This window comes from Temnothorax nylanderi, unplaced genomic scaffold (assembly GCF_030848795.1).
Source record: "Temnothorax nylanderi isolate EJ_2023f unplaced genomic scaffold, tnyl_v1.0 TNYL_tig0227_pilon, whole genome shotgun sequence".
NCBI lineage: Eukaryota > Metazoa > Arthropoda > Insecta > Hymenoptera > Formicidae > Temnothorax > Temnothorax nylanderi.
This window is the reverse complement of record NW_027249289.1, coordinates 68878-140104: the sequence shown is the minus strand read 5'-3', so window position 1 is coordinate 140104 and position 71227 is coordinate 68878. Positions and strand designations below refer to the sequence as shown.

The following is a 71227-nucleotide window of genomic DNA, read 5'->3' as shown; positions in this document are numbered from 1 at the left end:
GATATAGCATATATGTCATCCGAATTTCTGTAAATACACCACGTTTATGCTCAATTTTCAAGGTGTTCCCCAAGCACCACGAACTTTTTATTAGCTTTATCGTATTCAGGAGATCAAGATCTACAAAAAACACTATTTCTTTTACTTACACCTTTTTGGGCGAAATTCGTCCCTTTTTTAACATCCTCCTTTCTTGCACTTTATTTAACTTACCAAAATATATTTAAATCAGTTCTGCGACCGCATTTTGATGTTATACTTTTTCTCTTTCTTTGATGTTATACTTTTGCTCTTTCTTTAAATGTTTATTTCAATTTTCACAGATTTTCCGCTATTTTTCTCGATTATCTAAAAATCTAGACGTGATGGAGCAAAACGGTTTACGAATTCGGATTCAGTGACCCAAAATCTATGAGAAACACCTACTCTGATCCCAGTTGCTTTTCAAAAAAAATTTTTTGTGGTCCTGTGTAATCAACACATACGTGTGTAGATTTAACACATGCTTTCTATGTTAATTAAACTTTACAAATTTAAAATGTAAAATTATTAAAATAATTTAAAAAATATGTTAAAGTAACACAATTTAAACGTATTTATTAAATGTGTTAAAATTTACAGAAAAAGAGTGTTGATTTTACTTTATAACAGAAGTAAGAATAAAAATTTACAGAAAAAGAATGTTGATTTTATCTTACAATCTTAACTTTAACATAAAAATTATGTTAATTGTACACATAATTAACCTCAAATTACGATCAGAATAACATTTCCTTTCTGTTAAAATATTTTAACATAGTATCGATGTTACCATTTAACACATCCATATTATGTTAAACTGACACAAAAATTTTAAACATGAAAATTGATGACAATCATTTATCTCTCATGTCATGTAATAAATTATATGCTAAGCATTCTACTAACAAGGGGAACACCAAACATGGCCCCCTCCGATTCCGGCGAGTCTAACATATGTTGTAGTCCTACCCTCCCACTAATTCATGGTAAAGCGATACGACCCAACTCTCAAGCATTTATTATTTTAACAGAGAAATTAATATGTTTTAATTACAACATTTATTATATTTACAAATTATTTAATTAATTTATTTGCTTTGCAATAAAAGTTATGTAATTGTAAATTATTTAATTATAAGTTTTACTATGCAATAAACATTTAATTAAAATTTATGTATTATACAATAAACATATTTAAATTTATTTTTTACTTTTGCCACGATTTTTATTTTTGTATCAGCAACGAATTTTGACTACAGAGAAAGTTTCCTTCTTGGTACGGGTATCTGCTATTGTGTAATCTGATATACGCGCTACCTGAGAACTTGTTTTCTTTGTGTGGCTGGGGTTGTTGAAAGGTTAGGTTAGGTCGTTAGACCGTTGAGTTCATTCAAATCGAGCAAGAGCTAGCGTTCGGAACATACAGCGTGTAGTGCAAAAAGTGAAAAAATATTGTCAGAAAAATGCAAGAGCCAAGTACTAGTGAAAGTGTAGAACAGAATATATCGGATTCAAACTCGGAAGCAGAGAGCCTTGGGAAGGATGATGATATGAAAAATAACTTGACTAACGCTCTTATATATTGTAAGAGTTTGCTGGAAGCAGAAAATCTGCTAACAAATACACCACCAGCACAAATATCGCACGCTTCTATCGCTATGGGCGAAGCAATTTTTAATGAAATTATGTTTATGTTGGACGATCGCAAAATAATAATAGATGAAGATCTAATAGGTGCCGAAGATATTGACATTGACAATGCAGAAGAATATGAGGAGGTATGTTTGAATTTTTGCTAATATTTTTTGTGTTTTTTTATTTCTTGAGTCAGCGTAATAGATAAAAATAATATAGCATGCAATGCAATTCCTTTGCTTATAGTGTATACCTCGTGAAAGTCCAGAATTCCAGCCAGAATTGCCATTTTCTCGCGATTATGAATATATACCATTATCGTATAAAGAAAAAGCAGTTGCTCTTGCCGAGATGCATCCGCAATGGACTTTAAAAACTTTACAGAGGCAAGGTTGCCATAAGTTAAAAAATAAAAAAATGCTGCGTATATGGAAAGAAGATGTTAAACGAGGAGGAACAAAAATTGACAAATGGAAATACATTGAAACGCAAACATTCGAACACTTTACAGAAGCAAGACAGTGTCTTGAGCAGGTATAATTTTGGAAAATATTTATATTATAAAATTTTTATTATAAAATATTTATATTATAAAATATTAATATTATCAAATAACGATTTTAGAAAAGTACATTAACATCAATTTTTAGATAACAACAAGAACTCTACAGCAATGGGCGATGGCGACAGCTTTTCCATTATTAAATGATAATTTCAGTTTTTCTGCCAGCTCTAGTTGGACCGATAGATTCAAACAGAAGTATAAAATTCGGCAAAGGAAAATAACCAGATACATAAGCAACAGAGATCACGCAACCTTGGAAGAAACTTTGGAGGCAGCAGAACGATTTCAAACACAAACGAGGGCAATTATGCCCGAATTTGATTGTAATTTCATTATTAATACGGATCAGACGGGATGTCAGTACCAAATTCCATATAATAGATCGCTCGCACCAAAAGGCTCAAAGACCGTCTTTATCAAAAAGAAAAGCTTGCATAATATTTCTCATTCGTATACTGCACAATACGCCATAACTGCATCGGGCAAAATGTTACCTGTGGTTTTCTTGTGCATGCAGGAATCGACAGGAAAATTTGGTCCGACGGTGCAAAAAAAAGTAGATACATTAATAAGCGAATATAAAAACGTTTTTGTTTCGTGTTCAAAGTCGGGCAAATTAACAAAACATATATATACCGACTATTTAAAATATTGTTTGTCTCCGTATGTTGTAGACAATAAATTTTTGTTATTGATAGACTCGTGGGGAGGTCAAACCGATTTAACGTTGTATGATGATATTTTCGAAGATGAAACAAATAGAGCATCGTGTACTGTTAAGGTGATTCCTCCGAAATGCACCCCTCTTTGTCAGCCGTGCAATGTATATTTTTATCGACAGGTAAAAAATTTTATAAAGCGATTGCAAAATTGTTCATTTTCATTACAACAGCAGCGAGAAATCGGTACTCGCGAGGACGCAATAAAAATACATTCGCTGCTGTTACATCAATTGAGCGCTCCCGTTTTTCAACCGATGCTTTTATATGCTTGGTACGCATCAAAATTAATAGAAGAGAGGCCAATATTTTTAAATATGAATGATATTTGTTTTCCCATAACAGTAGTAAAAAAATTGTGCATCTGCAAAAGTGTAGGTTTTATTCAATGTGCTCATTGTAAAAAGATATTATGTTTTGAATGTTTTTATGATAAATACCATCCTAAAACATGTAATCTGTCTCATTGTGAATCTGATTCCGAAGATGAATAATAAATTTTGATTATTAGAAATAAAATTTTTATGAGTTTTATACATAAAAACAGTCTAATTTTTTTTTGGCTTCCTTTGTATACTTTCCTTTTTGTAGTATTAAATGTTTATTGCATAGTAAAACTTATAATTAAATAATTTACAATTACACAACTTTTATTGCAAAGCAAATAAATTAATTAAATAATTTGTAAATATAATAAATGTTGTAATTAAAACATATTAATTTCTCTGTTAAAATAATAAATGCTTGAGAGTTGGGTCGTATCGCTTTACCATGAATTAGTGGGAGGGTAGGACTACAACATATGTTAGACTCGCCGGAATCGGAGGGGGCCATGTTTGGTGTTCCCCTTGTAAGCAAAAAAGTAGTCTAACATTATATCCTGCAGACGATGACAATATTGCTGATCTTTCTTCATTTAATGATATGCAATAATGTCTATAAAAGCAAATGCAAATAAAAGCAGCGCCGTGTAAAGTATCTTTTAAAGACATCATGTCTATAAAAGACACCATGTCTGTAAATCTTGTAACCACGATGCCAAAAATCACTCCGAAATCTCGGACAGAGAAAGATTTAACAAATCATATTTAAACAATTCGGCCAATTGACCAATGCGATTAGTCAATTCTCTCTCCATCCGAGATCTCGGAGCGATTTCTAGTATCGTGGACACAAAGGTATAGACATAAAAAACGATTATGTACAAAATGTCTGTAAAAGACATCATGTCTATAAGAAACTTCATGTCTGTAAGAGACATATATATGTCTGTAAAAGACATTCATGTCTGTAAGAGCTTAGACATCCCCAGCGAGAAATGCCCCATCGAATCGACGTCTAATCGACGTCGAAAGATGGGTCATTTCTCGCTGGGGCATGATGTGCAAAATCCGACCGAGCAACCTCCCCGTGGTGCACATCGGGTAACGCAAATGCCGGCGGTACTGATCTGCAAGTAAAGATGTGCAATTTACAAAACTGTGAATTGCGATTGCGTTGTTCCTTAAGCACGCAAATTGTGTGCTTTAATATATGTAATATCGAAGGACATGTTCATTTATTTATTCATTATACTATAAATAAATCAAGAATTTTATTATTATTTATTAATAGATATTAAGTGTTATTTATTATGTTCCATTTACTTTAATATGTCTTTACTAGCATAAATGAGTTTAGCATAATAATACAATAACTCACATAACGGTAATTGTTGGCGAATTCTTTGATCCGGGCGTAACTCCGGTTCGCCACTTTATGCCGGGACGACTTCGACAGAGATCCGACGTGCAGGAAAGTAACACACGGAACTTGAGGACGCAATGCACAAAATGTCTTTATTATATATATGTACAGTTCGGGTGAGCGCGCCCTTATGTGAGCGCGTCACTTTGCGCGCACGTGATGCGGAGACCGCTCGACGCGGTGGTCACGTGACGTGGTCTTATACGACCGATCTTGGTGGCGATGGCCAATTAAAGCGCACTCTGATATGCACCGGCAGACGCTCTTACGGCGGTCTATTGCTGTCGCAATCGTTCGGGACACAAGACGCGTAATGTTCACAGCATTGAACTGTGGAGCTCGATTTGTATGATGGCGAGGCGCGGCGCGACTTATACGCGATATTTCACCGCTCGCGGTAGCGAGGGTGGATTGCTGCAGACGCTCGACCGGCGCGAGACAATTAGCGGTGCTCGTAACGAGCAAGTGAGCCGTATGCACGACGGAATGTAGCCCGCGTGAAACGGAAAATAGAACGGACGCACGGCGGTGTACAACCTCGTGTTCCGGAGTACTTGAGACTACTACTGGTCCCGGAGCTCTCGCATTTCGGGAGCTTTCGGGCCCGTGACGGGCATCGACCAATCAGCCGTGTTTTCGTGATCATGCGATCACGGCATGACGGATCGATACTCGTCGGGAAAACTTCGCGGTCAGGGTTGACGCGGGGAGCGGCGCGAAATCCCTTCGTTCTGAGGGCGGCTGACGGATGGCGTCACCGTACGGTATTGACCGCGATCGCGACAGAAATTACGGAACATAACCGCCCGCCGCGAACTACATTCGCAACATCAGGAGCCGCCCGCCGTGACGAACGGTGATTTCGAGCAGCTCGCTTTGCAGCGCACTGCGAGGGCTGTAACTTAAATCAATGAACAATTTATACTGAAAAGGATATTTACAATTATTTAAAGTTTTCTTGTCGCACAGGTATCGAAGAATGTCACTCCGGGGTGTTTAAGTCGACCGGCAGAAATGACAACTTGACTACGGCACGTTTATACGTGGATCGCGCCGTTTTGACTGAGACGACTCGCGTGAGTCCGTCTTCGCCGGGGTGACACTCCACGATCCTTCCTAATTCCCATCTGCTCGGAGGAGCGAGAGGGTTACGCAGTAGTACTAAGCGTCCGACTCGAGCTAAATTTTGAATTTGACGCCACTTGGGGCGTTGCTGTAATGTATGAAGGTAATCGTTTGACCAGAGCTTCCAGAAGCTATCACGCATCTGGTTAATCAATTGCCAGCGAGTGAGACGCGTTTCCTTTTCGTCGAGGAACGAGGGTGCGGGTGCGCTCGTTAGCGCTGAGCCGATTAAGAAATGACTCGGTGTCATTGTACAGTAGTCATCAAAATTGTCTGAGACGGGAGCGATCGGTCGCGAATTTAAACATGCTTCGATTTTACATAGGAGCGTGCTGAGCTCCTCGAATGTTAGCGTGTGCGCCCCGATGACGCGTTTTATGTGAAACTTGACGCTGCGGACGCACGCTTCCCAAAGTCCGCCGAAGTGCGGCGCGGACGGAGGAATGAAGTTCCAACGCACGCCTTGGGTTGCAATTTGATTTTGGAAATTCGGATCGCGAGTGGCCTCACTCCACGCGACGGAGATTTCGCGCTGAGCGCCGTGAAACGTAGTCGCGTTGTCCGAGTACATGTCAATGGGAACGCCGCGACGTGCACAAAACCGATCGAATGCAGCGATAAACGCGGGAGTCGTACAATCGCTAACTAACTCCAGATGAGTCGCCTTGACCGTCATGCAGACGAACACCGCGATATACGCCTTCCGTGATTTGTGGCCTCGACCGGGCGTAGATCTAACCAGTATTGGACCGGCATAATCCACCCCGCAATGTAGAAACGCGCGAGGCGCCGGCGTGACGCGACATGAAGGAAGATCGCCCATTAACTCATGTGCGTTCTTGGCGCTTTCCCGATCGCATTTCACACATTTATGAAGGACCGCGCGGATCGTTTGACGCGCGCGCAAGATCCAGTAGTGATCGCGTAGCAGGTGCAGCGTTAATTGCGGCCCGGCGTGAAGGGCGCGGCGATGAGTGTCGCGTATTAACGCGGCGACCAACGGATGTGCGGCGAGCACAACCGGGTATTTTTTATCGGCCGGAAATGTCGAATGTCGGAGTCGGCCTCCGACTCAAATGAGCCCGCTTTTATCTAGGAACGGGTTTAACGGTATTAGTTTACTGCTGTTTGAAATTCGCTGAGTTGACTTTAATTGCGCGTATTCCACGGGGAATAGCATTTGTTGAATCTGTTTGAGCCAGAATTCGCGCGCGGAATCAATTTCTTCCGGGAGAAGCAATATCGACGCGAGACTTGACTTTGCCTTGACGGATTTAGAGCGATTCGCAGCGCGAGCGCGTTGAGTGAATCGCATTATATAGGCGGTGACGCGCACCAGTTTGTTCCATGAAGAGAATTTTTTATTGAGATCCCAGGGATCACACGATTGCACGATGTGCACGGGCACGTGAGTTCGCTCTTCGGGTAGCGATTCGACAGAATTTGACGGAGACTCTGAGGGCCAATGATCGGACGATATTTTGAGCCAGGCTGGCCCTGTCCACCATAGAGATTGGGCACTCAGAGCTTCGGGTTTGACGCCTCGTGAGACGAGGTCGGCAGGATTTTGCGCGGATGGCACGTGATGCCATTCGACGTTGGGCAAAAGAGTCTGAACCTCATGCACCCGATTCGCGACGAACATTTTCCAACTCGAGGGTGGCTGTGAGAGCCAGGCTTTAGTGACCTTTGAATCGGTCCAGCAGTGGTAAATGTGAATAGCGATAGTGAGCGCGGATCGCGCGGCGGCGATAGTACGCGCGAGCAGAACCGCGGCGAGTAACTCTAACCGAGGAATACTCATGGGCTTGAGCGGAGCTACTTTGGACTTCGAGAGAAGTAGCGTAATGTCTACCGTTCCGTCAAAATGCGTAACCTTTAAGTACACGACCGCTCCGTATGCGGAGGCGGAAGCATCGGCAAACCCATGAATCTCCGCGGTGAGAGTGTCGGAACCGTAGCCGGTCCAACGCGGAATGGTGATTTGTCGCAATAATGGTAATCGAGAATAATAATCTCTCCACTGACGGAGAAGATTTTCAGGGATCACATCGTCCCATTTGCATCGAAGCAGCCAGAGTTGCTGCATCATGATTTTTGCGGTGATGACTACGGGAGCCATCCAGCCGAGAGGATCAAAAAGTCGCGCTATTGTCGAAAGTATGGAGCGCTTCGTGTCGGGAAGCGACTCTGCGAGTGTGACATCAAACTGAAAAACGTCCGTATGAGGATGCCATTTGATGCCTAGTATCTTAAGGCGTTCGTCAGAATCGAGCGGTTTGGAGGACGCAAGGCCGTGATCCTTCGGATTGATGTCTTCGAGCAATAAAGGATTGTTACTCGCCCATTTACGGAGGTGAAATCCTGCTCGTTGCAAAAGAGAAATTACTTGATCTCGCGTCTGAAGCGCGAGCGGTATGTCATCGGCGCCGAACACAGCGTCATCGACGTACATGTGAAGCCGTAATACCAGAACTGCCAAAGGGAAATCAGCGCCTTCGTCTTCGGCGACTTGCTCGACCACGCGAAGAGCGACGTTTGGCGCGTTTGCATTCCCGTATGTGACGGTCAGCAATAGGTATGCTATCAAGGGACCGTGTGGGTCTGGTCGCCATAAGATTCTTTGGTAATGAGCGTCTTCCTTGTGGACGAGAATCTGGCGATACATCTTGGCGATGTCGGCGGTGAACACGAACCGAAATTGACGCCATCGCAAGATAATGAACGATAATTCGGGTTGTAATTTGCGACCAATCATTAGATGGTCGTTCAAGGAGAGACCATTGGAGGTTGGTTGAGAGGCGTTGAAGACAACGCGTAACCGAGTTGTCGCGCTATGCTCGCGTACAACTGCGTGATGCGGTATATATATGACTTGACGATCCGGAGGGTCGTCGAGGGGCGCCTTGGTCATGTGGCCAAGACGCTCATATTCCGCCAAGAAGTCGTGGTATTCCCTTGCGAGGTCGGGATTCGCCTTTAACCGCGACTCGAGACGCGAATACAACGCGATTGCCGACGATTTTGAGTTGCCAATGTCGATAGGGGGCCCCGATTTAAACGGCAGCCGTACGATATACTGCCCATTGGGGGCACGCGAATGTGTCGACACGAAATGTTCCTCGCATCTGATCTCTTCCGGTGAGAGATGCGTTTGTTGAGGGAGTTCTTCGATCTCCCAGAACCGTTTCAGCTGATCGGAGATTTCCGAGAGCACCGTGCAGTGGTGCGTTTGAATGCGAGCCGGCCGTGACTGTGACGGCATAGGCATCGGTCCCGATAGGAACCATCCAAATATCGAATTCTGAGCGACGGGCTCATGAGGTGCGCGATTACGTACTTCCGGCAGTAAGATCGCGCCGTATAAATCAGCGCCGATAATTACGTCAATCGACGCCGCGCTAGTCGGATCGCTATCAGCGAGCGTAAGTTCGCGAATGTACGACAGTTTCGTTATGTCCGGAACGCGTTGCGGAATATAAGTTGTGAGCGACTTAAGAACAAGAGCGGAGACGGAGGGCGACGGGCCCGTTCCGTCACGCGCTGACACGTGAACTATAGCTGCGCTGCGTGCAGTGGCAGCGGTCTCGCCGATCCCAGTGATAGATACGGAGACGCGCGTACGCGGGAGACGCAATCGCTGAGCTAAACGTTCGGTGATCAAAGTCGTGACCGAACCTTGATCCAACAACGCGCGGACGATACTATGTCGACCGTTGAGCCCGCTCACCTTGATCCAGGCCGTAGCTAATAAAATATTTGATTTTGAAAAGCTAGTGTGAGATAATAAATGCGACGTGACTTCGTCAGTTAAGTCTGTTTTTGTTTCCGTAGATGAAGGTGAGCTCTCACTTGTCAAACTATTATTATTTACATCGGTCGTGTGAAGCAACGTATGGTGCTTCTGCTGACATTGACAGCATGTGTTCTTGCTCGAACACGCATCGCGAGTGTGTGCCGTGTACTCAAGCAATTGTAGCAACAATGATATTTCTTCGCGAGATCACGCCGTTGAGCGACGCTTTTATTGTGAAAGTCCGGACACGCGGACAAGAAGTGCGTCTTTTGACACATGGGACATTTGGTCGAACTTGCGTTCGCTGCGTGACTCTGAACAGAGGAATTTTGTTTATTGCCCTTGACTTGAGACGAAGCCGGGAGAACATTCTCGAGCGCACGTATTCGTGATAGAAGAAATTTATCAAGTCGATCGTATGTTGGATACTCTGACGTATCGCCAAGTTGCAATTCCCAGGCCTTTCGTGTGAATTTATCCAGCCTTTGAACGAGCAAATAAACCAAAATGTCGTCCCATGCATCAACAGACCGACCGAGGTTTTTTAACGACTGTATTGCTATGTTCGCCTTATTGCGCAACGCGATGAGAGCCACTGCGGAATCAGAAGTCGCTTGGGGAAGCGTGTGCAGAGCGTGTATGTGATCATGTACTAAACGACGGCGATTATCATATCGCGTTATTAGCAAATTCCAAGCTATCTTAAAATTCGCGTCAGTTAATGCCAGATTGCGTATGGCATCGCTGGCTTCACCCTTCACGCAAGAGTGCAGATACTGCAAGCGATTAACGTCTAACAATTCGCGATTATCAATGATTAAGGCTGTAAATTGATCTCGAAACGCTTCCCATTCGCGAAACTCCCCCGAGAATTTAGGAAGACTTATACGCGGCAGGTGCGAAAGAGAAAACGCGGACTGATCCGTGCGCATCGTCGATGCGGCAAATGACTGGTTGTGACTCACGACCGGCTCCAACTCCTCCAGGCTCTCCGACATGTAGTCCAGGGCTGCTTGGTAGGCGTTGTGCGTAGTCTCGAAGTGATTGTCCTTGAAGTAGGACAGGGATGCTCGCAGGTCCTCAGGGATGGTCTTGGCTACAGCGGCGTGTCCGCTGACGAACTGATTCCATGTCTCCTTGAGAGCGGAGATCCTCGAACGGATCTTTCCTGGCGTTAGGTTGCTTCGCCCGAGCTTCTTGAAATTCTCAAGACAACGCTCGATCACTCTTTGGAGTTGCGAGTGACCGCCCAATTGCTCTGCCATTTCGCACCAGCTAGTTTGACTCGTCCTCAACAAGCACGCCGATCCGGCTCGAAGGACCAGAAATTATGTTGGCGAATTCTTTGATCCGGGCGTAACTCCGGTTCGCCACTTTATGCCGGGACGACCCCGACAGGGATCCGACGTGCAGGAAAGTAACACACGGAACTTGAGGACGCAATGCACAAAATGTCTTTATTATATATATGTACAGTTCGGGTGAGCGCGCCCTTATGTGAGCGCGTCACTTTGCGCGCACGTGATGCGGAGACCGCTCGACGCGGTGGTCACGTGACGTGGTCTTATACGACCGATCTTGGTGGCGATGGCCAATTAAAGCGCACTCTGATATGCACCGGCAGACGCTCTTACGGCGGTCTATTGCTGTCGCAATCGTTCGGGACACAAGACGCGTAATGTTCACAGCATTGAACTGTGGAGCTCGATTTGTATGATGGCGAGGCGCGGCGCGACTTATACGCGATATTTCACCGCTCGCGGTAGCGAGGGTGGATTGCTGCGGACGCTCGACCGGCGCGAGACAATTAGCGGTGCTCGTAACGAGCAAGTGAGCCGTATGCACGACGGAATGTAGCCCGCGTGAAACGGAAAATAGAACGGACGCACGGCGGTGTACAACCTCGTGTTCCGGAGTACTTGAGACTACTACTGGTCCCGGAGCTCTCGCATTTCGGGAGCTTTCGGGCCCGTGACGGGCATCGACCAATCAGCCGTGTTTTCGTGATCATGCGATCACGGCATGACGGATCGATACTCGTCGGGAAAACTTCGCGGTCAGGGTTGACGCGGGGAGCGGCGCGAAATCCCTTCGTTCTGAGGGCGGCTGACGGATGGCGTCACCGTACGGTATTGACCGCGATCGCGACAGAAATTACGGAACAGTAATGTATAATAAACGTGTATTATTTAAATAAATAATTTTAAAGAATATAAATATATTGGTATATATTGGTACATATTGTTTGCATATTTGCACAATGGTCTGCACAATTATACACGATTCTCGCTTTCAGGAAAGTAAAAAATACTGGTTGCAAAAATGTAAATTGCTATGCCATTTCTACTTGTGTAACAAAAATATTAAATTAAATATAAAAATAGAAATATACTGCGTTTACGCGAGCGTTACTTCGGTAGTAACTTACGATAATTCACTCGTTTACGCGGAGTGAATTATCGTAGGTACGTTATTATGGTGTATCGTTACATTATTTATTTTTATTTAATATTTAATATTTTAATATTTTTATTCATTTTAGTATTACAAATTGTATGTACTGTCACGACTTTTTCACTCCCGGAGCGGTCCGGGACGTGTGCCGGATCAAAAGGGGAAAGGAGAGCAGGATGGTAGGCCTCTCCGGTGATTCTCTCGCACCTCCGACACTCCACGAAACGATTTCTAATGTTGGGCGCCAGACGCGTAAATTCGCGTCCGCGAAATCGCGAGAAACCAAAAACGAAACGCAAAACGAAATAAGTCGGTGTGCGAGGGAATGGCTAGCTCGACCTAATAGCAGGGCGGGGTTGATGAAGGGCAGCGCGGTATTCGGCGGGGTGACGCAAAATAATCAAGATCACGAACTCAAGCGGTTAACAGATAAAAGATAACATTTATTCGGTAGAAATTTCTGGATGGAACAGTAAGTGCCAATGTGGCTTTCAAAACAAAAGCAAATAGCAGGTGGTAGATAACGCGGGCGTCAAATTTCGAATACAAAATATGATAACGCGGACGCCAGAAATAAACGGAAAATTTCGTTAACTCAGTAAACGCGCGGAAGGCGCAGCAAGAGAACGTGTGAGGAAAACTAAACTTACAAAATCATCGAGATCATATAATTTCACAGCTAATAATAGTAGAAAAGTTCGCGGACAAATAACATAGAATATCGGTACAAATTACGACTGACTACGACATAACGGAAATAAACGCGAAATAATAGCGGGAAGTACCGCGAAATGATAAGGCGCCACGCTTGGAGCGCGTGAACGCAAGTTCCCAAACCCGTGCAGGGATTCTGTCGCCATAAGGATCTTACTCTAACGCAAGTAATAATCCCAATCTAACGCAGGGAATAATCTTAAACTAACGCAAAGAGTAATCTTAAACTAACGCAAAGAATAATCTTAAACTAACGCAACGAACGCGACGCGAGTAATGTCCCAACGCAAGAAGGAACGAACGCAACTTGTGATACCGCCAGGGATATCCTCACGCGAAGAATAAGGCGCCGGGGCGCTTGACGTAACGCGAAATACTAAACTAACGCGAGAAAATGGATGGAATTACCGCGACCAATGCTATAACTAACGCGAAATGACCGATTTATCCTAACGCACGAAACGGAGAATACGCAAGTGATTCTGATCGAACGCAACACCCGCGATCGTCAGCAATCGTCCAACGCGAAAAATGATGCGCCGAGACACTCGGCATAACGCGAAATACTCGAATTAACGCGAGAAAGATTACGGAATTACCGCGAGTAATAACGAGACGCAACCTTAGGTCGACGCGGATGGTATCTTAATAATCTTAAGGCGAACCACATCCTACCGCGAATAATATCTCAACGCAGCCGATATCGCGAGGATAGTCTAAATGCCCGAACGCGAATCGTAAGTAACGCAATTAAACCAACGCGAATATCCCTCTGACGCCATTAATATCGCGTGCAGAATCTAAGATTCGACCGGGCGCAATACTACGCATAACGAGACACGCGGTCGTGAACGTGAAGGGCGCGAGAAATGGCGTATTCGCGATATCGAACGTCGTCATCGACGCGCCTACCGCGATCTCCAGAGGTTCGCAGATTTCGATCGCGATCCCACGGCCATGAGACCATTCCGGTGCCCCTCGCTCTCGCTATCGATCGCTAAATACGCCTTGTCGGCGAATACGCTAATTATCGCGAATTTTCCCGGGCGAGAGCGCGACCCGGGGAGCGGTGTCGTGGCTTTACATCAAACGTTACCGGGGCAACCTCACCGTAGGCAGATTCTCTCCCGAGGGTCCTCGCCGTCATCCCAAGGGTCGTAAAGAGAGCCGGACGTCGTACTCAGCTTCTGGGTGCGACTTAACGCGAACAGAATATCGCGACTTGATTGTGACGTGCGTCGGTTTGCGAGGACGATCCACGAATGCTCCCGAAATTTCGCTCGATGGCGGAATCGATAGCGCACCCCACCCCGGGCGTACGCGGCCCCGCGACGTTGGAGCGCGGGCCAATGAGGGGTGAGCTCGCAGGCTCGCGGCGGATTCGTGCGTAGGGCCGTGAATTACGGCTTTCCGCAGGGCGCCAAACGGCCCTTCGCTCGCGCGGCAAATTTTTCGGGATTCTTCCCGGCGGCGGACGGGACGTGTCTGCCTCCGTATTCCTCCTTTTCGGTTCGGGAATGGTGGCCACCTATCCCGGAATCCGGTCAGCAGTGTGAGGAGGGCAGATTAGCGGATTTAGCCCCGGCGTCCCGGGGCCCTGCCATTATAGGTCCGCCCGCCGCTGTGTCACGCGCCGCGCGCGTGTTTTCCTGCGCTCCGTCGCTCTCGGCGGCCCGCGAGTTGCTTCGATCCGCTTGCCGTCGTCCGATCTCTCGCCGTTATCTTTCTCGTCGACTCCGTTTTCCGCGATCCTCTGCACCCTCTCAGGAAACTCCGGTCTTCGGCTCGGTGAGGCGCCACGCAAATGATACAAAATAAAACAAAAAGGATCAGAATATGCAACGCGATTACAATATGCCCCTGGAGATCTCGTATCAATTCGTTGAACCGTCCTCGGGCGTGAAAAAGGTCGCGAAACCCGCGCCTTGTGACGGCGGCGGGGCGCTGCAACGATGCAGCGAAACTGCAACGTCACAGTACATATACATATAACATTGCCAGTGTGTGGACTGCGTGGTAAAACGAAATGCGGACACCCGAGTTATGGTACGGATCGAGCGGGAGGAAGAAGGACAGAAGATCATATGTCTGCCTTCTTTTATTCAGCCGAAGGCAACCGAAGCACTGAGCGCACACGGACGTGGTTCATGTTTTGTGTGAGTATCCCCTCCATCTCCATGACGACCGGGCCGCGTCTCATTTTCTGGCGGCACTGGGCCGGGGTGGGTTTCGTCATGGTGGAGTGTGGGCCCATCTCCGTGGTGGCGGTGTACGCCCCTCCGAGTTGGACCCGTGCCGAGTACGAGCAGCTATTGTCCGAGCTGGAGGACTGCGTTCGCGGCTGCTCGTCCGGCCGGGTAATAATAGCGGGGGACTTCAACGCAAAGTCGGCGTTATGGGGTCCCCCGCGAATAAATTGGAGGGGGGCCGTCACCGAGGCGTGGGCGGCGGGACTCGGCCTGTGTCTGGTAAACGAGGGCCGAGAGAGCACCTGCGTGCGGCAGCAGGGGGAATCAGTGGTGGACCTGACGTGGGCCACCCCCCCTGTTGCTCGCGAGATACGCAACTGGAGGGTGGTCACGGACCAAGAAACCTTGTCAGACCATCTCTATATCGAGATGGAGGTCCGTGCCACTCCTCCGGGGGTGCTCACCCGTCGCCGCGACGCGAATAAGCAAAAGCGGAGATGGGCCATCAAGAGGATGGATGCAGACCTTTTCGGTGCAGCGATCATAGCCCTCAATTGGGGGCGAGAAAGGGAAGGCGAAATAGAAGGGAGAGAGATAGATGACAAGGTCGAAGGATTGGTTGGCACAATGACTAAGGCGTGCGATGTGGCCATGCCTCGGCTTCGTCCTCTCCCCCCGCGCAAACACGCCTATTGGTGGACCGAGGAGTTAGCCGATCTGAGGCGCTCCTCGGTCCGCGCGAAAAGGACTTGGAGAAGGGCTCGCGCCGGAAGGCGCGGCCCGACCGTGGAAGAGGCTGGAGAGGCTTGGCGAGCCGCCCGCCAAGACCTCTCCCGAGCCATACGTGCGGCCAAGGGGCGCGCTTGGAAAGAGCTCCTCGACGACGTAGAGGAGGACCCGTGGGGACGCCCATATAAGTTAGTTCTGAGTAAGCTCAGGCCCTGGGCGTCCCCATTCACCGAGACACTCGACCCTCCATTCGTGGAGGAGGTCGTCGGCAAGCTCTTCCCCCGGGATAATGGGGGAGGGATGGAGTTCTCGGCGACCTCGAACTGGGAGTGGCAAGAGGAATGGGGGGTGGACGAGATGGAGTTGTCGAGGGCTCTCCGCGGGGTCAGGAGAGTTAAAGCTCCTGGCCCTGACGGGATTCCGGGGCGTGCGTGGCCCCTGGCCGCGGGGGAAATGGCCGGCAGGATGCGCAAAGTGTTCACCGCGTGTCTGCGTGCCGGTCGTTTCCCGAAGAAATGGAAAAAGGCCAGACTTGTGCTCCTGCCCAAGGCTGGCAAGCCGGCGGACTCGCCGTCCGCTTACCGGCCCGTGTGCCTGCTGGACGAGGCGGGGAAGATACTAGAGCGTATCATCGCCGAGCGCCTCGTCCAGCATCTGTCCCGAAGGGACGTGGAGGGACTCTCGGACGACCAATTCGGCTTCCGGGCCGGGAGATCGACCGTGGACGCGATTAAACGCGTTCTCTCCCGGACGGAGGTTGAGATCGCCGGGGGGAGAGTTGTCAGGGGGTGTCGTTCGACGTTTGCAACGCCTTCAACTCTCTCCCCTGGCCGGTGATCATGGAGGCCCTGCGGAGTTTCGGGGTCCCCGAGTATTTGATCGAGGTCGTCCGAGACTACCTCGTGGGTAGAGGGATTACGTACACGGACCGGGACGGAGTCCTGAGGATCAGATTAATGGAGTGCGGGGTCCCGCAGGGGTCCGTTCTAGGACCCCTGTTGTGGATTATTGGATATAATCTGGTCCTCGGGACACCCCTCCCCAATGGATGCTGGCTCTCGGGATACGCCAACGACGTATACCTGGGAGTCAGCAGGGAGGGGTGGCAGGAGATTTACAGGCTGGCCAATGTAGCGGCAGCAAGCGTGGTGCGCTCCATTGAGAGACTGGGCCTCAAGGTGGCCCCGCAAAAAACACAAGTCAACCTCTTTTATAACAAGAGGGGGCGGTTTAAGCGGGGCCCGCCGGAGGGGCTCAGTCTCCGGATAAGAGGGCAAAAAATCCCGACCACTCCCTAGCTAAAATACCTGGGGATGTGGCTGGACAGCGGGAGGAACTTCCGCGAACACGTCGCCCGCGTGGTCCCAAGGGCCAAGACAGTCGCGAACTGTCTTTCGCGGCTGTTGCCTAATCTTGGCAGGGCCAGCGGGCGAGTACGGCGCCTCTACACGGCGACGGTCCACTCGATCATGATGTACGCCGCACCAGTTTGGTGGGAGAGGGTGGGTGCATCATTGATCTTGAGGAGTAAGATGGAAGCCGCACAGCGAATTATCGCTGTGCGTGCTGCGAGAGCATATAGGACCGTCGCCCATGTGGGGGCGACCGCCCTGGCGTGAATCCCCCCGGCGCACCTTATCGCGAGGTTGTACGCCGAAATGTACGACCGAATTCGCAGGGTGCGCGAGGAGTTAGGGGTGGTCCCGCCAAGAGCTAAAAGGGCGGTGAAAGCCGAAGTCAGGGCGACCGTCGTTGACCGCTGGAAAGAGTGGTTGGCGGACCCCCGACGCAAGTGGGGGAAGAGGGTCGCCCAAGCTGTCCAGCCGGTGCTGGAGGAGTGGGTGGAGGGAGGCAAACGAAGATTTGTTTCCTTCCACACTGCGCAGGTGGTGACGGGGCACGGTTGCTTCGGAAGCTACCTGCACAGAATCGGGAAGGAGCGTACCACGCGCTGCTGGCACTGCCCGGAGGAAGCGGACACGGCGCAACACACGCTGGAATTTTGTCCAGCATGGGAAGTGGAGTGCCGTGCCCTCCGGGCACAGATAGGAGAGGATCTCTCCCTTCCGACGATCATAGCGGCTGCGGTTTAGCCGGGAGACGTCGGAAGGGAAAATTGGAGGTCGTTTGCCTCTTTTTGTGACACGGTCATGCCGAATAAAAAGGCGGACGAAAGGGTAAGAAGGGGGGAAGCCGCCCCTCTTCCCCAGTCAGATAGCGAGTAGAGGGGCTGAAAGGACAGCCTCCTCTGAGTTGGAGGAGACAACAACCGGACTGTAGCCCGGGCACCACTTCCCCCCTCCGAGTAATGGAGGGGGCGGCGTGTTTCCGAGAAGAAGAGTATGGGAGCGGGCGCCGAGAGGGCGGACCTCCGAAACCTCTAAGGAGGTGGAGGTCTCCCCCCCCTCCCGATGCCGTATTGTGCTGAGCAGGTCGGGGGAGGGTGCGGGTCGGAGGAGGCTCGGGCGGATTCCCCTTTGGGGTTTCCGCCACTAGCGCTCCCTCCGCCCCGCGAGGGCAGGGGGCCGGGTTCTGGGTTGCGGGCTCCGACAAGTCCTTCCTCGGAGCCACGGCACCCGCCTGCCCCCCTAAGGGGGCGCGAGTGGGGGAGGAAAATCAGGGGCCACCCCCCTCTTCCTCCCCTCTCTCGCCCATGGGGCGGGCGAGCAATCGGGGAACACCGCTCGTCCGCTGCTGCCGTTCTTATGGCAGCAACTCCGGAGGGAGGGGTGGCGGATGAGTGTGGCGGCGCTCATCCGTCACAAATTAGAAGCAATTCGTCGCAATAGACGAGCGCGTGGGGGGGCTCACGGACGTGATCTTATGTGATTTCCTAGGGCTCCCCCAATATAGCGCGGTGTTAGGGTGTGACCGGAACAACGAATGAAACTATAAAAGTTAAAAATATAGCCACTAGTAGTAACTTGGGCTGAATTTACGGTCGCCACTGTATTTTCAAACATCAATACAGAAAGCCTTGGTAACTGCGTTGCCCCGTCCTTCCTTCTCAACAATATGGCTGCCGTTTCTACGTCGCGGACGTTCTCAAAGCCATCGGCCACGCCCTTGTTAAGCGAAGCGTAATCTACGATTTCTCGGATAGGATGTTCACTGGGGTCGCGAATGAATATTTGTTTTGTTTATTATAAACAAATAACAATTTATTAAAATTTAGATTGTACAGCAATCTCTCTTAGCGCGCGTGTTTGCTCGATCGCGTGGAACTACGTCGAGTTGTTATCGAAACGCCGCTCGTTCGGTTAATGCGGATCTTAACGATCAATATAAGCGCAATAGGAATTTTCCCGTATCACGCACTCACTGTCTCTATGAATGTATAAATCACGCTACTGACGCTAGCGGATAACGGGATAAGACCGCCTTTTTCGATTTGTATGACGCAACAGGTATGCACGTGTTAACGTCTCGAAAGTTCGCGACGGACTGTCCGGGAGGAACGGGTCGAGTTCTGCCACCTTAGACTCACGCATGCGCCGAGTCCTCATTTTAGGCGCGCAACCTTCGCATTGGCGGTGCATACCTTAGGGTGTAGATGGCACGATTCCATCTGCACTTCGCTTGCCGAGTCGTTCTTAGGACTCGGCACCTTTTCGTGAGATGCTACACTAAAGTGCAACGGCGCGATCTGGCTTTCGCGCTCGCGTGAACCAAACGCGTCGCTGCACGCAAACTTTGCGCAAGCGAACCAAAAGTCACTCGATTTGCACCGAGTGACTCTCAACGTCACAACAGACGAATCCTATGAAACCAGGTAAGTAGATAGATAGATAGATAAATTTATTGTATATCCCCGTAGGGTTTACAAGGCGTTTTTGTGAGGAACGTACCCAAACCTCTTACATAAACTCCCCTTCGCGCCCTGGCCTTATGCGACCTTACAATTTTCCTAAATTCCCTCTCCCTCCCCCTCTTCCTTCCCCCCTCTGTTTGTCTTCCTCCGCTTCCTCCGGTTCTACGTCCGTCTGCTTCCATCCTTCCTGTCTCGGCTCCTCCCTGTCCTCGTCCGGATTTCTCAGAAGCTCCTCCGCCTTCACCTACAGCCCTTCCGCATATTGCTCTTCTCTCCTTTATTATATCCTTTATATCCACGCAGTAGAAGTGCAGCAAAAATTAATCTGGAACAAAATAAAAAATTTTTTCTTATACTACATTAGTATAGCTATAGAAATACGTAGGGGATTTTGAAAATATTCATTTTTGTTAAATTGGCGAGCATTTGAAAAAAAAAGTTCATTTTACTACCAAAAAACGGGCACTTATTTGTACCTAAAAAATCGAAATATTAACTTATCGAAAATCGGCTACGTATTTCTATGCGGAATGTTGTTTTAAAGATGTGATATTAATTTGGAGTAAAAAAATAGAAAATTGTTTGAGTTATGCTGCGTGCCGATTTGAAAAAACGTGTTTCGAGAAAAACGCGTTTAAAGTTTTGACTCGTGTTTCGAACATGATAAAATAAAAAATTTGATTATTAAAAATTTTTTACCATTAATCTGCTATCCCTGGACCATAAAGCTGCCCTTCCCTGTTTAAATATTCCTCCTCATTTTCTTTCCTCGTCGATTTTATGCTGGTGCGTCCCTGTTTTGCCGCATCTATCAAAGACTGCTCGGCGTGCTAGATCCGCATAGCATCGGCTTCAAGGCAAAAATTGTATGCTTGGAGGCCAATATCTATCTCCAAAACTTTCTTAATTCGCAGAATGTTAGTCAAACCGTCGTTAAAATTACACACAGCAATATCAGTCGCTACTTGCAATACTTTTTTGCCACTTGAGTAGGACTTAGCAGCCAGGTTCCAAACAGTTGCATGGAAACTTTCGTTGCAGTTTTTAGTGTATTAGAGAAGTTAGAAATCAAAAGGAAAGTCATTAGGCTGTACCCTTCCAGCAGGTATCTACGTGCCGCAGGTAGTCGTTTCGGAGCAGTCCGACGCGCTTGGGAAAAAGCTCGAAATTTCAAAGAAAAAAATTTTGTACAGGTATAAAACTTTTTTTCCCTTATTCTAGAAGGTTCAAAGCATCTTTTAAGCCAATAAAAAAAAATCGATTTTTTGAAAATTCTACAGTGGTGTAACCCCTTAAGACGATACGCGAGTTCCCTCGGCTCGCTGGCCTTCGGGCTGCTACCGGCTTTTTCCGGAGGGGGTGCGGGGGTCTTGGGGGTGTGTGAGTGTGTGCGTGTCCATGTTTGTGATCGTCGGGTGATAGAGATGCGGTCGGGTGTCGATGGATATTTCTCGAAGACTAACCAAGCGGGGAGTAGTAGCCCCGCGACCGTAGGACCAGTGTTGTCACGCCGTGGGTTTTTCGGCCCGCGCGGGAGCGTCGTGCGCATGCGTCAGCTGACGTCACTGCAAGTAACGTATACACTCCGGCTAAATATGAGGTATCGTCAGGTTCCAGCAAGAAAGGAAATGTGAAGGAAGTTGCAGGGGGAGAAGAAAGAGTTTATATTAAAAAAATAACATCTTTAGTAATTTTTAATTATCTACTGGCGACTCAAACTTCTTGTTCTGTTAAAAAAATAGGATGTAGTTAATATATAAATTTTTAAAATTTATATTAACGCCGATCGCTCACGTGACGCGTCATCTCAGGCGAAGTATTCTCGCTATTTGTAGAATAAATTTCAATCTATACTTTTCTTTTATATGATTCACGCTTGTTGAAGTATAAAAAATTGTAATTTGTACATGTAATATGTGTATATAATGTATGTGAGGTACCCCTAAGAGGGTGGCAGTGTGTATCTTTCGGAGGAGAAAGCTATAAAATTATCTACCGCCATGAAAAAAAAGAAAGATCACATGATCTGTTTAACAAAGGAGAAGGAGTCTAAGCAGTATAAAACTCCCAAGCTCCCCAAGCTTGACGACCAATTTCAAATTTAATTTCTCCATTTCTCCTCCGAAAGATAGCCCAGTTTCTCCGCACGAGCCCTACTCGTGCGGGGGGTGCAGTTTGGAATATAAAAATTCCTGTGATCAGGTGGACTCGAACCCGGTTCCACAGGATTAAGAGTCTGGCGCTTTACCACAAGACCACACTGCCACCCTCTTAGGGGAACCTCACATACATTATATACACATATTACATGTACAAATTACAATTTTTTATACTTCAACAAGCGTGAATCATATAAAAGAAAAGTATAGATTGAAATTTATTCTACAAATAGCGAGAATACTTCGCCTGAGATGACGCGTCACGTGAGCGATCGGCGGCTCGGCCAGACTAGAGTCAAGCTCAACAGGGTCTTCTTTCCCCGCTAATTTTTCCAAGCCCGTTCCCTCGGCAGTGGTTTCGCTAGATAGTAGATAGGGACAGTGGGAATCTCGTTAATCCATTCATGCGCGTCACTAATTAGATGACGAGGCATTTGGCTACCTTAAGAGAGTCATGCCCGTCCGGCATGGGGCCTGGGTTCCGGGCGAGGGACTTGGTAATGGTAATAATGAAATAAATTTATTTCTTATTTTATACGTCTGCAGCCGATTTATTATATGAATACCAACATTTGTTGCTAGGGTAAGGGAAACTGCAGAAAACCTTACCAGTATTAAAAAAAAACATTGTACATAAGAAATATACATGTGAATAAATACATGTGATAAATACTTCATATTGCCGCAGTCTGACGAAATGGAGGCATCTCAAGAAGGTTGCTAAAACAAAATAAATTACTGAATAATAACAGATACATATAAGACAAGTCTCTACAAATAAAATACAAAGAAAATAATAGTGCAATTGACAATATATAATTAAATATCTAAAAAAATATTAAAATAAATATTCAATAAACACTTAAAACTCAGATGCATGCACCTGTGCATGTTGGATCATAGAAAGAAAAAAATTTAAAAAGAAAGAAATATCACAGAAAGAAAAAAGTATTGCACTGCTTTGATATGTTGATGTTGTCACACAAAGTAAAATTAAATAATTACAATAAACAATATGCAAAAAATTATTGAACACGAGTTGTGTGACAACAAAGTAATATAGAAATATCATTAGTTATCACTGGAATAAAAAGAGGAAAGTGTCCATGCTCAAAAATATTAAAAGCAATGGCAAAACACATGGGTCGCGGAAGCAAAAGAAAGATTTTCAAAGAAGTTGTTACATTTGTACTTGTTGAAATGTTACTGAAATATGTTACTGAAATGTTAAAAAATGAGGTTTAATTGTATCAACACTAGAGGGAAAAGTTATAATAAAAAGCATGCGTAAAAATCAACAATTTCTATTTATCTTTATCTTGACTATTGTTAAGAGAATATAAATTCTTATAATTGTGCAGTTCTAAATGTGTTGAATCTACTTTGAAAGTGCGACAATCAATTTTATTAGCTTGGAAACTAGAACGTACTTTACAAACTGCGTCCAAAGTAACGACATCAAGCCGATTCCTATTTTTATTTTTCACATCTGTAACAATTGAAAAAATTCTCTCTGCTTCGGCATTGGAATGTGGAAGTGACATAACTGCATGTACTAAATTTTCTAACTTTATAAAAGATGGTTCACCATTCAAATTCTTTTTTTGAAAAATATTATTCCACATGTCATCAAGTTCTAAGTTAGCTAAAAGAATTTTATCCGCGTCATTAAATACAATAGGCAACGTTCTCCATTCACAGGCTAAAGCAGTAATATCAGAAATTTGAAAATGTCTTGCTATATTTCTCAAGTCTGGAAAGGTAAGTCTACTTTCGTCGCTCAACGCTATACTTGGATCTAAAAATGTCAGTTCTCGAAACATTTCATTATTGTAAGGCAATCGTTTTAGCATTTCTTCTAACGCGGTTATGTAAAAAGATAAACATCTGGATTTTATTTCGGTAACAAATTCCAAAGACTCTAATTTTAACAAAGATTCGCATTCGGGACCAACATATATTGAATTTAATGGTAAAAAATTTTGTAAGTTAATAATTTTCAAAGAAATATTTTTTAACGCCTCAGGCAGCAAGAAATTGTTACCTATCTGCTTTATTAAATGCTCACTACTCTCAGCTAATTTATGAATTAAAATGTTCCTTCCTTGAAAGAACGCATTAAACTGATTAATGAATTTCAAACAATATTTTAAAAATAACATATATGCTTTAATTTTATTATCATTTAAAGTATTAAAGATTTTTATTGCCGATTTATTGTTACTTTCAATAGTTTCCAGGTGGAAGTAATGTTTCAAGACTTCCCAGTTATCGAGAAGTCTAGTAACACACTTCTGTAAGACGAGCCATCTTGTACCTGATAATTTTAAGATTTTACGTGATTCTACTCCAAAAAAGCTCTGGAAATCGCACAGGATAGCAGATCTTTTTGCACTGCTCGAGAAATATGTAGCAACTGCATGCAAGACATCTTCACAAGAATCCGGCAATTTTGAACAAGCTTTACTCGATATAAGAGCTGAGGAATGGCATATACAATTTAATACAACAAGGGCCGGTACCTCTTTTTTTAATCTACTTGCAAAAGAATCTCGAACTCCTATCATTACAGAAGCGTTATCACAAGCCATTCCTACAATATTTGACAATGGTATTCCTTTACTTTTTAAACATTTTTCAAATGCAGAATATAATTTGTCTGCAGAACAATCCGTTGCATCTAATGCAACTAATTCTAATAATTGAGTAATGCACTTTTTGGTTTCTAATGATACATACAAAGGTTTCTAATGATACATACATAGGTTTACTAAAATACAAAGCAACTTATCGTTTGAGATACTTGTGCTTTTATCTACTAAAATAGAAAATTTCTGACTTTTTAAAGTTGTAATAAGTTTATCGGTTTTGCGTTTTCCTAAGATATTTTTTACTATTTTTGTACATTTTGTTTTTGACAATGTCAGATCGTTAAGTACCTGTAGATCAGAGCAAGTTTCTTTCACTAAAGGGACCATGTGATTTACAAGTCTAAAAGCTATATTATGTTCCGCGTAAAAAGAAGATAACTTTATCTCGGCTGTTTTAACTTTCTTAACATGGTCCGCATCTTTAATATTACATTTGAGCTTAGGCAATAAAGCAGATGGTGTAACATTACGGCTCTTACTAATATTCGTCACATGTAACTTTGTTTTGGAATGTCTTATTAATTCTGATTTGCCACATAAAATAGGTTTATCACAAGCCGTGCAGAGAGCCTTTTTATTATCTTCGTGTGGCATTAACCATTCTTTAAAAATATCTATACTTAACCAAGAGTACTGGAATACTTTCATTTTTGATTTCCTCTTCTTTTCTTTGATGTCACCCGATGTCGACGGCTCTGGCTGATCCATCTCCGTTGCGTTATTTTCACTCTATCTTGACCTGCTTTAGAATATCTTGACCTGCACAATGTGACACACTGCTAACTTATTTCTTGCAACAAACGCCAGAAAAATACAAGGAACCCCTTATACGCACCTATTGCTGCACCTTCTTCTTCTCCTTCTTGTATCCTTAACTTAGATCCGTCCTTATTCATACAGGGCACGGTACCACAGTTTATTATATTGCTCCAGCCTCCAGCCGCTCCAGCGCCCTTGTTGCACCTCGATAACCTCGATACATCCGTAGCTGGCGTGAGCTGTGACGTCAGCTGACGCATGCGCACGACGCTCCCGCGCGGGCCGAAAAACCCACGGCGTGACAACACTGCGTAGGACGCGGATATGTTAGTACCTGACCTTTGCGGCGTAATAAATGGTAAGTTCTGGCCTAGCGCCAGTAAAGTCCATGTGAAACCGCATGTTTAATGTGGAAAAACCGCTGTCCGTGTCTGGGCGGAGCCTATTTGGGAGTTGAAGCCACCCGGGCGCATGTGTGGAGGATTAGCTGATCACTATTTCCTCATATCCTGCTAGTGGGAAGATACACTGGCAACGTCTAGCCTGAACTTTGAGTGAACGGTACTCTCGGGGCATACGTGCTCATTTAGTAGGGGTGACGTTAAACCTTTAGCATCAAATACATAACATTTTTATAGAGTCACGTCTGCATGAATAGGGCGGATCACCCGACAAGCTGCTTCTCAGCTTTCATGCAGTTTAACTAGGGCTTTAAAACGGCGGGGATAGATGCCCATATGCGTATGGGCTGCCATGATGGCCGAACCGTCGTAAGACTCACACTTACTGCCATATGAAGACCACAAAAAACCCCCCAAACCCGGACGGACAAAAGGTTGACAAAAAAGCAAAAACGGATACGGACAAAGCTATCTCGGATACGAACAAAACTGCGACCAAGTTGGGGACAAGTGGTGACAGAGTGGACGGACAAAAAACGATCACCAAGGCAGTGTCGGTGACACTGACCAGAGTTAGTCAGAGGGGCTCGGAGAAGCCGACCTCTCAGGACGCACCAAAGAAATTGACGACAAAGCAGGACATGGACGGAACAAAGACGACACTGACGGACGAGGAGAGTCTGGTGGGTAATCCACTCGATCGGACTTTCCATCGTAGTGGAAAGTTGACCAGGAGCCCGCCTGACTCCCGGACTCTCGTGAGGGACGATAGGATTGACTCATGCGAGATAGCTGGGGAAAGTATTGGCCGAGGGACTGATCTGCGACGGGCGGCTTTAGAGCGACCGCAGACGAGTGGTGGCCAAAACGAGACCAATACGAGTAGTGAGTCGGAGGATGAGGAGGTGTTCCAGGGTGGTGATGATGACGTAATTGTGCGGGATGGTGCGGCTAGTAGAGAGGAGTTGGCTGCTGCCGCGATGCATGACATCCGGCTTAAGTTAGAGGGCATTATGTCTGATCCTAATGCCAAATTTACTAAGTCGGCGGCACAAAGGGTAGCTGCATTATTCAGCGAGACGAGTAAGCTGATGATGCAGCTGGGGTGCGAGAACGCGTTTTTAAGAGGTCGCTTGGCGGAGAGGGCGGAGAAGAACCGTCTACCGCAGGTGACGTTCGCAGAAGTTGTGAGTAGGCAGAAGGAGCCTCGTCGTGAGGCTGGTGCGGGGGCTTTCGCTGCGTCAGGAACTGGCAGGGTCGGACCCCGGAGTAGAGACAGGGAGCACACGGTGGTCGTGGCCAGTAGCGCCGAAAAAGCTAGGTCAGTAGAAGAAGTCAAAAAGGCGCTACTGGAGGCAATGGACCCAGTAGCGACTAAAATTAGAGTCAGGAACGTGCGAAAGGCGAGGGATGGGAAGGTTGTAGTGCAGGCGCACTCGAAGGCAGACGCGGAGAAAATTGTCGCCAGTCAGGCGATTAAGGCGAAGGGGCTCACGGCGGCCCTTCCAGCTGCCAGAAGACCACGGGTAATCCTGTATGATGTACCCAAGAATATGGAGGTCGATGGTGTCCAGCGTGCTATAGTTAGGCAGAATCCCGAGCTCATGTCGGGAGTTAGGGAGGAAGCGTTTTTAGAGGAATGCGTGTTCCGCTTTAAGCTAGGAAAAGGGGATGAGGAAACGGTGAACTGGGTGCTAGAGGTGACTCCCGGTATGCGTGAGAAGTTAAGGAAGGCGTCGAGGGTATACGTGGGCTGGAGAAGCTGTAGAGTCGCGGACTTTACGTCGCCGACCAGGTGCTTCCGGTGCCTGGGTTTAGGACACATCGCGAGGCACTGTGGGGCGGCGGAAGAGGTTTGCTCCCACTGTGGCCTTGGGGGCCATCGGCGAGACAAGTGCCCGAGCACTGCAGGACCGAGAGTGTGCGTGGTATGCAGGAGGCGGGGCCTACCGTTTGATCACGCGGTAGATGATAGGGGATGTCCCTCGTATGCGGTAGCTAGGAGAAGAAACGCGGGCACCATCGACAATGGTTGATAGGAACGCACAAGGTGTCTCGAGTATGAATGTGGTGCAGTGTAATTGTCAAAGAGCGTATGCGGTTATGTGTGATCTGGGTGAAATGTTGTGTGAACGTCGAGTGAGTGTGACACTGCTGCAGGAACCGTGTGTGAAGGATGGAAGAGTAGTTGGACTCCCGCTAAGGATGGATGTAATTGTGTGTGAGAGTGAATGTATCAAAGCAGCAGTGGTGGTGAATGATCCCAATCTCGATGTGATGTGTGTTAGGGAGTGCACGGACGAGTATGGCGTGTGTGTGTGGCTGAAGGGAGACTTCGGCGAAATGTATGTGGTGTCTGTGTACTACCGGTTCGGTGAGGACATCGAGCCGTATCTGGCGTACATGGACAGGGTGCGAATGGTGACCAGGGGAAAGCGTGTGTTGGTGGGAATGGATGCGAACGCCGTCTCGCCCTTATGGTACAGTAAGGGTAGGGGCGGCAGTAGAAAAAGTGAAATGCGCGGGAGAGTGCTTCAGGAATGGATCGTTGCGAATGGTATGATTGTGTTGAACGAGCCAAGCGAGAGTTACACGTTTAGCGGACCCAACGGGGAAAGCGACATTGATGTGACTCTCGTAAGCGATGTGTCTGGGGGGTGCCAGTATGAATGGGAAGTCAAGAGTGATTGGGGTATCAGCGACCATAACGTGTTGCTGATACGTATGACTTGTGGTGGTGAGAGTGTTGAGCGAATGGAACGTATGCCTAGGTGGGTGTGTAAAAACGTGGACTGGAAAGGATATAAGAGCGATCTGGTAGAGTATGCGTCAGAAGATGCTGTGAATGTGATGGATGACTGGGACGCAAATAGCTTGGCGGAGCGCGTCACAACATGGATCCTGAGGGCGAATGACAATAGGATGAAAAGGCGAGTGTGCGGGGCTGTAAGGAAACTTGTGTGGTGGACGAATGAACTTGAGCGAATGAAGAAGGATGTGAGGAAGCGTAGGCGTGCCTACCAGCGAATGAGAGGGAGAGATAGAAGCCGAGTGGAAGGATGTCTGAATGCGTATCGACGTACTCTGAGAGAGTACAAGGGAATGATATGGAGAGTGAAAGAGGAGAACTGGAGACAGTTCGTGAGTGATAAGGGAAATCGGGATTTTTTTTACGATTTTTTTACTTTCATGTGATTATTAATTTCTTTTTCCCAATTTTCAGTCAATTGTTATAACTGCTTTTTATATCTTTTCTATATTATTGCTAAATTTATGTCTTTTTGATGTTTTTCTCATTCTCAGTTACATTCTTATTTTTACCTGTCAAAAATTGTTCTGCTTCAAAAGTCAATTCTTGAACCTTTTTGATTCTATCTCTCTCAATGAACTAATCACTGGATCAGATGATACTAATGCATAATGAATTATATCCTTGTTAGTTGCACTTCTTTGGTACATTCTACTATGTTCGGAGCGTGCTTTTCGGAAAACTTTGTTATTTGATTCTTGAGGTTCTTCCGAGAACCAAATCATAGGAGCATTCAATGCCCTCATTATATCACATCCATGGATTAAAACTTTATGTACTGATGGTGGCATTTTATACCATGAATAAAGCTCTGCACATTTTTTTGCTGTATTGATACAGTACTCTTTGAATCTTACCAAATCAATTTCTTGTCCACACGATATAATTTGAAGAATAGCGTGCATCCTCATTAATAAATCTTTATCTACTCCAATTAATTCAGATACACGTTCGGCTTGTTGAAAAAAGGCTCGACCAACATTTCCAGTATTTGTTGTTCCAGAGCCTTGTTTTACAATGTCAACAGACAATTGTAGTTCAGTCTTCAAAGATTTTTGAATTTCTGTTTTTCTAGCTTTCTTCAACTCTTTATCATTTCCCCTTGCTGTTCCCTTTTTAAAATCTAAATTGTACGCAATATGCAGGACATATTCCATAAAACGTATCCAGCTGTGTAGAACAGGGAAACCTAACTTATAAAATTTTTCCTTACTTGGGAGACTCAATACCATTGCAATGTTGTTCATATTACTTGGAGTAGCACCACAAATATTGCAACTAGCAGATGATCTCTGATCTGTTATAGCGTTACACGCTTTACCATCAAGCATTGTGCACTTCATATCAAATTTGATATCGAAAGACATATCCTTGAAATCCAAACAGAAAGTTTCTATTTTATCTAAAATTTTACTATAATATCTGTAGTTTTCTTCTATCAATGTATTAGTTTCTTTAATGAATTGAAAATTAATTGGGCGGCAATAAAGTACCGAATTAGGTTTTTTATTAGTCCACAGAATTTTATCACCAACTCTCAACTGTAGTGGTACAAAACATGTAATAAATACAGCTTCATCAGAAGGATCTGCCATGATATCATCGTTTGTCTGTATTGAATCATTAAAAGAAGCATTGGTTTCTGAGGTCCATCGTTGTCTCGTAGTTTGCTGTCCAGAAGCTCCGTCCATGCCCCATTTGCCTAAAAATGTCAATTTTTTTTCCTGCAAATTTTGAACTTCTGTTTCGTCTACAATTGTCAGAATTCTTCGAACCGTACATTCTAATAGAGAAATCAAGTCCACGTTTGCTCCTAAATCAGTGATTTCAATGTTGTCAGGATAGCAATCTTGCTTAGCTCTAGCTATTTCATAGTAAGGAGGATACAGCTTACTTCCAAACATTTTTAAATTGTGAGCTCTTGTTTTTGTGTAAGTCTGTTTTGAAAATCGTCCATCCATAAACATAGCCAAGATTTCATTTCTTTCGTGTTCACTTAAATTACTCTTCTCGGCCTCTGTTTCTGAATCATTTTCCGCAGAAAATTCTTTTTGTTTTATTGCTAAAGCCATACGCAATTTCTCATAAGTATGCTTTGAGGCCAGTTCTTTTGCACGTCTAATCTTAGTTTTATCAGAGCCTTCTTCAAAAGATAAACGTGGTCTACCTACTCTTCCTTCAGTAATTAAATCATCTGTAGACTCATTTAGTATTCGATTTTGTGATGGATTTGGATTCGTAAATTCAAGTTCTTCAAAGTTTACTATGAAATCTTTTTGTAAAAAGTCTGCGTATCTAGATTTAAATATATCCTTCTTACGGGAAACATTCTTCCATTTTTTTGTAAACTGCGTCAGAAAAATTGTTACTATTTGTCTTCTGAGACATTTCTCTTTAGCTTCAGTAAATTCATAAATCGACTTCAATTTTTGTACGAGCAAATCAGGTTTTTCAGCTTTATTTGCATAATTATTCTCCCACAAAATTTGGCATAAATATGAGTAGTTGACTTTGAAAGGCAACATAATATATACTTAAACTCAATCTGACGATAGAAATTAAAAAAACTTATGATTGCATATTTTTATTTAATGCACCAGAGTATTGTACGTGTTGAGGATAAATACAAATTATTCGTAAAAGTTTACTTATTTCAATCCTTCTCAAGTTATAAGTTATTTAGCATTGCTGGAACAACACAAATAGTCGGTATTACACAAAAATTAATAAGCATTGGTGCAAGTATAAATGCAAAACTTACAATAATCTGCGCGTCAAGTTTTGAAACATATTATCATCGTTACACTATGTGGTCAGGAGGTATAACAGAGCGAACGTTAGAGACGTGACCGTGCCGTGCAAAGCCCGGAGAACGACAGGTAAATACATAATAAACAATCGCAAACTACCGTGAATTATATAGAAGGTAAAGTCTAAAGCGAAACTATAATTCGGTCGTAGAATAATGGTAGATTTTCGGTATCTTTCTGCGAATTAATGGCATCAATATGTTTTTTAATGAACAACATTTCCGCAATTTCACGTTTTTTAAGGTTTTGTTCTTTGTGGAAAATTAAAAACGCATAAAATCACAAAAAAAAACCCTCTCATTACTGTTACCTTGACGCGGTTGAGGGGCTTATATCTTTTAATATTAAAAACGATAACCAAAGACAGTTAATCATAAAAGAAAATTACTATTATCATTAAACAAAAACTCAGAGAAAATTATACAAATATATATTTATTGTGTAATACTAAATAAAAAATATTATAAAAAAATAATCAACCTTTATTATTAACAATTTAGATCTACAAGGTGTTACTTCGAAAGCTTTTTCTATTTTTTCTATGTAATTCCATCTGCAGAATGATTTTGAAATGAATATTCATAAAAAATATTATTTTCAGATAATTTGTTTAAATAAATTTGTTTAAACAAATTAATTTTGCAATTCTGAGGTTAAATTTGTAATCAGCTATCAAAAATCATGAAAATTATATTCATTTCGCTTGATGATCTTCCGTTAATTCCTTTAAATAAAGATATAGGAGATATCATACTTTAAGTTAAAAAAATAATCGTAAATTATTATTAACAATTTGGATCTAAAAGATATTACTTTGAAGGCCTACTATGTTTTTTCTATGTAATTCTATCCACAGATTTTGAAATAAAAATTTATAAAACATCTTACTTTGAGATAATTTGTTTAAACAAATTAATTTTGAAATTTAAAGCTTGAATTTGTTATCAACGACTTGAAATATAATTAAAATGATATCCATCTCGGTTAAACTATACCCTAGAAGCTTGTGTCTATGAAGGGATTACCGTTTTTTGCATATGAATTTCATATTTACTGGATTGCACTCTATGTTTAACAATTTTCGTTGTGCGACAAATATATTTCCGCAGTACTGCATTAATGCACAAGTCTTCCTGAGCATTTAAAAAAAAAATCAACGGGATATCTTAAAAATTGTGCTGTCACAAGAATTTTGTCTAAAAACAGCACAGAATTTCCCACTGTGTGCCGGTTCGGTGAGGACATTGAGCCGTATCTGGCGTACATGGACAGGGTGCGAATGGCAACCAGAGAAAAGCGCGTGTTGGTGGGTATGGATGCGAACGCCGTCTCTCCCTTATGGTATAGTAAGGGTAGGGGCGGCAGTAGAGAGAGTGAAATGCGTGGCAGAGTGCTTGAGGAGTGGATTGTTGCGAATGGCATGATTGTATTGAATGAGCCGAGCGAGAGTTACACGTTTAGCGGACCCAATGGGGAAAGCGATATTGATGTGACTCTCGTGAGCAATGTGTCTGGGGGGTGCCAGTATGAATGGGAAGTCAAGAGTGATTGGGGTATCAGCGACCATAATGTGTTGCTGATACGTATGACTTATGGTGAGAATGTTGAGCGAATGGAAGGTGTGCGTAGGTGGGTGTGTAAAGACGTGGACTGGGAGGGTTATATGAGCGATCTGGTGGAGTATGCGTCTGAAGATGGTGTGAATGCGATGGATGACTGGGACGCGGATAGTTTGGCGGAACGCGTCACGTCATGGATCCTGAGAGCGAATGACAATAGGATGAAAAGGCGAGTGTGTGGGGTTGCGAGGAAGCTTGTGTGGTGGACGGATGAACTTGAGCGTATGAAGAAAGATGTAAGGAAGCGTAGGCGAGCCTACCAGCGAATGAGAGCGAGAGACAGGAATCGAGTGGAAGGATGCCTGAATGTGTACAAACGTACTCTTAGAGAGTACAAGAAAATGCTATAGAGAGTGAAAGAGAAAAACTGGAGACAGTTCGTGAATGACAAGGGAAATCAGGATCCGTGGGGTGATGTGTACAAGGTGTGTATGGGGAAGTATGGACGAGATAGATTGAGTGCTATGAAAGTGGGTGACAGGACGACGAGCACGTGGAGAGAGAGTGTGAGTGTGCTGCTGGATCGCTTCTTCCCAGCCGCGGGTATGGAGGATGTGCGAACGGCAGATAGAAAAATTGTGGAAAGGTCGTTTGAATGGGATGAAGTGAATGTAGCGATGAAAGCGATGAAAGTGGGTAAGGCACCTGGGTTGGATGGAATAACCGTAGAGATGTTACGGGCGGTTTGGCGTGCAATACCGGGATGGTTGAAGAGAGTATATGATGTGTGTCTGAGCACCAATCGTTTTCCTACGGTGTGGAAGAGAGCGAGAGTGATTGTGCTGCTGAAGTCTCCAGAGAAAGTGCGGTCGGACCCCGGGTCGTACAGACCGATCTGCCTGTTGTCTGTGCTAGGGAAACTGTTAGAGCGATTGATGGTGAACAGGCTTGAGCGACTGATGAGTGGTAGAATGTGTGAGGCACAGCACGGGTTTGTGAAGGGACGTTCGACCGAGAGTGCGTGGAATAGCGTGCGTGAGTGTGTGAATGGGTCCGTGCACAAGTATGTGTTGGGAATTTTTGTGGACTTTCAGGGTGCTTTTGACAACCTGGAATGGCCAAGTGTGCTTGAGAAATTGCGTAAAGAAGGATGTGAGGAGATTGGGTTGTGGAAGAGTTATTTTGATGAAAGATGGGCATGCATGTTAGGAACGAATGAGGAAGTGTGGAAGAAGGTTCTGCGGGGTGCACCGCAGGGGTCCATCGGTGGCCCATTCATTTGGGATCTGCAGATGGATGAGCTCCTGTGGGAGCTCCGCAGACGAGGATGTATGGCAACGGCGTATGCTGATGATCTGTTCGTGCCTGTCGAAGGGCAGAGCCGAGCAGATCTGGAGAGAATGGGGAACGAGTGGATGAGAATAGTGAGCGAATGGGGTGCGAGTGTCGGAGTGAAAGTGTCAGAGAGCAAAACGGTGATGATGCTCCTGAAAGGGAATTTGTCTGGAGCGAGACACCCGAGCGTTAGTGTGAATGGGAAGCATGTGAGGTATGTGAAGTGTGTGAGGTATCTGGGTGTGTGGGTGAGCGAGCGAATGAGTTTTAAGCCGCACCTGGAGTATATGGGGAAAAAATGTGTGAGTGTAGTGGGGAAACTGAGACGAGTGATGAGGAGCGAATGGGGATTGCGAAAGAGAGCTTGGCGTGTGATCTACAAAGGTTTGTTTGCTGCGTGTGTTATGTACGGTGCGAGTGTGTGGTATGAAGCCATGGAGTATGGGTATGCGCGTGAGGCGATTGATAGATGCCAAAGAGTGGCAATAAGTGCCTGTCTGAATGTCTGTAGAACGGTCTCCACGGAGGCCATGTAGGTAATGATGGGTGGTCTCTGAATGTGTGAAAAGAGGTATGGCTGTAAGAATTAAGAATGGCTGGAGATTGGGTGAAAAAGGTATTATGAGTGAAGAGGATGTGAGGGTGAGAGATGTGGATGAGAGCTTGGAGTTGTTGAATGCTAGGTTGTATGAAAGATGGCAGAGTGGATGGGACAACAGTGCGAAAGGGCGTGTGACATATGGCTTCATACGGAATGTGAGGTTTGCCGAGGGATGTCTGGGATTTGAGCCGAGCTTATGGCTCGGCTATATCCTGACGGGTCACGGCAGTTTGAACGAGTTCTTGTATAAAAGGGGATTGTCTGAGACAGAAAGTTGTGCGTGTGGTGCTGAGTGCGAGGATTGGAAGCATGTGCTGGTTGAATGTGAAATGTATGAGGATGTTAGGAACCTGGACAAATGGGGAGTCAGTGTGAGTGAGGACGGCAGAGTGGATGTGAGCGAGGTGTTGAAGCGCAAAGAAAGATATGAGAGTCTGAGTAGGTTTGCGGCATGTGTGTTTCAGAGAAGAATGAGTGGGAATGTGTGAAGTGTGCGTGATGAGTGTGGCTTACCAGTGCTAGGGTCTGCAGGAGATCCAAACTGGGAGTAGTCTCGGCTACGAGGATCCGACCAGTGATCTAGACTGGTACCTCGGGGACCGGTGGCCCAGGGAGCTTGCTCCCGCCGGTCGCGGGTAGGACCATCGTGGTGGCAGTGGTTTACAGCCGCATGCTGGCTAAAATACCCGAGTCTTGCACTTGGGTGTCCGACGGGTGAGCTGCGTCCCAACAGCTCGGGTACCAGCCTGCACAGCTGGTAGAGCGTGGATAGTCGCTCGCCCCAACCAGTGGGTTGCTGCAGGATTCTGTAATCCTGCAGCGTACTGGTAGTACTGGACTACGGTCGGTACGCGCTGATTGGGCGTATCCCAATCCCACGCCCATGGGGGCCGTGTGGATTAGGCTCTGTGAGCAGGTGCCACACGTTAAAATTCACGACATTATTGTCCCTATTTACTATTTAGCGAAACCACTGCCAAGGGAACGGGCTTGGAAAAATTAGCGGGGAAAGAAGACCCTGTTGAGCTTGACTCTAGTCTGGCACTGTAAGGAGACATGAGAGGTGTAGCATAAGTGGGAGATGGCAACATCGCCGGTGAAATACCACTACTTTTATCGTTTCCTTACTTACTCGGTTAGGCGGAGCGCGTGCCCCGAGGGCTTCGTGCCCCGGCGGTCACGGTGTTCTAGAGCCAAGCGTGTCAGAGTGGCGTGAGGCCTCGCGGCCGATCGCCGTTAATACTCCCGCGTGATCCAATTCGAGGACACTGCCAGGCGGGGAGTTTGACTGGAGCGGTACATCTGTCAAAGAATAACGCAGGTGTCCTAAATGCGCTTTGCGCTTTGCGCGGGCTCAAAATCTAGTTTTATTATATTCTTCAGTCTTTTCTACCTCTATTTCATATATAATACTTCCTCTATGAGGAAGCCAAATTAATAAATATCTACTAATAATTATGCATAAAAAACAGGCTTCCTCATAGAGGAAGCAATGTGCAGGTTTCTACTTGCACACTTAAAAACTATAAGGAAGCAATGTGCAAGTTTCTACTTGCTCACTTAAACAAGTTTCTACTTGCACACTTAAAAACTATGAGAAAGCAATGTACAAGTTTTCACTTGCACACTTAAAAACTATGAGGGAGCAATGTACAAGTTTCTACTTGCACATTTAAAAACTATGAGGAAGCAATGTGCAAGTTTCTACTTGTTTTAGGAAATAATTGAGTGAATCTCAAAGAATTGTATACGACGGAATTGAACTTCAGTCGATAAAAAAGTGATATTTTTCAATTTATAGCATTTTTGTGGATTGGTGTGTATGTATTGTTGCGCCGCGCTCCGCTATCTTTGAGACACTCGCGTTCGTGCCGCCCACTCCCGGACTCGCGTAAAAGAGACAAAACTCGTTTGTAAAAGGAACTCAAGGGTTTATTAGGAACTCTGTACAATAATGCGTTTCAGGTGGAGAACACGTCCGAACGATCGGAGTCTCCCCGTAGATCTGACAGTCGAAGTTGTTATTCTAAACCGATCAATACATCCCCGTCGTTAGGGATCGCGCTTCGGCTTGAAGCTTCTCCGGAGCCAAATTCAGCCCACAAACGGGTGTCCCAGCACGGGCGCAACACTGCCCTCCCTCTTCAAGATTGTCGTCCCGACAATCTAGAAGGGCAGTTGTACAGGCGGTTTCTGTTTCTGGGACTCCGAGACGGATTCCTGCCCTACCCCGAGCTGCTGCTACGGGTTACCGGGCTCCGTCTCCTTAGATCCCCTTCTCCAAGAAACTCGGTCCTCTTGACCTCTTCCTCCTTGACCTCTTCTCCTATTACAGCCTTTCCCGGGGGAGAGCTGGCCAGGCTCGTCCCCCTTGCTGGCTTCAGGACGACTCCCCTCGGAATACCGCTTCCAGACTGGCTCAGCGTGGACCCCTTTATGTTTCCGGCGTTGACTCCTCTTCTATATCTTCGGACATGGGGGGGGAACTTCCGTGGACCCTACGTCTCGCAAGACTCCCCAGTCCCCGTCTCGGCATTCGCCCTTCGTCCCACGGGAAAACCACGGTCAAAAACCGTGGGCGGTTTTCTTAATCAAACGGCGCAAAGAGTTAAGATTGGACTACGTTGCCTTCGTCAGTCCTCTTCAAATACTCTTTCGGATCAAAAGTCTTTCTTGACCATCTGTGAAAACAAGTATCAAACGCAGTAACACGAACAATAACAAAAGTTTTCACAAAATATAATTTCTATTCCCCTCCATTCCTACCCCGGGCTCCGATCTATTCTATTTTCCTGACTAAATAAGGAGCTAACCTGTCAGCATGTACTACCTTCTTCTTCCGCGAAGGCGACTTTTGTATGCAATAAACAACATCGCTGAGTTTTTTCACTACGGAGAAAGGTTCCTCCCAATTGCCCTGTAACTTCGGGGCTTTTCCTTTCGCCCTTCGAGGATTGAAGAACCAAACCTTTTGCCCTAGCTCAAAAATAGTTTGCCTGGCACCTCGATCGTACCAGGTTTTTACCCGAGAAGACTTGACTTTCATCCGTTCCCTAACCTAAATGAATCTCCTCAAGTTTTTTCCTTAAGCTCCCAATATAGTTTCCAATCGATTGGGATTTTTCAGGATCCGGTGGACTCCCTTGGAACAAATCAAGAGGAAGCCTCAGATCTCGGGCAAAATAAAGCTCTGCGGGAGTAACACCAGTTGACTCGTGTTTAGATGACCTATAAGCGAGTAAAAACATGGGTACCCAGCGGTCCCAATCCTTCTGATTTTCGGAGATATATTTTGCTAAATAATTCGTAATGGTTTGATGCTGGCGCTCAACCTGACTATCTGATTGGGGATGCAAAGCCGTGGTCCTAGTTTTTCTTACTCCGAGAAGGACTATTAATTCGGCGAAGAATCTAATTCAAAGTGTTTGAAATTGCAAAGATAACTCGAAGTTTTATATATGTACGTCTTTACTCAGAGGCAGTTTACACTCGACTCGTCTCGTCGACATTGGCGTCGTCACTCTCAACAAAAACCGATCGCCCGCGCTGGGCTCGTGCCTATCACGTGAAAGCGCGTCGTCCGGCAGGAGCGCTCCTATCCCTCGTGTCACGGGTTTTACAAATCGAAATTATACATTATGCTGTGTTCTCATAAAACTAGTAAAGGAGATAAATGCTCGACGGAAGCTCTAACATACAACTCTAACATACCGCCCACCAAGATTAGTCTACTGATCTTCCTTATATACTGTATCGCTTATAGGTAGTTTACAAAGTTTAGTTATCGCGCGTTTAGAGATACCAGTGGTCGTGCGTACGCTCGCGACCCGCACCAAGTTGTCTTTACCAGCGTGAACCTCGACCACACGACCAATTTTCCACCTTAAGGGAGGGAGGTTTTCTTCCTTCAATAGTACAAGATCATTGACTTTCAAGTTTTCCTGTCGCGTTTTCCATTTAACACGACTTTGAAGATTGGCCACATACTCGGCCGCCCACCGTTTCCAAAAGTCTTGGACGGAACGCTGGATCAACTCCCATCTGTCTAGACGATTGATTTTCACGTCCGTTAAGTCATCTTCGGGAAGGCTGTTCAAGGGTCCTCCAACGAGGAAATGTTTTGGCGTCAAAGGTTGCAAATCAGATGGATCTGATGACAAAGGCGATAGCGGCCTCGAATTCAAACAAGCCTCAATGTGCACTAGTGCCGTAGTCAGTTCTTCAAAGGTAAATAAGGTATTACCCATCACTCGCTTTAAATGGTATTTACAGGATTTTACTCCTGCTTTCCATAAGCCGCCTAGGTGTGGTGAATATGGAGGAATAAAGCACCATTCAATGCCTTTTTCTTGTAAAGCGTCGCCGACGGATCCCTTTATTGAAGTCTGAATAAAGGTATAGAGTTCCTCCAATTCTCGTTTAGCACCCACAAAATTCGTAGCGTTGTCACTGCAAATTTTGCTGGGTAATCCTCGTCGCCCGATAAATCTGCGTAAAGCTGCCAAAAACGCTGCGGTTGATAACTCGCTCGTTGCCTCTAGATGAATAGCTTTTGTGGCAAAACATATAAATAAGGCCACGTAAGATTTACATGTCTTCTGACCACGTCCCTTGTTGACAAGCGTGATGATTGGACCAGCAAAATCAATACCGGTAATAGAGAATGCTCGGGAAGGTTTGATTCTGTCACCAGGTAAGGATCCCATTGCTTGAGTTAATCCCTTTGGATTGTTTCTGACGCACCAGACGCACGAACGACAGACTTGACATACCAAATTTCTTGCGTTTAATGGCCAATATTGCTGACGTATTGATGCCAATAATAATTGCTGACTAGCATGTAGCAGAGTACGATGCTCTCTCTCAATTAGCAAGCGTGTGATTTTACATTGCGCGGAGAGCAAAATCGGATGTTTCCTTTGGAAGTTCCAAGGAGCCTCTTGAAGGCGACCGCCCACCCTGATAATGCCCTGTTTATCCTGGAAAACTTGTAGTTGATGCAACTGACTCGATCGATGCAGTTCACGTTTATCTTGCAGACTTTTCAAATCCTCTTGAAAGTAGATGCGTTGAGAATATTTGATTATCTCGCGTCTGGCTAGGTTCAACTCTCGCAGAGTTAATCTGGTTAGGTTAATGATTAATTCTATCCTTGCGCTTTTTGCGGCAATTAAATATGAACCTGAAGCAGTAAGCAAGTGATCGCTCGATTTTCGTCAATGTCGAACAATCCCTGACGAGTTTGTGGATGACATCATCTGACGCGGATGATTGATGTGTGTGCAGATGGCAAACTTGTGACTCTTTCTTGGACTCATCTTCGGCGTCATAGAGTTCTTCTTCGGTAAGCTCTCGGTTGTGCTCTTCGTTTTTCTCCAATTGATGTGTATCAGATAGCCATTTTGGACCGTTCCACCACAAGTAATTGTCCTTGAGTTGTGCAGGAGTGGCTCCTCGCGATATTAGAACTGCAGGATTCTCCGAACCCTTGACGTGTTTCCAATTGGTCGCGGGTAAAATCTCGATGATTTCATTTACGCGATTATATACGAAAGACTTCCAACGTGCTATGTCGCCACGAAGCCAGTACAGCAAGACCTTGGAATCTGACCACGCGCATATTTCGTCAATTTTTATGCGAATCGCTCGTTTTACACTCGCTATTAATCTCGCTAACAACAATGCGCTACATAATTCTAACCTAGATATCGTCTGCCTTGTTAAAGGGGTGACTCTAGCCTTTGAATATAATAGTTTAATTGTTATTTCGCCGGAAGTCTCGTTTATCGATTGTATATAGATACATGCGCCATGCTAAATGTTGTAGAGAGAGGGAAAGGTTAGGTGAGAGAAGGCGGGAAAATAACGCGGTGCGTTCCAAAAGGGAGCGAGATTTGCGTCACGCATAGAGTAGGTAGCGTCACTAGACGGAACAGTTTAGGCATAGAGACAGCGGTTAAGGAGATTGACTAGAAGGTGAGCGTGAACGTGGGACGTACAGGATGGAGGGAGAAGCAGACGAGAGCGAGAAAGCAGCAATAAGGAATAAAGATGATAATGCGGCTACAATTTTGGATAGTTCAAGCAGTGAGAAAACTAGTAAAGAAATTTTTGCCACCCCAAAAGAAGAAAAAAGAGGAAAAGGAAGACTTACAAAGGATGAGTTAAGAATGAGAGAAAGAGTGAGCTCGGTCAGCATACTGGAGTTTATGACGAGTGATAACAGCACGGCATGCGAATTAGCGAAAGCTAAGAGGAAAAGAGAGGAAAACGAACAACGTGCGAAGGAAATTTTCAAGAGAGATAACAAGACTGTGAGAACGCCATCAGGAATGGGCAAATCGAAGGAAGGAGTCGGCGCTGTAGGTGAGAAGAGAGAAGAGGGAGTTCTGTCAGCAACAAAGAAGGATGAAGAGGACGGTTCGCTATTAGCAATCTTGAGAGAGATTAGAGACGAGATGAGGGACATGAGGGACGAGATGAGAGAGATGAGAGAGAGGATGAACGTCTTAGAAGAGGGTTGGAGAAAAAAAGAAGAAAAGGTAGCGGAAAGGATGGATAAGATAGAAGAGAGACTATCGAAGATCGAGCGAAGGAGTAAAAACACAACGGATGAGGTGACCGGCGGCAAAATGGAGGAGATTGTGGAAAAGGTGGCGGAGATGGTTAGGAAGAGAGAAAGAAATATGAAGGAAAGGAAAGAAAAGAAAAATAATCTAGTGATCAGAGGATTACATAAAGAGGAAAACAAGAGCTTAATGGACACAGCGGAGACGTTTCTTGAGAGGGAGTTCGGTGCAAAAGCGGGAGTAAAGAAGATGCGGTCAACAGGCAGGATAGGAAGAGAGATAGTAATAGTTGAAATGGACTGCTGGGAATCGAAGGATAACATCATGAAGGAAAAGAAGAAGCTGGGAAGTAAGAAAATTTTCATTGATCACGACCTGACCTTTGAGGACAGAGAAGTGCAAAGACGGATAAAAGAAAAGGCATGGAAAGAGAAAACAGAAGGAAAATGGGTGAAAATAGGTTATAGGAAGCTAGAAGTGCAAGGTAGGAAGTACGTATGGAGCGAGGTAGAAAATAAGCTAATAGAAAAGAAAAATTTTTAGATGGCTGCCAAGTTAGGAGAAGAGTACCAGCAAGTTATGGCATTCAAGAGGACAACAGGCGAATAACACGAAAGGAGGTCGGAAAAGCGAAGCAACAGAAGAATGAAAATAGGCGAAAGATAATTTTTTGGAATGTTGCGGGTATTGAGAGGCAGGACAAAGATTTCTGGAATTACATAGTAGGTTTCGATTTTATAGGGTTATGTGAAACATGGTTAGAGGAAAAGGGATGGGATAGAATTAAGGGTAGATTGCCAGAAACGCACAACTGGAAAAACATTAACGCGGTAAGGGAAAGGAAGAAGGGTAGGGCGAAGGGAGGTTTACTAATAGGTATTAGAAAAGACTGGGTGGCGGAAGTGGAGAATTATGAAAGTGTATTGATTACAGAAAAAATTGCGCGAACGAGAATAGTAAAAGAGGAAAAAGGTCTAAATATTTTTACAGTATATAATGTAGGAGCAAAGAAAGATGTGGAAGAGATAATGGCGAAAATAACAGAGCAATGCGAAGGATGCGAAGGAGAGGATATTATTATAGGAGGCGGTTTTAATATTAGAATAGGAAACTTAGGAGGTTGTAGGGACGAGGAGTGTGACTTTGAAAAGGAGAGTAAAGATAAAGTCATAGGAGATGGCGGTAGAAGTTTTGTGGATATGATAAATAAAAAAAGATGGTATTTTTTGAATGGATGTTACATCCATTCAACAGAGTATCCCATCCCGATCCCCCTCAATGTAGGTAAGGGAAGTCGGCAAATTGGATCCGTAACTTCGGAATAAGGATTGGCTCTGAGGAGCGGGGCGTGTCGGGCTTGGTCGGAAAGCGGGTTTGGCTGACGTGCCGGGCCTGGGCGAGGTGAACCGATCGGCGTTCTCGCGCCGGTCCCGGGGATCCGAGCTCGGTCCCGTGCCTTGGCCTCCCGCGGATCTTCCTTGCTGCGAGGCTTCCGTGGCGGCGCGAGCCGTCGTGGTCGTCCTCTTCGGCCGCCATTCAACGCTCAGCTCAGAACTGGCCGGCACAACAGAGTACCAAACAGAGGGGGATTGGGATGGGAAATATACGTATGTGGGTGCGAGAGGGTGCTCGGTAATTGATTATGCAATTGTAAACGATAGTGCGCAAGAGCGAGTGTTGGAATTTAGAATAGGGGACAGGGTGGACTCGGATCATCTGCTTCTGACCTTGTTACTGGAGGAAGAGGAGAATACGAGACAAATGGAGGGGTGGACAGAAGAGGAAGAAGAGGAACAGAATATGTCAAAGAAGATCATATGTTGGAACGAAGAGGCAAGGAAATTATACAGGGAGAGGACGGAGGCATGGAATGAAAACGAGGACCAGGAAATAGAGTCGGTGGATAGGAAATGGGAGAAAATCAAAAACTGGATCCTTGGAGCCTTAGTTTATAAAGAAATCAAGATAAAGAAGAGAAAGAAAATAGGGCACAAAGATTGGTGGGATAGGAGTTGTACCAGAAAGAAGAGGGAGGTAAAAAGAAAGTACAGAAGATGGAGAAGTGGAAAGGGAAGTAAGGAAGACTATTTGGAAGGTAAGAAATGCCTGAAGGGGTGGTTAGAGAAGAAAAGGATGGAGAAGAGAGAGAGGGAAGAGGAGGAATTAAGAAAACTGAAGGACGAAAAGAAAATTTGGAATTACATAAACAGTCGAAGAAAGAAGAAAGAATGGAAAGAGAATAATATTCCGAAAGAGAACTGGAGAAGTTACTTCATGGAGTTGTTAGGTGGGACCGAGATGGAGGGAAGGGATGAGGCGTTGGAGGTGCGTGACATGGGAGCAGAAGAAAGAAATGAGGAACAGGTTCAAGATATAGAAATGGAGTTGCAAGAAGAGGAGATAGTGAGGGCAGTCAGAAACATGAAGTTAGGCAAAGTTGCAGGTGTCGATAGAATCCCAATGGAAGCATGGCTGTATGGTGGCGCAGCGGTGAGAAGGGCTCTAACTGATCTGTTGAAGCTCATTTGGAAGGAAGGTAAAATTCCAACCGAATGGCGAACAAGTATAGTTGTCCCCCTATATAAAAGGGGGGATAAGGAGAGAACAGACAACTATAGGGGGATCTCTCTGCTGTGCACTGCATACAAGGTATATGCGGAAATTCTAAGGAACAGATTGGAGGAAATAATGGAGATAAAAGAGATGATACCTGACAGCCAAGCCGGCTTTAGGAAAGGGAGGTCTACGATGGATAACATATTTATCTTGAACCATATAGTGCAAAGGGAAAAGGAGAAAGGTATGGCAATTGGGAAAGACAAGATTTTCGCAATATTTGTGGATCTAAGGGCAGCATTCGACAACGTTGACAGAGGAATTTTATGGAAGATAATGGAAGAGAAAGGAGTAGATCGCAGTTTAATAAACAGGATAAAAGAAATTTACAAAGAGACGGAGGTGACAATACGAACGAGGGATGGGTTCACAAGGTGCTTCAAGACGAAGAAAGGTGTAAGGCAGGGCTGTGTGATGAGTCCCGCCCTGTTTAATTTATACAATGCGGACATTGATAAAGTTTTAGAAAAGCGTGGTATAGGAGGAGTGGAGCTTGGAGGAGTGAGAGTGTGGTCATTAGCATACGCGGATGATATGGTTTTGGTAGCGAAAAATAGAGAGACTTTACTAGATATGATGAGCATGTTAAAAAGATTTTTAAAAGAAAGGAAACTAGAATTAAATACAAAAAAAACTAAAGTGTTGGTATTTAATAGTAAAGGTAAAAAAGGCAGAATGACATGGAAATGGGGCGAAAAAATAATAGAGAAAGTAGAAATGTTTAAATATCTGGGTTTCACGTTTAATAGGAAAGGTAATTATGTCGATCATATAAAAGAGCTGAAAAGAAAAGGAAGGATCGCTGCAAATAGGGTCTGGGGTTTAGGAGAAAGATTATGTAAAGATGATTTTAGTAGGAGATGGACGCTTTTTAAGTACCTAGTGAAAAGTTTGATGGAATACGGAGCAGAGATATGGGGGTGGAGTGAAAAAAGGAGTTGGAAAAAGTCATGTTGGATTATGCAAGATGGATATTTAGACTAGATTTTTGCACACCGAGGTATGTAATACTAAGGGAACTAGGATTAGAGAAACTTAAAATCTGTTAGGGTATAAGAGCCATGAGGTTCGAGAAAAGAAGCAGAGGGAAAAAAGATGGAAGTTTAGTAAAGGCATGTTGGGATGAAAAGGACACAAGGGATAAAAAGAAAAAGGATTTATATAATTTGGAACGAGAAAGGTTTTATAATAACAATGGTTGGAGCTCTGAAGTAATGAAAGAATTAAATTATGAAGGTAAAAATACTGAAGGCTTAGTAAGAATAAGGGAACAAGATATTCAAGGGCAAATAATAAACAGTAAAATAGTAGAGGTAAGGTATAATACAAGGTACAAAGAGATAGAGGCGAGCAACAAAACACCGAGTTATTTATTAAAAGCGAACTTGGATAAAGTAAAAACAGGAGACGAGATTAGAGCGATGGTAAAATTAAGGTGCGGCAATTTCGAGGACGCAAATAAATACTGGCTTGACGAAGAAGATACGAAGTGTAGATTCTGCAAGTCAGGTAGGGACAATTTAGAGCATTATATAAGCGAGTGCAACATCACAAGTATGTGGTTTGAGAATTTAGGTAGGAATAACGGAGAACGATTAGAGAATATATGCGATGACAAATTTAGAATGGAAAAAGGAAAGGTGCTAAATAGATTATGGAAAAGGAGAGAGGAATACTACAAAAAAGATAACGGTTGTAAATAATAATAATGTAAATAATAATGTATTGCGGCTTGTTTGTAAAGAAGAATGTTGTTTGATGTGTGGATGGATGTGTGAGTTAAGTGGAATTGTAAATCAAGTCCTTTCTTGGCGTATAGCTGAAATAAAGACACATATATAGATACATGCGCCATATGCGCTTTCAGACGCATCGCAAAAGCCCTGAATCACAAATCGACTAGCTTCTTGTGTACTAATGACTATCCGAGGTATTCGCAACATATTCACCTCTTTCAAATTCTTTTGGAAACTCTTCCACTTATTCTTGAACGCTTCTGGAAGTGGATCATCTCAGTCCACCTTTGTTTTCCAAAACTCTTGCATTAAAACCTTAGCTACTGTTAATACAGGACCGATTAAGCCTAGCGGGTCAAACAACTTGCTAATCGCAGATAATATTTCACGCTTTGTGGATGCACGTTCTATTATTGGCGTCGTAAACTGAAATTCGTCTAAAGTAGTATTCCATTCAAGACCTAATGTTTTAATGACATCGTTCGCGTCAATATTCAAATTCAAACTAGACTCTCGCAAATCTATAGGTACTTCTATCAAGACATCTTCTGAATTGGAGCACCATTTATGTGCCGTGAATCCGCCTTCTTGCAATAGAAGAGTTAATTGCTTTTGTAAAATACGCGCCTTCTCAATGGTATTCGCTCCAGAAATTACATCATCGACGTATGTATTCTCTAACAACGTAAGTGACGCAAGGGGATAACGCTTGATACCTTCTTTTGCCAATTGTATCAGACTTTTAATCTCTATCAGGCTTTTGAGCTCTATTTTTCCCGTCTCTAACAAATCAAAGAAGAATTCCGTTCCAATCAGCATGTCTATCGGGCCGATTTTATTAAACTCGAAATCAGCCAACTCTATATTGCTAGGTATTTCTAGTTTGTCCCGATCTATTGTTATCGATGGCAAGTTTTTCGTGATTTTGGGGACAATTAAACATTGTGCGTTGATCTGGAAATCGGAACACTTTGACTTGATATGAACGTCGCAAATATAATAAATTTTATTTTCTATCTTGTTTAGACCGGTAACGATTTCTGAAACTCTTTGTCGCTTTAACGCTAACTTATTGCATGCTGCTTGAGTAATAAAGTTTGCGGTATTTATGCATAAAAGGGGCCTCCTCTCCGATTTGCTTTATTTTTAAATATGTTGTTGGGGATGTCTTCCCGAGTCATTTTATATATATATATATATATATATATATATATATGGGGCATTCTCCGTGAAATCAGACACCCCCCCTGTCCAAAAATTGGGGTCACCTAAAAAATTCATTCGGGGCTCATTTTATAGCTACACATATGTAGTTTTATTTGAGCTGTGGCCTTTTGAAAAATCAACATGGCGGACCCCAATATGGTGGCCGAAGTCTGCGGGTAACGAGGTACGACTGATGAAATCGTTACTTGGAAGTTATAAAACAGTGTGTTAATGGGTTTATTTAGTAGTTAGCATTGAATCCATAAAGAAAATGAATTTTTAGTTTGTCCAAAACCAATATGGCGGCCAAATTATCCGTGAAATGCTAAAAAATAACTATTTCGTTCTTTAAAAATTACAAACTGCGTTCAATTTCCATGAAAATTTATATCATGATACATTTTGAGATGTTCATCGTAAATTAACAATTGGGACGTCGTATTTGAATATGACGAAACCCAATATGGCGGCTGTATATTCGAAAAATGCTAAAAAATAATGACGTCGATATTCAAATCATACAAACTCTTTCCAATTACACATTTTGTTGCTTGCGATTTCTTAAGTGTTCCTAGGTAATTGTGAGGTGCAGAATCCAAGTATACTGTCAGATTTGTGGTCTATCAGATCTAGTTTACGAGATACGGCATATATGCCTTAGTATCTGAATAAGTCCATAAACCGATAAAAAATCATCTCATTTGGTTAACTTAAGTACATTTCTAGTTACACTGGTCGACAAAATATGAACTTTTTCTTCATTTTGACATTGAATAAGTAAGTGAAGGCAAGACAGGTAGTCTTTCGAGCCAGTGAAGTCAAGAGAGACAGACTGTCCAGCCAGTGAAGGCAGGAGAGACAGATTGTCCGGCCAGTGAAGGCAAGAGAGGCAGACTGTCCAGCCAGTGAAGGCAGGAGAGACAGATTGTCCGGCCAGTGAAGGCAAGAGAGGCAGACTGTCCAGCCAGTGAAGGCAGGAGAGACAGATTGTCCTGCCAGTGAAGGCAAGAGAGACAGACTGTCCAGCCAGTGAAGGCAGGAGAGACAGATTGTCCGGCCAGTGAAGGCAAGAGAGGCAGACTGTCCAGCCAGTGAAGGCAGGAGAGACAGATTGTCCGGCCAGTGAAGGCAAGAGAGGCAGACTGTCCAGCCAGTGAAGGCAGGAGAGACAGATTGTCCTGCCAGTGAAGGCAAGAGAGACAGACTGTCCAGCCAGTGAAGACAGGAGAGACAGATTGTCCTGCCAGTGAAGGCAAGAGAGACATATTGTCCGGCCAGTGAAGGCAAGAGAGGCAGACTGTCCAGCCAGTGAAGGCAGGAGAGACAGATTGTCCGGCCAGTGAAAGCAAGAGAGGCAGACTGTCCAGCCAGTGAAGGCAGGAGAGACAGATTGTCCACAAAATTTAACAAAGTTTGTGAGTTTTATTTCACAAGATAATCATTTTTCAGCATTTTACTTATAAACTGGCCGCTATGTTGGTTTCGACATATTGAAATTAAACATTCTTGTTGATGAGCAGCAATTAAAAATACCGTAACACTCAAATTAATAATAATTAGAACGAGTCTGTATGATTTGAATATCGACGTCATTATTTTTTAGCATTTTTCGAATATACAGCCGTCATATTGGGTTTTGTCATATTCAAATACGACGTCCCAATTGTTAATTTATGATCAACATCTCAAAATGTATCATGATATAAATTTTCATGGAAATTGAACGCAGTTTGTAATTTTTAAAGAACGAAATAGTTATTTTTTAGCATTTCACGGATAATTTGGCCGCCATATTGGTTTTGGACAAACTAAAAATTCATTTTTTTCATGGATTCAATGCTAACTACTAAATAAACCCATTAACACACTGTTTTATAACTTCCAAGTAACGATTTCATCAGTCGTACCTCGTTACCCGCAGACTTCGGCCACCATATTGGGGTCCGCCATGTTGATTTTTCAAAAGGCCACAGCTCAAATAAAACTACATATGTGTAGCTATAAAATGAGCCCCGAATGAATTTTTTAGGTGACCCCAATTTTTGGACAGGGGGGATGTCTGATTTCACGGAGAATGCCCCATATATATGTATATATATATATATATATATATATAATATGAATGTACATATATATATATATATGTAGGATTATAAAAAGATATATATATTTGAATGAGTGCACAGTAGAGTGCAGTATAACGCTCGCTAGTAGTTCGGACTCGACTGACTCGATCACGCGCATTCGTGTCGCCTGAAAGGTTACCCCCTACTCCAGCATCGGCGAAATTCCACTATTTCCGAGTTTATTATCAAATAATGATATGGAAATCGAAGTCTTCGGAATTAAAAGCAGAAAATTGGGGATGGAGCTGTGATGGCAACAAATTAATACCGATTACAACGGATAGTAAACCAGCTCCAGATAAAATTCTTAAAGTTATCCGTTGTAATTGCAAGAAAGGCTGTCAAAGTTTAAGATGTACTTGCAGAAAAAATGGATTACCGTGTACAACAGCATGTACAGAATGTATGGGGGTAAGTTGCGTTAATTCGGGGTTACAGGAAGACACAGAAAATTATTAATTATTTAACAAAAAACCAAAAACGAAAAAATTAAAAAAAAATTAAAAATTAGAAACAAAAATTTAAAAATATTAAAAACAAAAACAATAAAAAAAACAAAAAATGGGGTGACAATCGAGCCAACAGCCTCCTTGTGGCCACCCTGGAAACAGATGCTAATTTATCTGGCTAATGTTGGCCGTAAGCGCGCAGCGCTATAATGTTTTGAGCTTTCGTTGCAAATATCTCAAATAATATGAGATATTTCGAAAAACTCATAAGAACATTTTTTGTAGATATTTGTCTGTTCTACAACTTTGATCTCTACAAAAATTTCAAAATTCATCGTATTTGTGGAGAAAAACGAATTTGTTTATAAATTGTTAATAAAAAACATACTTAGGGATAGCGGAAAATGGCGGAATTTGAATATGTTGTTCAGTATATTTTTCTGAACACAATGACGTAATAAAACCTTGTGTTGCAATTTTTTCTAGGTCTAATCGTATTTTGACTGGACTATCATTGTCATTACTGGAATTGGTGGCGTAAAGTCAACTCAAATTCGAGGAGTTGCATCACTCAGCTCACTTCACTCAAGAACAGACGTCATCATTCAAGCTCACATTCTGCAGACGTTAACCAACATCCTGCCATCATTCAACGCTGCACCACAGGAATGGCCGCATCTCACCAAGTTTAACCTTGGCCGATCCGGACTTCCTCACACCACGGCCAGTGGATATCATCATTGGAGCTGACCTATATGGGCAGACAAGATCCATTGATGCCAATTGCGCAGCTCTCAATTTTTGGATGGCTCGTTCTCGGACCTGTCGACACATCATCATCGGCATCTGCTGCAGTGCATCATGCCTTGATTCAGGAGAGAGAAGATGCCCTCGATGAGTTGCTGGCGACATTCTGGACACAAGAAGAAGTGCCTGCGAGTACCAATCATGATCTTACTCCTGACGAGCAAAGATGTGAAGAATTCAAGAGCACTTTTTCGCGGGACTCAACAGGTCGATACACGGTTCGAATTCCGTTGAAATCATCACCTGAGACTCTAGGTGATTCGTATCAAACTGCTCATCGATGCCTGCAAGGATTAATAAGAAGATTATCCCGAGACCATAACTATCGACGTCTGTATCTTCAGTTTATGACAGAATATCGAGAGCTCAATCACATGAAGAAGGCCTCACCCACTTCCAGTCAACATACACAATATTACTTGCCACACCACGGAGTGCTCAGACCAGACAGTGCAACCACAAAATTACGTGTGGTATTTAATGGCTCGAGTGCATCTACATCTGGCCGCTCACTTAATGATCTCATGCCCACAGGAGCCAAGTTGCATTTAGACATCACCGATGTTTTACTCTGGATTCGACAATTTCGACACTTAGTTACCACTGACATTACCAAACTGTATAGGCAGATCAACGTGCATGAAGATGACTGAAATTTACAGCGGATTCTCTGGATAGATGAACAGCTCAATGAAGTGTCATATCATCTAACAACGGTCACGTATGGCAACAAGGCTGCCCCGTTCTTAGCAGTACGAACCCTGCCGCAACTGGTGGAGGATGAAGGTCACAATTTTCCCCTTGCGGTGCCGTCAATCATTCAAGGTCGATGACATTTTTGGAGGCGCCGACACAGTTCAGCAGGTAATAAAAATTGCATTGCAACTGTGCATGGCGGGCGGGTTTCCATTATTAAAGTGGCACGCGACTCATCAAGATGTGCTCACTGCGGTTCAAGCAGAAAGGGAACAGGGCTCACAAATTGTATTTGACGATTGCGCAACCAAAATACTCGGATTAAGATGGCTTCCTCACGAAGATTTATTCACATTCTCAACAAAGATCTCGTCGCAAACCGACCATCTCACTAAACGCCTCATTCTGTCTGAAGTGGCTCAGATATTCGATCCACTAGGCTTTGCATCACCAGTAGTGATCAAGGCGAAGATGCTCTTGCAGGAGCTTTGGCTTCATAAGCTCCAATGGGATGAACCACTGCCATCCCAGCTCTCATCACGGTGGCTCATCATCAGAAAAGAACTCACAAGCTTGATCAAGCTCTCAATACCTCGGTGGTATAGCACATGGAGTACCTCGTCAGTGGAATTTCACGGCTTTTCTGATGCTTCTCAACTGGCAATGGCTGCAGTCGTATATGTCACCGTCCACGGCTCTAATGGCGCCACGATTTCATTGGTGTGCTCCAAAACTAAGGTAGCACCGCTCAAACGGCTCACCATCCCGAGACTTGAACTCACAGCAGCACTGCTACTCTCAAGACTCATGCAAAACGTTCAAGCCACCTTGAAGTTGAACGTTACAGCAATTCACCTGTGGACGGACTCTGTTGTGACACTCACGTGGATCAAATCTCATGCATCGCGCTGGAAGGATTTTGTGAGAAACCGAGTTTCTCAGATTCAAGATCTCACTGCAAAAGCATACTGGACATACGTCCCTGGTACATCCAATCCAGCCGATTGCGCATCCCGAGGCTTGACTACGTCTCAACTTCAAAGCCACTCATTATGGTGGACGGGACCACCGTGGATACTCACACCTGAAGCATGGCCATCACAACCCGCGCTGTCGGACGAGTTGAGCACTATATAGGTACTCAACCCTCAATAAATTATTAAAAGTAACAGCTCTCTGTTTCAGGTTTATCTCTCTTTTGAGAAAGTGCCGAGCCAAGTCCTTGGACTTGCACTCAGCTTTAGAGAAGGCTAGACTATTCTGGATCAAGGCTACTCAAGCGGCATACTTCAAGCACGAGATCAAGATGCTCACTGCCAATTCGAGACTACCAACTACTCATGCATTCAGTCGATTGACTGCGTACATAGACGCTCAAGGGATTATCCGAGTTGGCGGCCGCCTCAACCAATCAGCACTAGCTCAAGACAACAAACATCAGGCGATTTTATCTCGCTACTCACGGTTCTCAACCTTCATCATCGCCCACGCCCATTTGCGTACCCTGCATGGAGGAACACAGCTGACATTGGCTCATGTCAGGCAACAATACTGGATCATCGGCGGACGGGCTCCGGTGAAGTCTCACATCCTACGGTGTGTCGTGGGTGCTCGGCAGAGGGGGATCCGTGCTCATCATGATGGGCCAACTACCTCTCTCTCGGGTTACCCCGTCACGCCCGTTTGCTCATACAGGAGTCGACTATGCCGGACCGCTCACCATCAAGACATGGAAGGGACGAGGTGCGAAAACATACAAGGGATGGATCTGTGTGTTCGTCTGCTTCTCCACCTCCGCAATTCACCTCGAAGTAGTCAGTGACTATTCGTCAGAAGGATTCATAGCAGCCTTCCGAAGATTTTCAGCGAGAAGGGGAATTGCTCAGACCATGTATTCCGACTGCGGGACAACTTTCATTGGAGCAGACGCCGCGCTCAAGAAAATGTTCGTCCAAGGCTCTCAAGAACATCAACGGATTGCTCAAGTTTTGCAACTTGATGGCACAAGATGGGAGTTCCATCCACCAGGCGCTCCACACATGGGGGGCAAGTGGGAGGCGGTTGTAAAGTCCGTGAAGTTTCATTTGAGACGGACCATCGGGGAGACTCTACTCACTGCGGAAGAACTAACAACGTTGCTTACGCAAATAGAAGCCATTCTCAACTCAAGGCCTTTGGAACCACTGAGTGACGACCCTGAAGACGTCTCAGCGCTCACACCAGGTCATTTCCTCATTGGAGGTCCAATCACTACCATACCCGAGCCATCGCTGATTGACCTGGCAACCTCGCGATTATCGGTGGCAGCTCATCCAGCAGCGGGTTCAACATTTCTGGGCGCAATGGTCGGCTCATCATCTGCAACGCCAGCAGGCGATATCCAAGTGGCATCACCCTAACAACAACGTCAAGGTGGGTTCTATCGTGCTGCTCACCGACGAACGCTCTCCACTGTGCAAATGGCCACTCACAAGAGTAACGGCTTGGCACCCCGGAAAGGATGGACTTACTAGGGCGGTTACCCTCAAAACGGCCACCACAATGCTCACCCGGCCAATTGCCAAGCTTGCCATATTACCCATTTCATCAGGATAAAGGATCAGGAGTAAGGAATCATCAACAAAGTTGCTGATGGCGGGCGGAATGTTCGAGATTCCGTTATCACGTTGCGCCAACCCATCAGGTGGCAGCATCAATCGGGTATCGACAGGCCGGATCGACGCGGCAGCTTGTGCAAGCACGGGCGCGCTCATCGCCAAGTTCTCCCTCGCGACTAGAATCGGAGAAATGTCCGCGCCGTGACCAGACGTACGACGTGTGCTCTGTGCGTTTCTCTAGTGGAACTACGAATTAAAGTGCCATCGCAGTCACTTACGCTGCAGAGATACATTTATAACGTGTGAAAGAGACCGCTCATCAGCTCTGGTGCATCAACACGACAGCTCAAGCTCACACGTGCGCGAGTGCCGACCGCCACGTGTCCTACCGGCTCACGGGCTCTTCATCACGAGGGAGGCGATTAATATAATCGCCTCTCGAATACACGGACAATCAAACAGACTTCTCATTTATACACCGCTCATCGTTTCTCAGGTCAGATTGTACATTTTTGCCAATTAAAGACGGCTCAGACTGTGCTCTGAGTTACATGCTAATTCAACGAGTAATCAATTAACACCTTCCACGCGCGTCCTTCTCATCCCGCTTCCAACGACGGGATTAATCAGCGATTTTGCGAACAATGTGTGTGTGGCACTCCCCGGGAAATTCTACCCGTTTTATATACAATTCTTTAAGATTCGGTCAATTATTTCCCGAAAAATTGGAAAAATTTCGGATACCGGTTCCCAAAAAAATCGGTAACAAAAAACTGTACACTCTATAACACTCCCCGGAAAATTCTACCCCTATTTTATATACTTGTGATAAAAATTCGAATAGTTTAAGAGTGTATAAAGAACAGACATACATACAGACATTCTATTTTATATATATAGAGATAAGTGATAGATTAAAGCCCGGTTTTTCATTCTTTACTTGTAGTTTAAGTATAATGTAAAATAAAAAATAAAAATTGCGTTTCTCAATTCAGTTGACAAATAAATTAATAGTTTTGTTACGTCAGAACCCCGGAATTTAGGTATATTGGTTCGACGGATAGCGAAGGAAAGGCTATCCAAGGGAGGGGGTATGGGAAGACGTAACGAGATCTTTATGTTCTCTCGGGTTCACGCTAGAAGGGCGCGTGCCTCGAGTCGAATGCACTTTTCGGGACAACTCTAGTGATGGGTCAACGTCCAGAGGGACGCTATTACGCCAGCTGAGAGTTTCGTGCACTCGCGGTCCTGTTTTCGGTCAAGGATGTAATATCCCTATTATTACAGGGGATCGGACCTTGTGCGATTTAGAGAGGTAGCGGTGAGGCGAGGTCTTAAATTAAATAATGGGAAGCCAATATCATTTTAAAATTATTACACATTTATTACAAGAAAAGAACAAAATGGAAAATCATTGTGTTACATAAATGCGTGTGAGTGCGGCGTGTGTGTGTGTGTGTAGAAGGCGTGGGTGTTACAATGGTACGGAGGTCATCGAGCAGGATTTTAAGGGAAATGAATCTATAGTAAATGGCTATCCTGTCCGCCAGAATACATTTGGTAAGTTAACTAATATTTTACATCAGGTTGTGAAGAAAGAGTATGGGCTATGTATGTGTGGATACAAAAGACAATGTATAAAATAAACAAACATTAATTTGGTAACATAGTCATTAGTGTAGAATATCCAGAATTATTTCAAAGAAATAGTTATTTAAAATTTACGGTTTTGTAAGATTATGATTACGGTACAATGAATGGTTATTAATTGACTATAAATTTATATATTCGTAAACTATTTTTATGGGGGATGAGGTTCGGGGGGAGAATTCCTCGAGTATTTCGATACTCGAGTCGGAGAAGGAGGGAGAGGGTGATCGGTCTCGGTAGAGGGTGGTCGAGGTAGAGAGCGCGGGGGAACCAGTTCTGTCTAGAGATTCCTCTCGATATACGAAAGGAACCGGGGAGAAATTGAAAGTTGGAGATCTCTCCCGGAACTCCGCAAGTTCCTCGGAAGGAACTGAAGAGTAGGAAGGTTCCAAAAAGGGGGATGATTCTGGGGTATCGGGGAACACCCGATACGCAAGGGAACAACAGGCAGGTGAGGGAGATGGCGAAAGGGGAGAATCAAGGATAGAGTGGTCGATATGCGGAGACTGTTTGCGTCTTAAAAATGAAGCAAGGAGTTGTCGCTCCACTATACGAGCGCGCCTGTTTCGTTTTATCCGATTCCGGATAGTTATGCCCAAGGACTTGCGGCGGTGTATTTGCGAGTACACTAAAAATTAGTTTATGATTTTGAATCCGAAATGGGGGGAGGTTTTAAAGATAAATTTATATATATATATATGTATTCTCGTATATAATATATACATATATATATTTATGTAAAGATGTATAATGACAAGCGAGCGGGTATCTCGGGCTTACTATTGATGGTTGCGATCGTGGAATCTGAGGTGACTGCAGCGGATTCTTCCCGACGTAGGTTTGACTCGGTTCGGGACTGCGACGTGATCTTGACGCGCACAGAATCTACTCGCGATTGTTGAAACCGCGGGAGCAACAGAAATCTGTTTCACGTTTGAGTAAAAAGTACGCTGGTAAATATGGCTTCAAGATAAAACGTCTCGGACTGGATCAGAAGTGCCTCCAAGTGCGCAAAGTCGCGATTTTTATACAAAATTAAGGAGGCGGGATTATGTTTTATTCTGATTTGATTGGTGGAGTTCTCTTTTGATCGTGACGTCGGTTTCGATTTTCCGCCTATCCCCTGGCGAGTTTCCCTAAAAATCGTCATTGTCTATGAGCAGCGGCTATTCATTGGCGAGTACATTATCGCTTGCCCTTTGACAGTCCCTTCCAGAGGCTTAACTTTATCAATCGCCGCGAGCCGTGGGTTTTAGGTCAAATCTGCGTTTCACGGAAAAGCGTGAGATCAGCTCCCCCGTGATTCGAGAGGTAACCCAGATCCTTATGGCATTTTTAATTTGTTGCGCCCTATGCCACGAAATTTCGAGATAATTGAAATTTCGTGCTTCATTTCGTGGAATTAGAATGGAATGCGACAAACAAGTCTATAATTTGCCTATTTTATTAGGCTCGAGTCTTCTGGAAGGTTTCGTCATTTACTATTTAATGAGCGATGACAGTTGGAGTGCATCCGCTTCGTCAATTGATAACCGCTATTTTACGGTTTCCGTCTGTTTTGTGTGATAAAATGAGCGATCCCACGAAAGAAAGAAATCGTGGAGTCAACAGGACGTAACAACTTTAAGATTTATTAACATAAACTTTTAATTTATAAACTAAATGTATATATAATATAAAGAACGAAAACATGTCTACAATACAATTTTAAAGGATGGCTAAAATATGTCTAATATCAGATGTCTTTTAGTCATCTTATAAATTGTAAGATCTTTATTATCCGGCTAAACTACGATGGCTCAGTTCACTGACAGGAATGTGCAACACACAATCAAAATCGTAATTTTATTATAACGGCGTCTTTACTTGAAATTCCGGTGCCACGTTACAATACTACTTTTTTATGATACCGCTTACATACATCTACTTGCTCACACATTCACTCACTCACACATATCGTTCGTTATAATTCACGCTGAAGATAACCGTCAAATCGCATATATAAAATGTACACGTATATATTAAAAATAGGAAGCTGTGTGAGGAGAAGAAAAGAAGAGAAGTGGAGAAATGGGAAGCGGTGGTAAAGGAGATTAGGACAGAGGGGCAGGTATGGAAGGTGGTAAACAGAGAGAGGAAGAGGAGGAGGAGGTTGAACGAGGGAATTAGTATATGCAAGAATGGGATAAATATTTTAGAGATTTGTTGGGAGGAGTGGAAGGGAGGGTGGTGATGGGAGCAAGAAGAGAGGGGGAGTTGGAGGAGGAAGAGGAGAAAATAAGGAGAGAGGACGTGTGGGAAGTGGTGGGAAAGTTTAGGGAGGGAAAAGCGATGGGAAATGATGGAATTCTAAATGAAGTATGGAAGTTTGGAGGGGAGGTGGTGAAGGAATGGTTGTGGGAGGTGTGTAATAGAGTGTGGAAAGGAGAGGGTTGGCCGGAAGATTGGAGGGAGGGAATTATAGTGCCCATAGGAAAGAAGGGGGAGGGGGAGAAAGTGGGGGACTACAGAGGGGTGACTTTAGCACAAACGGCGTACAAGGTGTACGCTGCTGTTTTGGCGGAAAGGCTGAGGAAGGAGGTAGAAGGGAAGGGCTTGCTACCGCCGAGTCAGGCAGGGTTTAGGAGAGGGGTAGGGACCACGGACAACATCTATGTGTTGAATTACTTAATAAATAGGCAGGTAAATGGGAAGAAGGGGAAGATGGTGGTGTTGTTCGTGGACTTGAAGGCAGCTTTTGACTCGGTGAACGGGAGGATATTGGTGGAAGCGATGAGGAAAAGGGGAGTGAGGGAGGGCTTAGTGAGGAGATGTAAGGAGCTGTTGGGGGAGACGGTATGCAGGGTGAGGGTGGGAGAGGAGCTGGGAGAGAGGTTCTGGACAGGAAGGGAAGTTAGACAGGGGTGCCCGCTAAGCCCGAGTTTGTTTACGTTGTTGTTGGCGGATATTGATGACGAGCTGAGAAGAGGGGGTTGGGGTGGAATTAGGTTGGGAGAGAGGAAGTTATATACGTTGGCTTATGCGGACGATATAGCGATGTTGGCGGAGAGTGAGGAAGATATGAAGGGAATGATGAGAAAATTAGAGGAGTATTTGGACAGAAAAGGACTGGTATTGAATAGTGGAAAAACAAAAGTAATGCGATGTAGAAAGGGGGGGAAGGTGGAAAAAGGTGAGCTGGAGATGGAAAGGTAGGGTAATTGAGGAGGTGAGGAAATTCTGTTATTTGGGTTATGTAATAAAATATAATGGGAGGCAGGAAGAACACATAAGAGAGAGGGTAAGGGGAGGAGCGGCGTTACTAGGACAGGTATGGGGGATTGGAAAGAGGAGGTTTGGGGGGGGATTGGAGCAGGAGACTATGGTTATTTGATAAATTGATATGGTCGGTGATAAGTTACGGAGTTGAAATATGGCGGTGGAGGGAAAGAGGGGAAATAGAGAGGTTGCAGGAAAGGTATTTAAAGCGGGTGTTGGGAGTGGAAAGGTGCACACCTGAGTATATAATTAGGGAGGAGATGCAAAGGGAGAAACTAAGAGGAAGGGCAATTATGAGAGCATGAGGGTATGAGAAAAAGCTGGAGAAGAGAAAAGGAGGGGAGCTGGCAAGGAAGTGCTGGAAGGAAATGAGGAGAAGGGCGAAAAGAGGGGAGAGTTTAAAGGGTTGGGAGTAAGAGAGAAAAGAAGCGGCAGAGAGTAGGGGATGGTAGATAGAGGAGGTAGAGGAGTTAAGGGAAAAAAGAAAATGGAGAGGGGAAGACTTGTATGAGAGAGAAAGGCAGAGGCAAAGAGAGGAGAGGTGGAAGGAGATAGGGGAAGCAAAATTTAATAGGTGGTATGGCATGGTAAAGGGAGAGGGGGTGCCGGGGTATTTAAAAAAGAGCTGGGGGAAAGTAGGTGGCAAGGGTGGCCAGGTATAAACTGGAGGGCGGTATGAGGGGAGGGAAATACTGGATAGCAGAGGAAAAAAAAAGTGCAGGGTATGTGGAGGTGGGGACGAGACGTGGGAGCATGTGTGGGAGGAATGTGCGGATTGGGGGGGAGGGAAACCGTGGCAGGAAATGGTTGGAGAGGTGTTGGTGGATGAGGGGTAAGGGGAGAGTTGGTTGAGGAAGTTAGAGGAGGTAAGGGAGGAAGAGGGTGATGGAGAAGGGGAAGGAAGGGAGGGAGAGGAGGGAGAGTGAGTGAGAGAGAGGGTATGAGTGAGAAGATAACAATGTAAACGGAAACGGAAGTCCATAGGACAGGGAATTCGCGAGCGTGTGTGTGTACAGATAGGTAGGGTAATTAGTTAGTAAGGATTAGTGATAAGGTAGAATAAGAGTATTTGTGTAAGTTTGTAAAGAGTTTGTAAAGGGTTGGGAACGTCCCTTCAAAACGCCTTGCAACCCTGAGGGGAGTCAATAAACGTACATATATATATATACGGGGTGGGAGAAAAGTATGGAAACCCTGAAAAATCTCGAAAACTATAAGTTTTACAGAAAAATGTTTCAGACAAAAGTTGTTTGGTTTCGAGGGGGCCATAAGATGGTATCATTGGTTTGACCTTGGATGGTCGTTTAAAGCTCACGTAAACGACACCTTTAATTTCTTAAATGGAAACCCCTATTTTTCAATGCATATTCTTGTAGCTAATCTTGAGAGCTTTTTAAAACACTATAATAAAGTATTTTTTCATTAAGAACTTTTGGAATTATGAGGCTTGAAAGTTCTAGTATTTTGACATAAAATACAAAATATCTTGTAAAACATTAAGTTTTCGGTAATGTTACCTTAATACTTTTATGCACAGAATAATGAGACGAATCAATTGGTATGAAAAAAAGGCACAGTTCCTTTAAGAAAAAATATGTAATTTGCAACACGCATCTGCATACTTTTTCTTAAAAGCAACTATGTCTTTTTCATACCAATTGATTCGTCTCATTATTCTGTGCATAAAAGTATTAAGGTAACATTACCGAAAACTTAATGTTTTACAAGATATTTTGTATTTTATGTCAAAATACTAGAACTTTCAAGCCTCATAATTCCAAAAGTTCTTAATGAAAAAATACTTTATTTTAGTGTTTTGAAAAGCTCTCGAGATCAGCTACAAGAATATGCATTGAAAAATAGGGGTTTCCATTTAAGAAATTAAAGGTGTCGTTTACGTGAGCTTTAAACGACCATCCAAGGTCAAACCAATGGTACCATCTTATGGCCCTTTCGAAACCAAACAACTTTTGTCTGAAACATTTTTCTGTAAAACTTATAGTTTTCGAGATTTTTCAGGGTTTCCATACTTTTCTCCCACCCTGTATATATATTAAAAATAGGAAAATACGAATAAATCTGTTTATAAATAGCACAATGTGTGGAATGGCAAACTGATACTTTTATATAGCGCTCGAATTATTACAATCTAACAATAGCCGGTTACGATTCAAATTCACAGTCGAGTACTCATCTTTATGTGTGATCGTATACGATATTGCGCTTTTCCCTCGTTGGCTCTTTCGCCTGTTCCGGGGACTTCCTTCCTTCCTTCTCCTCAATTCCTTGATCTGATATGCAGGCCGGGCCAGGATCAAGAGTTCGATTGCCGATCGGAGGATTCCGATGTATTTGCCTCAGGCCGTCAGTTATGTGTTGATCGGTTGGTGTCCCCTGAACGAAAGAGGACGAGGCCGAGCTTCGCTCAGTTTTGTCGATCACCACGGATCGCGGATCGATTAGCATGCGCAGACGCATGGGGTGGTAAATTAAAGCGCGGACATTCAATTCACATTATCACCTTACAAAGTTTCGGCTATAAGACGACATTTAGTGGGACATAAGTCATCTTTTAGTCGACTTTAAGCTCTAACGAAAAGACATCTAAGCCGAAAATTTGTCATCTTTTAGTCATCTTTTAGACATTTTTGTGCTGTCTGGGTAGCGTGATATTGCAAAGTTAAAGATGATGAACAAGAGGGAAAGAAGTAGACAGAGAAAGAGAAAGATAAGGAGAGAAAAAGAGAGAAAGAGAGAAGGAGGTAAGCCTTCAAATAATAAAAGTTAAAGGGTTCAAAGAGGGCCAATAGACGATTTTGTTAGATTTTAGATTCGGAGTTCTACTGGACCCTTTGAACACTCCAACTTTTATTTGAAACATTCTTTTAATAAATCAGTACTTAGGGTAAAGTGTTTATTTCGGATCAGATCCTAATTCGGATCAAAAAATTTGAAATGCCTCTTTATCCGTCTGTATTTATCATATGTGGATTTTTTTTCACTATCGTCTATAGTTACCCTTATAGCATTATAATACAATTCAAAAATACCGCTGGTTGCTGGTAACCTTCGGCTGACTGATCAACAACGGTCTGCGAAACAGACGTTTGCGGCGCGACTAAAAAAGAAAGGAATTAGACATAGGTATGTATTTATGCTTGTTTTGACATAACTACATGTTATTTTTAACTAAAATTGGGCATGCATACCTTTGAAGGTATGCAGAATCTAATTTTCATGATAAATTGGCCAAACTTTCCGTGTAGAAAAAATGTGAAGGATAGTGAAAACTGCCAATAGCGTAAGCGGTGGTCTTATTCTAGCGAGATTGCCCTTGAGTACTATTTACTCATTAAATTTATCTGTTCTATTGTGTGATATAGACGTTGACGACGTTGTAATAGTATATTTGATTAGATGTAGAATATTCTGGACCTTGCGTTTAACTTTTAAGTACTCAATTCTAATTATTTAATCGTGTTTCTTTTGACAGTGTAAACTTTATTATTATATGTAAATGCTTATGGTCAATTTAGTGTATTAAATAGAAAATTTTCTTTCTCTGAAAGCATATATCATCTTTTCAGTAATTATGTCGAACCTAGAGCAAGCTGTTAGTGCAGTAAGATTAAGTTATTCATAAATTAAATATATATATATGTGTGTGTTGTTTTATCGGTTGATTTATGATTGTTATTAGTTCTATAAACCTTCAGTTGAGTTATATAATTTTAAATATGTGTAATGTTAGTTTACTTGATTCTTTTCTAAATAAAAACTGGACCTGTATCAAGAGACACGGTAGTGCTCGCGCCAAGTACACGCGGAGCGAGACCGACCGTGACTCTTTTACGCGACGCGACGAGTTGCGAGTACTCGAGATGTTGAGATCTCGATAACGAGTGAACGGATCAAGTTCTAAGTAGGCTTAATCGGTAGCTTGGGGTCGAATTAGGGGGGGGTTTCTCTTATAATATTTTCGCTACGTGCCCTACGAGCGGAGATATTGCGACGCAAAGTCCAAATGTGAAAATTTTTAATTAAGATACTCCTCCTAACGCCGACGTCTCTCATGCCATGCCATCATTTCATTGGCTGCAGTCGCGTCACTTTCACTTTTTCATAAAATTTCATAAAATCGCGAAATCAGGTACTACCGATGAATGAAAGCGGTAGTTGATTCGACACTACCATTTTAATTCAAGCTCTGTCAAGGAGCTCAGCTCTTTCTAAACTACATGGCCGTGAGCTAGCGTTAACCTGTCCGTAAGAACTTCGATGGAGTAACCGACGTTTCTGTTGCGACCGTACGGAGGTTCTGGGTACGCAATCGTTAGATGAAGTATTTTCGGATGTTTGATTATTCAGGGTACATTCATTTGATGACGAGCTCGCAATATAGGGATTGTCTTCTTGGATATAGGATCTTGAATTGTGTTGTCACGACTGAAAGGAAAGGAAAGGAGAGGAGAGGATTATTATAAAGGAATTATTATTCTTAGAAAGAAAAGAGGACCATGCAAAAAATCCCTTACGGATAAATGCTACAGAAAAGACTACTATAATTGCGAAAAAAGTATACGAAACTATAATAAATATTACAATAATTCCTGTAGTTTTGTGATTTTTTTGCAACCGCAGTTGCTTTTTCTATAAGAGACTTCCTACGTTAGTTTATGCCACTTCAGATAAAGAAAATTGCATAAATTGCTACCAAATATCCATTTCGAATATAAAAATATCTACATTACTGTAAATAATATTTTATAGTAGAATGCTTTCCGAACCTGCGTTTTTTGCTTTTTCTGCACTGTCTTCGATCATTCCATGAACAACTCGTAAATGTTTATTACTAGACGATGTTGAGCCTTTTGTACGAAGCACTATATTGCAGATTTTGCAGGTTGCTTCCAAACCATCCGCCGAACATTTGCAATGCCTCCACACCCAACTGCTTAACATGTTGATCTTGCCCTCACAACTTTGCAATACTTTATAGAAGGAAAGGATATTTTATATTATATTCTGCTCAGGACTTAGCAATGCCGTGTAAAGTCGATAAATAAATAAAGTAACGCTCGTATGTCAAATAAATAAGAAACAAGGGCCAACAATCGAGCAAAAACAAAGATGTCAATATAAAGTTAATTTAATAAACATACCTATATACAACGGAACGTTTCAACCGCACAGGGTCTTCTTCAGCCGTTATAAATTACAAAAATACATAGAGTCGCGCAAAGTGAAAATTTAACATGTTAAAAAGTAATACAGTAAAAAATAAATAAAAGTAGCCGTTTCTCGAAAGCAAATGACCAAGCCATCTGGAGTCACATCTAACATGAGAGCATTAAGTATTAAAAGTAAAATTGTATATAAGTAATAAAATTGTATATAAATCAATATCTGTAAATCTATTGTAAATTGTAAAATTATAAATATGAGAATGTCTAGAGTCAATTCGCAAGTATGCAGTCAGTGATAAGTCCATGATCTATTATTCGTTGGTTGGCGAAAACGAACCAAGTCAGCAGTTAAAAAGGCAAAGAATCTTATGTCCATCCACGTTGTAGTCCCGTATAATAAACGTTCTGAAATTCGATATCTCGATAGTGGGAGGACGTCTATGTGGTTGTTAAAAATAATCTCCGTAAGGACTTACATATTACAGAATTGAATCGTGGTCCGAAACTAAGTGCTCTCGTGATCGATGTTCACTCCTATACGTCTCAAACAATAATGACGCGCATTCACATTAGGTTAACCGCGAAGGTTAGTCTTCGCAATAATAAGAAATAGTTAGATGTCGGTGAGTTCGCTAAGAATACCGTTATATGACTCATCCAGATACTCTGTGTCCTTGTTCAAATTAATGCCACTTTTTTGTTCTTTAATATGTAGCATTTCCGAGACGAGTCTTTTATAATAGTTAGGTTCCGTATCCATTATTTTGACGTTGTCCCAATCAAAAGAATGGTTAAATTCCTTAGTATGTTCTGAAATGACCGAGTGTCTGGATGGGTCCATTTTTATATTATTTTTATGTTCGTTAATTCTAGTTTTTAATTGCCGCTTTGTCTGTCCCACATAGGAAGCCTCACAATCTTTACATGCAATCTTATATACAACATTACTATTAGTGGCAATTGAGTTCTTGTCTTTTTGTGCTTTGATTATGTTACTTAATTTGTTAAGGCATCTATAGCCAATTATGTGTTCCTTTTTATTGAATAATAATGTTGCTTTTTCAGATATGTTGTTGACAAATGGGATCACTATAAATTTCCTATTAACGTCGCTCGAATCTATCGAGTTATTTACATTATTTCTAAGTTTACCATTAATCAGATTGTCAAGCCTGGTGTTTATTTTTTTAAAGATTAATTTGAGGGGATAACCGTTGTCCAGTAATATTTCGATAATCATTTCTAAATTATTCTTATGATATATAGGGTGAGATAACAAAATTGCTCTGTCCACTAAACTGTAGATAGAGCCTATTTTATGGCAAATCGGATGATTTGAAAAATATGACAAGTATCTACCCGAGAACGTTTTCTTGTGAAACCAATCGATTTGTATGGCATTATCCACTACATGCAGAGACAAATCTAAGAAACTAAGACAACGATTATTCTCATATTCTATAGTGAATTTTAGGCGCTCATGATAGCTGTTAAAAGTATCCAGGATACGATCAATCATGTTCAACGGCGCGGACATAAATATGTCATCAACATATCTGCGATAAATAGACAAACGTACATTTAAAGAATTTAACGTTTTTTGTTCCAAGTCTTGCATGACCACATCAGCAATTATCGGGGAAAGGGGTGATCCCATTGGTGATCCATGGGTTTGCTTGTATATAACGTTATTAAATGTGAAGAAAGTTGACGAAAGAACAAATTCTATCGCCATGATAAATTCTTTTTTGGATATCTTCGTTCTTTTTTTTATGTGATCCCATCTATTGCTGATGCCCTCAAGTGCCAAACTCATGGGGACATTCGTGAAAAGCGAAACTACGTCCAACGACACCAACACTTCGTCGCTTAAAATCTTTTTGTCGGAGAGTTCGCTATACAAGTCAAAACTGTTGTTAACGTGACTGTCAGTCTTAGGTATGCTTTCAGAGATAATTTGGTGTAAATAGTTAGCAAACCTATACAGTGCAGTATTAACGGAAGAGACAATAATTCTGAAAGGATAGTTTTCTTTATGGATTTTCGGAAGACCATAGGCTTTAGGTAGGATTGAATCGCTCGAGCGGAGAGAATAAACCTCCTTTTGGGGAATGTATCCTCTCCTTACCCATGTTTTTAATAGGTTATTTAACTTGTTTTCAATAATTTTAGAAGGGTCTTTTTTTACAACGGAGTACGTACTAAGATCTTGCAACGCGTTTTCCATCTTCTGTATATATACATTTTTATTCATGGCAACCGTGACATTCCCCTTATCCGCTCGTGTACAAATAATGTTCGGGTTCTCACGAACAAAGTGTTGAGAATGTTTGTGCATTGCTAGAATTTTATCGTTGGTGATATTTTTTGGTGGAGTGGTGTGTAGGAAACGATGGAACTGTGGGATAAAATTATTTCGTATCTTTATGAGATTACTAATGCTACACCGTTTCGAATTTCCTTCCACATCTTTAATAAATTCGTGAATGGCTTTCTTTTTATTCAAGCTGACTGGTAGGCAAAAGTTCCCACCTAATTGTAAAAGGTTTGTGACCTCTGGAGGGATAACCGTATCTGAAAGATTTATAAACCATTTGTCGTTCGTATGGCTCAAAGGATCAGATGTATTATTTATAAACTTTACGGGATCAATAAAAGTTTTTACAAATGTTCTATTACTGTTTCCCTCCGGTAATTTTTGTGCATAATGTATGTGACTTGGGTTGTTGTTATCGATGGCCCAATAGTATGCAATCGGTTTAGAAGAGTAAGCTTGTTTAAGTTGAGATTGCTTTTTTAGCCAAGCGAATTTGCTGTGGTGTATATGCTGAAGAAGACCCTGTGCGGTTGAAACGTTCCGTTGTATATAGGTATGTTTATTAAATTAACTTTATATTGACATCTTTGTTTTTGCTCGATTGTTGGCCCTTGTTTCTTAAAGTCGATAAATGTAAGAAAGTGTTACGAATATATAGTAACTGTTTTCGAGATTGTATGACAGCCGGAGACCCTCGAATAATTGGTAGGAATTAACGAATATGTGAATATATGTGAATATTTTATTTAGTTTATATAAATGCGAGTGAAAGAAAAATACGGAGAGAACCTTTGTGAAATGTAACCAAGTGTGTATAGTGTAAACGTAATAAAATAAAACGATAATTTCAGACACAAATTCTTAGCAGAAATAATTTACGATTCCCGGCAATCGTCTCAGATTATGTCGTGATAGCAGATAAAAGATATCAATTTGTTGATTGTAAAATTTTCTAGATGGATCTAGGTTGCTAGGCGACTTCGGTCGACTTCGCCGCAAACGTAGATTCGGATCCGCGGATCCGGATCCGACGCTTCAAATGTTCGGGTATCTGCGGATCCGCGAATAACCAGAATATTGCGGTTTTGAGATCCGTATCGCAATCGATCTCGGATACCCGGATAGTCATTTATTTGAATACTTAGGAGCCATAATTTAAATAAAAGGATTTGTTTGTATAAAGTCATTTAAAAGTCATGTTGTTATATATATCGTTAAATTTTTTTTAATGTGGTATTACTAAAAAAATAGCAATATTAAATATATTGTTGTAAATGTTGTTTTGTGTAATAAAATAGTAAAAAAGGTAAATGGCGCGCACGTAGCGCGCGCCTTTAGTGTTCTAGTTCAGTTTAAAAGGTAAAAGAAAGCGCCAAGTACACGGTTTCCCGTAAAAGAAAAGAAGGTAAAAAAAAGGCGCTAAGTATACACGCAACTTGTCGTAAAATATACACGGGGCGGTCTCGCGTTGCGCGTGTACTTGACGGCTTGACGCGAGACACTACCGTGTGTCTCTTGATAATGATTACTTTTTGAAACTTTAATTTTATTTTATTTAGAGACTTTACGCATGTAACATAATCGAAAAATTTATTACGTATATTGTATTATACAAGCAACATAATATAGATGCATATTTTACATAAAAGCAATGTCTGACAATGTTTATATATATATTAACAACTTCAGACACATTTCTTTATAAGGTGTAATTTTTTTCTGTTAAGATTAAGATGCGTAATACTACAAAAAGGCGTGATATCCGTACAAAATTACCTTTTTCAAAAAAAGGTAAAAAAAAGGCGCCAAGTACACGCATAGTAGTATATATGTATTATGTTGTTACCTCGAAAAAAACAAAGTGGTAGTATTATACCTCGAAATAACACCCTGTACATACTGTTTATAAAATGCGTAATACTACAAAAAGGCGTGATATCCGTACAAAATTACCTTTTTTAAAAAAAAGGTAAAAAAAGGCGCCAAGTACACGCATAGTAGTGTATATGTTGTTACCTCGAAAAAAAAAACAGTGGTAATATTATACCTCAAAAAAATCTAAGTAACAAGTGGTAGACCTAATCTTTGTATCTCGAAAAATCTCGAAAAAACCTAAGCAGTAGTATCTTTACCTAAAAAAAACCGAAGTAACAAGTGGTAGACGTAATCTTTGTATCTCGAAAAATCTTGAAAAAACCTAAGCAGTAGTATTTTTATTTAAAAAAAATTATAACTCAAGTGATACACACCTTATTAAAGATGAGTCGCGCTTCAAGTGATCTATTACAATTACAAAAAAGAAATGATATCTCTTTTTAAATTACAGCGCCAATTACAGAGAGAATATACATTGAGAATCTTTGTATTTCGAAAAATCTCGAAAAAAACCTAAGCAGTAGTATTTTTATTTCCAAACATGTTGTTACCTAGAAAAAAACAGTGGTAATATTATACCTCAAAAAAATCTAATTATATATATACCTTAACAAAATTATTATTATATCACGAAATTGCGTTACCAAACTCAATCCAAGTGATATATATTTCAAAAAATTATCTCACAAAATTGTCTCACAAAAATTGTCTCACAAAATTGTCTGATAAAAATTGTCTCACAAAATTGTCTCACAAAAATTGTCTCACAAAATTGTCTCACAAAAATTGTCTCACAAAATTATTAAATTACAAAATTGTTACTTTATTCAATCCAAGTGATATCTACCTCGAAAAAACCTAAATAACAAGTGGTATCTATTTAAAAAAAAAATATGTGAAATCTTTTAATACTGCGCCAATTACAAAGAGAGAATATATATATTATATATACCTTAACAAAATTATTATTATATCACGAAATTGCGTTACCAAACTCAATCCAAGTGATATATATATTTCAAAAAAATATATGAAATCTTTCTTTAAATTACGCCAACTACAAAGAGAATATATATATTGCTTTGAAAAATAATTGTAGTGCAACTACTCTTAAAAAATAAAACAAAATTGTGTTACCTAACTCAACCCAAGTGGTATGTATCTTTGTATTCCTGAGGATCTTTCTATCAACCCAAGTGGTAGTAGTTTTAATTCTCCTTGATAAAATTATAATATTACAAAGAATCATTTAATCATTTTAATCACAAAGAATTAAAGAGGTAACATTATAAAATAAAAATATTTAATTAAAATAAAATAAATAAATTTTTCTTGTAAAAAACTTGGCGCTGCTTTTTTAAAGTCTATCCAGACAAATTTGCATCGCGCATAAACATAAGCGTAAGAAATTGATTGGTTCAGATATATGTGCAAAAGGAAATAGACCAATCCATCTCTTTATGCATATGCTTATGCACCTATGCAAGTTTGTCTGGATAGACTTTATTAACCCTTAAATGCCACCCGGGGTCCAGCGGACCCCAGACCCTTTACAATGATATATTTTTAAATGTTCCCCCAAAAATGGAGCTCATGCTCCCATTGATGATAGTTGAGTGATTGACCTACCCGGTTGTACACTTAGCAGTACTCAGTTTATTTAATTTTTTAAATTTTTTATACTATGTTGAAATTGAAATTTTAATAATATAAGCATTTTATTCTCTTTTCTAAGCCTTGAACAACATTGAAAATAATTTTCATAACTAAATATAAAAAAATCAATGAGTAAGGAGACATTTTTCATGCTGGGGTCTTTTAGACCCCATGTGTCATTTACAAGATTCTTGAGAGGTGTGGCATTTAAGGGTTAAAAAAGCAGCGCCAAGTTTTTTACAAGAAAAATTTATTTATTTTATTTTAATTAAATATTTTTATTTTATAATGTTACCTCTTTAATTCTTTGTGATTAAAATGATTAAATGATTCTTTGTAATATTATAATTTTATCAAGGAGAATTAAAACTACTACCACTTGGGTTGATAGAAAGATCCTCAGGAATACAAAGATACATACCACTTGGGTTGAGTTAGGTAACACAATTTTGTTTTATTTTTTAAGAGTAGTTGCACTACAATTATTTTTCAAAGCAATATATATATTCTCTTTGTAGTTAGCGTAATTTAAAGAAAGATTTCATATATTTTTTTGAAATATATATATCACTTGGATTGAGTTTGGTAACGCAATTTCGTGATATAATAATAATTTTGTTAAGGTATATATATAATATATATATTCTCTCTTTGTAATTGGCGCAGTATTAAAAGATTTCACATATTTTTTTTTTAAATAGATACCACTTGTTATTTAGGTTTTTTCGAGGTAGATATCACTTGGATTGAATAAAGTAACAATTTTGTAATTTAATAATTTTGTGAGACAATTTTTGTGAGACAATTTTGTGAGACAATTTTTGTGAGACAATTTTGTGAGACAATTTTTATCAGACAATTTTGTGAGACAATTTTTGTGAGACAATTTTGTGAGATAATTTTTTGAAATATATATCACTTGGATTGAGTTTGGTAACGCAATTTCGTGATATAATAATAATTTTGTTAAGGTATATATATAATTAGATTTTTTTGAGGTATAATATTACCACTGTTTTTTTCTAGGTAACAACATGTTTGGAAATAAAAATACTACTGCTTAGGTTTTTTTCGAGATTTTTCGAAATACAAAGATTCTCAATGTATATTCTCTCTGTAATTGGCGCTGTAATTTAAAAAGAGATATCATTTCTTTTTTGTAATTGTAATAGATCACTTGAAGCGCGACTCATCTTTAATAAGGTGTGTATCACTTGAGTTATAATTTTTTTTAAATAAAAATACTACTGCTTAGGTTTTTTCAAGATTTTTCGAGATACAAAGATTACGTCTACCACTTGTTACTTCGGTTTTTTTTAGGTAAAGATACTACTGCTTAGGTTTTTTCGAGATTTTTCGAGATACAAAGATTAGGTCTACCACTTGTTACTTAGATTTTTTTGAGGTATAATATTACCACTGTTTTTTTTTTTCGAGGTAACAACATATACACTACTATGCGTGTACTTGGCGCCTTTTTTTTACCTTTTTTTTAAAAAAGGTAATTTTGTACGGATATCACGCCTTTTTGTAGTATTACGCATTTTATAAACAGTATGTACAGGGTGTTATTTCGAGGTATAATACTACCACTTTGTTTTTTTCGAGGTAACAACATAATACATATATACTACTATGCGTGTACTTGGCGCCTTTTTTTTATCTTTTTTTGAAAAAAGGTAATTTTGTACGGATATCACGCCTTTTTGTAGTATTACGCATCTTAATCTTAACAGAAAAAAATTACACCTTATAATGTGTCTGAAGTTGTTAATATATGTATATATAAACATTGTCAGACATTGCTTTTATGTAAAATATGCATCTATATTATGTTGCTTGTATAAATTATTTCTTACCAACTTTTTCCAATCATAATAACTACACACCCAATG

At 42.7% G+C, this 71227-nt stretch overlaps 7 protein-coding genes and 1 long non-coding RNA gene across 9 annotated transcripts; 5 read left to right on the top strand and 3 right to left on the bottom strand.

Moving 5' to 3' along the window:
• The first annotated feature begins 1158 nt into the window (after positions 1-1158).
• LOC139779481 (uncharacterized) lies at positions 1159-3484 on the top strand. Its single transcript, XM_071717851.1, has 3 exons — positions 1159-1799; positions 1903-2190; positions 2307-3484. Exons 1-3 carry the CDS (start codon positions 1485-1487, stop codon positions 3432-3434), a joined length of 1731 nt encoding a protein of 576 aa, XP_071573952.1. The 5' UTR covers positions 1159-1484; the 3' UTR covers positions 3435-3484.
• A 3399-nt stretch (positions 3485-6883) lies between these two features.
• LOC139779475 (uncharacterized) lies at positions 6884-10872 on the bottom strand. The gene is made up of 2 exons (XM_071717845.1): positions 10573-10872; positions 6884-9718 (listed from the first exon to the last, which is right to left on the bottom strand). The coding sequence occupies exons 1-2, from the start codon at positions 10870-10872 to the stop codon at positions 6884-6886; spliced, it is 3135 nt and encodes a 1044-aa protein (XP_071573946.1).
• Positions 10873-17351: 6479 nt separating this feature from the next.
• Positions 17352-17786, top strand: LOC139779474 (uncharacterized). The gene has a single exon (XM_071717843.1). The coding sequence runs from the start codon at positions 17352-17354 to the stop codon at positions 17784-17786; it is 435 nt and encodes a 144-aa protein (XP_071573944.1).
• A 20530-nt stretch (positions 17787-38316) lies between these two features.
• LOC139779472 (uncharacterized) lies at positions 38317-39294 on the bottom strand. Its single transcript, XM_071717842.1, has one exon. The coding sequence runs from the start codon at positions 39292-39294 to the stop codon at positions 38317-38319; it is 978 nt and encodes a 325-aa protein (XP_071573943.1).
• A 10751-nt stretch (positions 39295-50045) lies between these two features.
• On the top strand, positions 50046-50750 carry LOC139779471 (uncharacterized). Its single transcript, XM_071717841.1, has one exon. It carries the CDS (start codon positions 50046-50048, stop codon positions 50748-50750), a length of 705 nt encoding a protein of 234 aa, XP_071573942.1.
• Positions 50751-50877: 127 nt separating this feature from the next.
• On the top strand, positions 50878-51930 carry LOC139779470 (uncharacterized). Its single transcript, XM_071717840.1, has one exon. The coding sequence runs from the start codon at positions 50878-50880 to the stop codon at positions 51928-51930; it is 1053 nt and encodes a 350-aa protein (XP_071573941.1).
• A 752-nt stretch (positions 51931-52682) lies between these two features.
• Positions 52683-53192, top strand: LOC139779469 (uncharacterized). The gene has a single exon (XM_071717839.1). The coding sequence runs from the start codon at positions 52683-52685 to the stop codon at positions 53190-53192; it is 510 nt and encodes a 169-aa protein (XP_071573940.1).
• Positions 53193-62484: 9292 nt separating this feature from the next.
• Positions 62485-67632, bottom strand: LOC139779486 (uncharacterized). Of its 2 annotated transcripts, XR_011719905.1 has the most exons (3): positions 63961-67632; positions 63461-63889; positions 62485-63289 (listed from the first exon to the last, which is right to left on the bottom strand). It is a non-coding gene; the product is annotated as an uncharacterized lncRNA (long non-coding RNA). The 2 variants fall into 2 exon arrangements; XR_011719904.1 differs by lacking the exon at positions 62485-63289 and having other exon boundaries at positions 63432-63889.
• Positions 67633-71227: the final 3595 nt, after the last annotated feature.

Bases quoted from the DNA above. Each gene is read 5' to 3' on its own strand.
- LOC139779481 (XM_071717851.1), top strand. From the start codon at position 1,485: ATGCAAGAGCCAAGTACTAGTGAAAGTGTAGAACAGAATATATCGGAT. The intron at 1,800-1,902 runs GTATGTTTGAAT...CTTTGCTTATAG, and splicing joins ATGCAGAAGAATATGAGGAG to TGTATACCTCGTGAAAGTCC. The intron at 2,191-2,306 runs GTATAATTTTGG...ATCAATTTTTAG, and splicing joins CAAGACAGTGTCTTGAGCAG to ATAACAACAAGAACTCTACA.
- LOC139779475 (XM_071717845.1), bottom strand. From the start codon at position 10,872: ATGGCAGAGCAATTGGGCGGTCACTCGCAACTCCAAAGAGTGATCGAG. The intron at 9,719-10,572 runs GTGAGTCACAAC...TGTCAATGTCAG, and splicing joins TGGAGGAGTTGGAGCCGGTC to CAGAAGCACCATACGTTGCT.
- LOC139779474 (XM_071717843.1), top strand. From the start codon at position 17,352: ATGTACGACCGAATTCGCAGGGTGCGCGAGGAGTTAGGGGTGGTCCCG.
- LOC139779472 (XM_071717842.1), bottom strand. From the start codon at position 39,294: ATGGGATCCTTACCTGGTGACAGAATCAAACCTTCCCGAGCATTCTCT.
- LOC139779471 (XM_071717841.1), top strand. From the start codon at position 50,046: ATGGGCAGACAAGATCCATTGATGCCAATTGCGCAGCTCTCAATTTTT.
- LOC139779470 (XM_071717840.1), top strand. From the start codon at position 50,878: ATGAAGGTCACAATTTTCCCCTTGCGGTGCCGTCAATCATTCAAGGTC.
- LOC139779469 (XM_071717839.1), top strand. From the start codon at position 52,683: ATGTATTCCGACTGCGGGACAACTTTCATTGGAGCAGACGCCGCGCTC.